This window comes from Mirounga angustirostris, unplaced genomic scaffold (assembly GCF_029215605.1).
Source record: "Mirounga angustirostris isolate CCGP_5_RB_7025 unplaced genomic scaffold, mMirAng1.0.hap1 SCAF_9, whole genome shotgun sequence".
Lineage (NCBI taxonomy): Eukaryota > Metazoa > Chordata > Mammalia > Carnivora > Phocidae > Mirounga > Mirounga angustirostris.
The window spans coordinates 82,623,196-82,695,284 of NW_026991717.1; the positions used below are offsets into that span (position 1 = coordinate 82,623,196).

Here is a 72,089-nt window from a genome sequence, read left to right on the forward strand (position 1 = left end):
TCAGTCTAGCTCATTTAATAGGCAAAAAACATTTTCATATCTTAACCCACTAAATAGCAGAGGTTATGAAATTATAATATGTAATATTAACAAAGGAACAATGAAACACACTTAGAAACTGGTAGAAAAATTGTAGATTGCTACAAATTCCATGTATTTCAATTGGACAATACTCATTTGTCAAAGAATAAAGACCAAGAGCACCTGGGGTATTTTTTTTTTTCCCTAAATCACACCGGAGTCTACTAATTTACCAGCCAAGGGAGATACACCACTGGAGACATTTGCAGAGCAAGACCCTAAAGGGGGAAAAGTTGGGGTTGTTTTGTTTTCTTTTGTTTTGTTTTAAGTGCTAGGAGGGAGGAGTGCCTGATGGTTATTCCAATCAAGTGCTGAAAACTAGCACTCTGGATAGGTAGTAGGTTTAAACAAGTCCCATTACTCATTGGTCAGAAGAGTCTTCAGTCAGTTCCTGAAAAGGGGGGTGGGGGGGCGGTGTTCCTTAAGGTTCAAGGTCCTTTATTAGCTTCACCTGGTTAGAACCAATTGGGATGAAACATAATTTTTGGTTTTAATATTTCCCAGGCAAGTTTTGTTGTAAACGAAAATTTGTCCCTGTAGCCCTTCCTTCAACTGCACATTAACCAACTCCATGCTGGGCACTGGGAATACAGTAGTCAAGAAAGCAGAGCTAGTCCCCGCACGCAGGGAAATTGCCAATTGGCAATATCTCATCATGAAAATGTTTATGTTATTTGACCTAAAAATTCCACTTCAGGAAACCCATGCTAAGGGGATAATAAATAAAATGGTCAAATATTTATACACAAAGATATCCATCGGAGTATTGCTTAGTCAAAAAATGGAAACAACCTAAACTTCCAACAATGTTGAAAAAATATAATATATTCTGAAGGTGACTATAATGGTTTAATGACATGGGAGAATGTGTATGATATAACATTAAGCAAGGTAAATAATATAAAATAACATAGATTGTGGTCTCGGTTATATTAAAAAGAATTTTTAAAGTACCTAGAAGAAATATACCTGAAATGCTAACATTATTGGTATATATATGTTGGGTTATAAAGGGTTTTTTTTTTCTTTATATTTTAGTTTGTTTTTACAAAATCATGTATTAATTTTAAAATCTGGAGTTTGGCAAACCCTCTGCCCCCTCTAAAAAAAATCAAAACAAAAACAAAGTAGGCAAACTGAAGAGTTCTCTACAAGTGGCTTAGCTCTGTGTTTACAGTCAAGATCCCATAACCTTGTGCCCTGTGTCTAAAGGCGGAATTTCCATGAGAATTAACTCATCTTTGTTCCTACTGACTCTATAGAAACTGTGTTCTCCGTGGTTTACCCAAGATGAGCAAACAAGAGTGACACGGATTTTTCTGAAGTGGACAACATCTCCCACTTCCCACCACTGATATTGTAGGACCAAGGAAAAGAAACCCTGCTTCTCCTTTCTACGGGACACGGTAGTTAAGGAAACTCCAAATACATTCTCATCTTGAACCTCATGGCAACCCAAAGTGAGAAGAAGCTGAGTGATGTCAGTCACACTGCTCAGAGTCACTGGTAATGACCGAAGGCTCAGGATTCCGACGCAGGCCTGGCGTTACAGGGGCGACCCTTGCACCCCCGCACCAACAGGACCCTCAGCCATGGCAGACATCCAAGGACACCCTCGCTGTATTTGAAGAGGACTGGCCAGTTATTCAGCGAACACTGGTCTTACTGGAAGCTCAGCTGTGTCCCTTTGAAGCCTACCAAAAGGTAACAGCTGTGCAGTGGGCCGATTTCACATATATTAATATAAACTCTCCCTCCCCCAGCTACCCCCACCCCCACCCCCCGCGCGCGCGTGCACACACACACACACACGCACGCACGCCCGGGACTCTTGTTCCTCTTTCACTTGTCTTCCCAGGGAACACAGGAGAATGGAAGATGTTGGTAAAACAGGCTATGCCGGCACTCAAATTTATTTATCCAAGAGCTCGGTGCCTCTACATATAAGTTACAGCAAATTGTTTTGTTGCCAACAGATACAATACCTAAACACAAGCTTTGATTTCCTCGGCTGTCCAATGGATTGAACAGCGCCTGCCCTTCCTATCCTTTCCGTGTCACAGGGCTGTTTAGGGATCGACTGAAACAAGGAGGGTGCGAGCCTACAGATGCCTCTTCGCGTAGGTAAGATGCTGTGAGGTGCAGCCCCCGAGGCCGGGCCTCGGGCCTCAGTGGACTCCCCCAGGAGCCGGGAGAGGCTAAGCCCGGCGCCCGCGCGGACCTGACGTGATTGTGCCGCCCGTGCCTGGCAGAAATTCCCGGGCGCCGGCGCTGCGGATCCAAGATCACAGCCCCGCCGCAGCCGTAAAAGCCGTAAAGATCGCCAGCCTGGGGGTGAAGTCCTCGGCGGGCGCGCGCAGCGGGGCGCGAACCACCCCACCAGCGCGCGCGGCCGGCGGCGGCGGCGGCGGCGCGGGCTTGGCCCCCACGCCCGGCCCGGCTCGGCTCGCAGCTCACGTAGCGAGAGCGTGAGTCAGCGCGCTCGGCCGCACCCCTGAGCCCGGGCAGGGTTCTCTAGAGCCGCGCCGGCCGCCGGCACGTCCCGCCGCCCCGCTCTGCAGGCCGAGCGGCCGAGCGGCTGTCCGCGTGGGCGGCCGAGGCGGCGCGAGGGGCGGGCGGTAGCAGTCGGGACAGCCACGCGGTGGTGGGGCTCGCCTTCCCTGCAAACCTTCCCCACCCCCGTCGCTGGCCCGCTCGGAAGGAGGGGCGGGGGGGGCGGGGAAGGGAAGGACGGGCGGGGCCAGGGACGGTGGTCCTGCGCCAGCGGGAACTCGACCTTCGCGTCCCCGTGTGCTTTCCTTTGAGCCGCACACTCTCCTGCTCACGTTTGGCGCGACTGGGCAGTTCCCCCGCTGGGGCTGTGGGGCCCAGTTGCGGGGGGGTCGTGCCCCGGGCAGACTGGGGGTGGAGGGGGTGGAGGGGTGGGGGTGACGAAATTAAGGGGGAAGTCCCTTATCAACCTAATCTCACAGGCAGCGGGGACTTAGTGGAGGCGGCCTGCATTTCCTCAAATCTGCACCTGTTTAGTTACAACCACCAACTTTATAAGAGGAAATTGCCTACGTGCCTGACGGCTGAAGGACAGAATTAGAAGTACTCTTGACTAAACGTGTGAACACAGCAGTGCCTCCCGTTCAGCCCTAGACCTACAGGGTTGCAAGACTGGGCCTCCCGAGGGCAGAAAAAATTCAAGTCCTCCTTTGCCCTTTGGTAAAATGCTCTTTCCCAAATTAGGGCGCGCTATAAAGCTTTCCTTTTTATGTTATCTGTGATGTGCCTTTGTCGCTCTTTGAAAGCCCGAGCCAGGGGTAGCCATGTTATGGGGAGGGGGCCGAAGAAGAATGCTCATGAAGGGAAAGAGATAGATGGGGAAGAGGAAATGTGAATTAGGAAAGGAGCATTGAACAAAGAGTAAAGTGATTCACAGATTATTAGTGAGCCCCTAATGGAGGTGAGGCATGCCTGGGCACTGGAATGTAAAATCAGTGGCTCCCCAGGGTCCCTACTCCCAAGAGTTTACAGTTGAGAGGGGACATCAACCAAGTAAAGTGAAACACAAGGGAGAATTAGTGCAATGGTTCAAACACCCGGACTCAGGGGCCAGGCCGTCCAAGTTCCCCAGCCAGCTCTGCAGCTTCCTGAGCCAACAGATTGCCCTCAACCGCCTTCATTTTCCTTGTTTGAAAAATGAGAATGGAAAACAATATTTTTTTAGGACTTTTCAAAGAACTAAATACATTAATACAAGCAAAGCACTTGGACAATGCCCTGCGGTCCCGAGGCACTCAATAAATACTGTTAAAAAAATGAATGAAGGAGACACAGGCAGGGCCCAGTACAGCAAGGCAGATTATTCACTGCTTAACTCCAGAAGGCACATACACATAGATGTGAATGCTGTACGATGTGGTAGTCCTGAGTATATCTATTTTAATATTGCTCATAATAGCAAAAAATGGAAATTGAAATGCATTTATTTATAAATAAAATGTACATTCATACAATAGAGTGATATTAGCACCACTAAAAGGAATAACTTACATCTATATCAAAATGGATAAATCTCAAAAATACATTGACTGAAAAACAGTTAAGTTGCAAAATGATGCACACAGCATGATGCCATTTATATAAAGCATGCACACACAAAAATCCATGTATTTTATATTTATTATGTCTTTTTTTTTAATGCTGGAAGAATACACACCAAACTTAAAGGTCTCTCTGGATGGAGGAAGAGGAATTAGGATTTGCTATGCGGGTCATTAGGGATTTAGCTTATTCCATATTATACAAATTGTTTCAAAGAATGGTGTACATATATATCATGAAGTTTTGTGGGGTTTTTTTAAGGTAACGATATACCAAATAAAATCAGAAGCAAATATATCAACACTGGCTAATTCTGGGTTGCAAGAACATGAGTGATCATTCCTTTTTCACTTGTACTTTTCTGTATATTCAAATTAAAAAATAAACACAACCTTGCAGTACAAGTGCTATCAGAGTTATGAAAGGCGTGGGCCTGGAGAGCCTGTCTTGGATGAAGCTAGCCTTGCATGCCCAGAACCTCTGGTCACAAAAGAGGAAAGATCTGGCTTTGCAAGACCCCTCTGTTCTGACTGTACCCTGGGGCGGGAATGGGTGCCTCTGGAATGCCAAGGCTGGCCCACGGACTGGGCCGAGGCTTCCCTGAGCATGGTATTGCGGGTGCCTACCCTGTATAGGTTCCTCCTTCAATCCTTAGGCTCCCTAAAAGATGGCATTCTAGTGCCTGCAGGGGGGACAGCTGGTGCTGGCAGAACCCCTGAGAGAGGGCGCCGTGCTCCACGAATACGCCACCTACAATACTGAAAACGCAGTGAGCTACTGAATGTCACACAGCAGGTGAATAGTAAATGTGGAAATGGAAAGCATATCCAACTCCCATCTGTGGATGCCTGCTCTTCTTCTCAGCCCCTGCTGAGGACACTTTTATGGGTAGTGCCCTCTCTGGAAGCAGCTCAGTGTAATGGTCAAGATTCCGGCTTTGCAGAACTCAAATCTAGACTATGATTTGGGGCAAGTTACTCAACTTCTCTGAGCCTGTTTTCTCCTTTGTGAAATGGGGATAATAACGGGGCTGGGGGTACAGACTGGGAACCCTCAGTCAGTTGTGACTAGGTGTGGATCAGAAAGAGAAGTCTTTTGATAACAGAGACTGTTTTAAAGAGATTTTTCTTATTCTATGGCTGTCCTTTACCCTAGTAAAGGGTTAAATGACTGGAGAAAAAGGATGAAAGCCTTTTGCCTCAGTCACGTGGGACTGAACTTGATATTGACATTCTAAGAGAGTTTTAGGCCTAGAAACAGTTGTTTCGAGAAAGCCCATTACCCCCCCCCCCTTAAAGAACCCATTGTTTTCGTTTCTTAATAGCCAGCATTATCCACTCAAAGCCCCCATCACCAAACAGGATGCTCGTACATTTAAAAAAATCACTTGGACACCAGTGCCTTCTGAAGGAAGCAGACGGAACTTGTGATTAAATGAAACACACGAAGAATTCCTTCTTTCTTCCTTGGTTGCTTTCTCTCCCTGGCACCCATAAACAAAAGCGTCTAAGGCATTTTTAATTCCCTCGTGCTGAAACTCCATGATTTAAACCTGATTCCCAGCTGCTCCTTTAGAACGGGTTGCACAAAATGTTGTTCAGTCCAACCAGCCCCCAGGGAGGGGTAAACACGTACCGCGGGATGGTGGGACGTGCAGAACGTCAGGGGAGCAGAACCAAGCAGAGTTAAGCATGTGCTGTGACTAATAAAGGAGACCTGGGGTGTGGCTGTCATGAGAAAAGTCACCTCCCCACAGGGCTCCAGTACCTAAGAAAGTTGGGGAAAACAACGAGTGATTCTCAGGCAATATTTACCCAGCCAGGGTGAATGTGGCTTTAGTTATCACATTCATGCTTTGCCAAGCTGCCCTCCTGTGTTTGTGCAGGAACGGGGTGCTGCCGCAGGAAGTCTAAATGATCTCTCTGGGGTAAGCCCCGTATCTAGGAAGCCAGCAGCCCAGCCCACAGCAAGGCAGAAAAGCCTCCGCCCTCCGCCCTGGCCTGAGCAGAGATGCCCAGGCATTTCCCCAGTCATCCCAGCCCCACACCCGTCCCTGTCTTGTTCCCAGGGTTGGGCTGGGTATGTAGGAAGCCTCTTGGCACAGAGCATCATCACTAGCATGAGTAACCCTTCTTCTACGTTTCGGGACAGCACTGGCCCCTTCACCGAATGCAGTTTGTATTATTTCTCAGAGTATTGGTGGTGGGGATAGCATTTTTAGTTTTTGTTTGCTTGTTTTGTTTTTTTGCTTTTTGGTGTGGTTGTGTTGTTGTTGTTATGGGTTTTTTGTTGTTGTTTTGTGTTGTTTTTTTGCTGGTACAGAAGTAACACACGTCGGTTGCAAAAAGAAACCTAAAAGCAATAGAAATATATGAAGAAGGAAATATCAACCACCCCTGTACTGGGTGGAAGAGTGTTCCCCTGCTCAAATTCATGTCTCTCTAGAACCTGTGAAAGTGACCTGTGAATGGAAATAGGGTCATTGCAGATGTAATTAAGAAGTCATCCTAGGGGCGCCTGAGTGGCTCAGTTGGTTAAACATCAGACTCTTGGTTTCAGCTCAGGTCATGATGTCAGGATCATGGGATCAAGCCCTGCATCAGGCTCCATGCTCAGGGCAAAGTCTGTTTGGAATTCAGTCTCTCCCTCTCCCTCTGCCCATCCCCACCGCCCCACCCCCAAAAATATAAATAAGTAAATCTTTTTTTAAAAAAAAGAAGAAGTCATATTAAACATAATATGACTGTGTTCTTGTAAGAATAAGGGATTTGGACACAACACACAGGGAGAAGGCCATGTGATGACAGATAGAGACTGAGGGACTGCACGCAAACCAAGGAACAACAAGGATGGCTGGCCACCGGCAGAAGCTAGGAAGAGACAAGGAAAAATCAAGAGCCGTAAAGGAGAACACAGTTCTGCTGACCTTGATTTCAGACTTTGGGCCTCCAGAACTATGAGACAATAAATTTCTGTTGTTCTAAGCCACCCAGTTTGTGGTACTCTGTTACGGCAGCCCTTGGAAACTGACACAACCCCAAAACCCACCACCCGCAGAGATAAACAATATTAATATTTTAATGTATGTCCTTTGATTCTTTCTATAGTTAAATGCATCTTATGAAATAGATGGCCAGTCTTTCTCTGGGAAAATTTCAGCAATCCCTCTCCTCATTGACTTCGGGCATCCATTGCTTTTTCAAATAAGCAGCTGAGAGAATACTGAGGAATATCCCCGGACTCCTCCCACTGTACCCCCAAAATCAGAGCCCAAGGCCCTAAAAAGTCCCTGACGTCACCTCCAAGTGACTCTACAAGTCATTCTGGGAAGGACTGTCCTAGCTGATCTGACTGGCAGACACAGCCAGCAGGGCCTATGCACCAATCACACTCTCTACCCCTGTGTTCCGGGGCAGTGAGAGCCTCGGCCATGGAACCCTCTTTGCCCCAACCCTCCCCCAGCTCCCAAGGGAGAAAACTGACTATAGACTAAATCCTTTACCTGGACAGATCACCAGCACCTCTGCTAAATACACTAGCCATGAGCCCAGTCACCCGTATTAGAGAGGCACCCAAGGCAAAGGTTTTGGCTCCTCCTCTCCTTTTCCTTACTCTAACCATCCTCCCAAAATCTAAGTAAATGTCAAGTCCTGAAAACCTTGTCTGTGTAACATTTCATAAATCCATCCTCTTTCTACAGCTACCTGGAGGCTCCAGATCAAGGTCAACATGGACAGTGATATATCATGTTGGTAAGTATGTACCCTTGATATGAGGTGATGAAAATGGCATAATTTACCTCTGTGATCTTCCTCCCCAAAACCAAATCCCATCTAAATGTTAGGAAAAACATCAGACATTCCCAAGTTGAGAGAGATTCTACAAAACACCCAAACAGTACTCCTCAAAACTGTCAAGGTCAGTGTGCCTGGGTGGCGCCATCAGTTAAGCATCTGACACTTGGTTTTGGCCCAGGCTGTGATCTCAGGGTGGTGAGACAGAGCCCTGAGGCAGTTTCCACACTCAGCACAGAGCCTGCTTGAGACTCTCTCTCTCTCCCCCTCTCCCTCTGCACCCCCTCCCACACCCACTCTCTCTAAAATAAATAAATTTAAGAAAAAAAAAAAACCCACCTGTCAAGGTCATCAAAAACAAGAAAAGGTTGAGAAACTGTACTAGCCAAAAGGAGTCTAAGTAGTAGTGATGATTAAATATAATGGGGTATCCTGGATAGATCCTGGCACAGACAGAAAAGGACATTATATAGACACTAATGAAATCTGGATCAAATATGGTCTTTAGTTAGTAATACTGGATCAATATTGGCTTATTAATTATAATAAATGTGCCACACGAATGAATATAAGATGTTAATAATAGGGGAAACTAGGTGGGGCAGTATATGGGAATTCTCTGTACTATCTCTGTAATTTTTCTGTAAGTCTAAAACCATGCTAAAAAATTAAATTTATTTTTTAAAAAAAAAGAACAAAGAAAAGGAAACTGTGTGCATAGGGCAAGGAGCTGGTTGTGGATGAGGGTAAGGGTCTGGATGAGGATGAGGGTCAGGATGACTAATCAGGAGTATTACATTCCCTCCTGGCCTGAAAAATCAAAACACCATTAACTCAACCCACTCCTTCCTCCCAAATACCAACAAGGGTGTCTAGAATTCAAAGAATTCATGACTCTTCCAACAAAAGATATTTCAGAAAAGTAAAAACAAACAACACACAGGGTATATACTACATTAATATTCACAATAATAGGATCCTAAATTTTTCTTACCACTTTATTTACCATGACCTATCCTGTATAAGTTCCATGTTTCTAGAACGGTAGTCCCCAAACTCAGCTGTGCATCAAAATCACCTGGCAGACTTTTATTAAACACAGATTTCTGAGTTCCATCCCTAGAGTTTTTTATTCATTAGGTCTGAAGTGGGGCCTGAGAATTTTCATTTCTAACTAGTTTCTGGGTGATGTTGATGCTGCTGGTCTGGGGACTAACAGTTGGAGAATGAATGGTCTAGAATTATCTTCCTTATCTACAGACTTTTTTTCCTTCTTATCTCTGTGTCTTTGCACATTTAGAGTCCTATCTGGAAGGCAGTCAACATATTTAGTACCAGGCATGCCAATAGATTCATAGGCTACAACAGTGGTTCCTAGCCTCATGGAATTTACATTCTAAGAGTCAGACAGGCAAACAATCAATCAATCAATCAATTAGAGAATTATAGTCTATGGAAAGTGCTCTGAAGGAAATAAACAGGGTTATATGACAACAACTAATTAAGAGTAGGAAGTATATGAACATTTCTTGGGTACCTGATCACCATCCGTTCTCCCCATTTCCCATGCTTACACTATCATGAGCTTTTCAGCAATGTTGGGTGGGTGGCCTGGACCCCATCCATAGCTCCAAAAGTGAACCCTACCTGGCTTAAACCAATTAGCACAGCAATCTTCCTGGCCTCAGTGGTGCGATGGAGGCTATGGTGCCCCGTTCAGATGTTCTTTTCTGGGCAGTACACGCATCCCCTGGATACTGTGGAGTATTGACTGCTAAGGCACACGGCTGTCCTCTTCTCCAGAGAATGGTCCTGGCTGATGGGAGCTGCCCAACCTGGGGGCAGCCCTCAGCCAATAACTGACTGATCTACAGGCACAAAAAGCTACATTGCCCCTGAGTTGTGGTTTATGCTCCCTCTGTGCATCAAGCCAAGGCTAGAATTAACCTGAGATTTCTTAATTCTTCAGTATGTTTGCCTTCCTTACCCTGTTCTACTCTCTCCCTCACAAATGTGTCTTCCTTCCTTCTCTCTTTTCTTTCCCTTTTTTCTTTCTTCCTTCTTTGCTTCCTTTCTTCTGTCCTTTCTTTCCTTTTATAGTCATCATACTGCACATTAGGTCTCCAGAACATGTTCACCTTACAACTGAAAGTTGGTATACTCTGACCAATGTCTCCCCACATCTCCCACCCCTCAGCCCCAGGTAACTATTGGACTCCCTGTTTCTCTGAGTCTGACTTACTTAGATTCCACATGTAAGTATCTGTCTGTCTTCCTGCAGCTGGTTTATTTCATTTAGTATAATGTCCTCCACAATCATCCATGTTGTCACAAATGGCAGAATGTCCTTTTTAAAAAAAATTTTAGGGACACCTGGGTGGCTCAGTTGGTTAAACATCTGCCTTCGGCTCAGGTCATGATCCCAGGGTCCTGGGATTGAATCCCACATCAGGCTCCCTGCTCCACGGGGAGCCTGCTTCTCCCTCTGCCTGCCACTCCCCCCTCCTTGTGCTCTGTCCCTCTCTCTCTAATAAATAAATCTTTAAAAAAAATGTAATGTAATTTTTAAAGATTTTATTTATTTTAAGTAATCTCTACACTCAACGTGGAGCTCAAACCCAGAACCCTGAGATCAAGAGTTGCACGCTCCACCAACTGAGCCAGCCAGGTGCTCCTGGGTGTCCTTTTTTTTTTTAAGACTGAATACTCCACATCTTCCTTATCCGTTCATCCATTGACAGATATGTAGATTGTCTCCATATGCTGACTACTTGAATAATGCTGCAATGATCATGGGAGTGCAGATATCTTTTCAAGATAGTAATTTCCTTCCCTCTGGATATATACCCAGAAGTAAGATTGCTGGATTATATGGTAGTTCTATTTTTAATTTTTTAGGAGCCTCCATACAGTTTTCCATAATGGCTGTATAAATTTCTTGCCAACAATGTATAAGTGTTCCTTTTTCTCCATGCTCACCAACACTTGTTATCTTTGGACTCTTTTATAGTAGGCATCCTAACAGGTGCAACATCTCTCATTGTGGTTTTGATTTGCATTTCGATGATTAGTGATGTTGAGGATCTCTTCATGAACCTATTGACCATTTGTATGTCTTTTGGAAAATGTTGATTCAGGTCCTTTGACCATTTTTTAAATCAGGTTATTTGGTTTTTTGCTGCTGAGTTGTTTGAATTCCTTACATATTTTGGATATTAACCCCTTATCAGATATATGATTTGCAAATATTTTCTCCCATTCTGTTAAGTTACCTTTTCATTTTGTTAATTGTCTCCTTTGCTGTGCAGAAACTTTTTAGTTTGATGTGGTCCCACTTGTTTATTTTTGCTTTTGTTGCCTGTACTTTTGGTGTCAAATCCAAAAAGAAAAAAGAAAAAATATCATTTGCAAGATCAATGCCAAGGGGTTTTCCCCCATGTTTTCCTCTAGGAGTTTTATACTTTCAGGTCTCACGTTAAAGTTTTTAATCCATTCTGAGTTCATTTTTCTGATGGTGGAGGGTCCAATTTCATTCTTTTGCAGGTATGTATTCAGTTTTCCCAACACAATTAATTGAAGAGACTATCCTTTCCCCATTGTATATTCTCGGCACCTTTGTTGAAGATTGGTTGACTGTATATGAGTGGGTTTATTTCTGGGGGCCTTGATTCTGTTCCATTAATCTATGTGTCTGTTTTATGCCAGTACCACGCTGTTCTGATTAGTGTAACTTCTAATATAATTTGAAATCAAGAACTATGATGTCTCCAGCTTTGTTTTTCCTGCCCAAGATTACTTTAGCTATTTGGATTTCTTTATGGTTTCATATAAATTTTATTATTGTTTTTCCTATTTCTGTGAAAAAGGTCATTAGAATTTTGGTAGGAATTACACCAAATCTGTAGACTATTTTGGGTAGTATGGATATTTTAACAATATTGATACTTCCAACCCATGAAAATGGGACAAGTTCCCATTGCTTGTGTCTTTTTTTATTTCTTTCAACAATGTTTTATAGTTTTCAGTGTACAGATCTTTCACTTTCTTGGTTAAACTTATTCCTAAGTATGTTATTCTTTTTGATGCTATTATAAACAGGATTGTCTTCTTGTCTTTTTCAGATAGCTCATTGTTGCTATATAGAAATGCAACTGATTTTTGTATGTTTTTATATCCTACAACTTTACTGAATTTGTTTACTAGGTTTAAGAGTTTTTGATGGACTCTCTAGGGTTTTCTATATACAAGATCATGTCATCTTCAGTGACAATTTTACTTCTTCCTTTCTGATTGGATACTTTTTATTTCCTTTTTTCTTTTCTTATCAGCTGTGAGTAGGACTTCCAGTACTATTTTAAATAGGAGTGGCAAGAGTGGGCATCCTTCTCTTGTTCCTGATTTTAGAGGAAAAGCTTCAGCTTTTGACTGTTGCATATGATGTTAGCTGTGGCTCGCCATATATGGCCTTTATTATGTTTAGGTACATTACCTTATACCTAATTTGTAAGAGTTTTTTTTTTTTTTTTTCATGAAAGGATGTTGAACTTTGTCAAATGCTTTTCCTCCATCTATTGAGATGATCATATGATTTTTATCCTTCTTTATGTTAATATCACATTTAATGATTTGCATTTGTTGAACCATCCTTGAATCCCAGAGATAAATCCTACTTTATCATGGTGTACGATCCTTTTAATGCACTGTTGATTTGGTTTGCTAGTATTCTGATGAGGATTTTTATATCTATCCTCATCAGGGATATTGGCCTGTAGTTTTCTTGTAGTGTCCTTGTTTATCTTTGGTATCAGAATAAGGCTGGCCTTGTGAAATGTTTGGAAATATTCCCTTCTCTCCAATTTTTTGGAAATATTTGAGAAAGACTGGTATTAATTTTTCTTTAAATGTTTGGCAGAATTCAACAGTAAAGCCATGTGGCCTTGAGTTTTTCTTTGTTGGGAGATTTTTTTTTATTACTGATTCAATCTCCTTATTCATTATTGCTCTGTTCAGATTTTCTGTTTCTTCATGATTCAGTCTTGGTAAGTTGTATATTTCTAGGAATGTAGCCATTTCCTCTAAGTTATCTTCTGAGTTTGTTGGTGTATAATGCTTACAGTAATCTCTAGCAATCCCTTGGATTTCTGTGACAAAAGTTGTATTGTCTCCTCTTTCTTTTCTGATTTTATTTGAGTCTTCGCTTTTCTTTTCTTGGTTAGTCTAGCTAAAGATTTGTCAACTTTCTCTTTTCAAGAAAAACAACCCTTAGTTTTGTTCTTTTCTACTGATTTTCTTTTTATTGTTACAGTCTCTATTTCATTTTGTTTCTACTCTGATCTTTGTTATTTCTGTTGCTAACTTTAGGCTGTTTGTTCTTCTTTTTTTTCCTAGTTCCCTGAGGTTATTTAAGGTCTTTCTTTTCTTCTTAATTTGTTGTTTATCGCTATAAACTTACCTCTTAGAACTGCTTTTTCTGCATCCTTCAAGTTTCGGTATGTTGTGTTTTCATTTTCCTTTGTTTCAAGATATTTTCAGTTTCTCTTTTGATTGCTTCTTTGATTCATTGGCTGTTCAGGAGTGTGCTCTTTAATTTCCACGTATTTGTGAATTTTCTGAGTTTTCTCTTGCTATTGCTTTCTAGTTTCTTATGTGGGGTCAGAAAAGATACTTGACACCTTTCAGGTATTTCTTGAAGAACACTTACACATGCATCTGAATACCTACCTCAGACTCCGCTTTTGGAAAAATGGCCTAAGACAAATGAGCACAAGATCCATATCAGGACTATCAGAGCCAATGTATATTTATCTCAATACCCAGATGTTAGGTGAATTGTTGACAGCCATTGGAAAGAAGAGAAGAATCAAACCAACACTAAGGGAGTAGGGTGAAAAACAGAAGACAGATCTTGGTCATTTAGTTTAAACTATGGCTATGATGTATTCTTAGGTCAGATCTATGACTGGTTATTTAGTTATGTGAGACAATAAATTCCTTTGTATAATATAAGCCAATTAAGCTGGAATTTGTTACTTGCAAGAAAAATCATCCTGGCTGATATATTGGGGTCATCAAAGAAGGTGACTCAGAAACGACATCTAGACTGAGATTTAAAGCATGAGAAAGAGCCAACCATGCAAAGAGGCAGGAAAAGGAAAGGAGAAAATAACCAATGCAGAGGCCGTTCAGTGTGAATTTAGCAACTGGAGCAACATAGAGGTCAATGTGAGCAAGGTGGAAAGAAGTAGGACACAAGATTGGGAAGAAGAGCAGAGACCTCATAATTGTGGCTTATGCAAGAAAGGTGAGTAGAATTCTAGTCGGCAAACCCATACTCAAAGAAAAGACCGTGTCTTAGCATCAAAAGATTAATGAATAATTCTATGTTTAGAGAGTTTAGGTGAAAATTTTATGTTTAAAATACATATGTATCATTTTTTATGATTCCCCATTTTAAAATTTTTGAATTAAGCAACTACCCATTGCAGATCTCATCAGATCAGAGCGTTGTCACCCTATCCTCTCGTATGGATGTACTATAATCTATTAGCCTTATCGACTGTTGCCAGTGTTTCACTTAATTAATAGTTCTGCAGTGAATGACCTTGTATACACACCTTTGCGCAGTTATTGGAGTAAACCTGTTATTTTATAAACATAGAATTTCTCAGTCACAGGAAAGCCACATTCCCACTTTAAATTTCCCAATTTAAACTTAAATTGCCAAGTTGTACCTAAAAGTACCAATTTATACTCCATTTACAGCAAACCTTACTGGACATTTTATCAATTAAAAAATACATTTTCCGGGGCACCTGGGTGGCTCAGTCAGTTAAGCATCTGCCTTTGGCTCAGGTCATGACCCCAGAGTCCTGGGATCCAGTGGCAACTTTGGGCTCCTTGCTCAATGGGGAGCCTGCTTCTCCCTCTCCCTCTGCCCTGCCTCTGCTCATACTCTCTCTCTCTAATAAATGGATAAAAGCTTAAAAATAAATAAATAAATAATACATTTTCTAATCAAATAGGCCAAAAAAATGCTTTCATTTACGTTTGTTTAATTATTGAAGTGTATTTTTATTTGTCTGCTGGCCGTTTGTACTTCTTCTATTATAAATGCCCAATTCATGTCTCTTTAAACTTCTGTAGAGTTCTTTATCTTTCTGTAGACTTGTAAAAGTTCTTTGGCTATTATGAATATTGATCCTTTATTTGTCATGTGTGACTGAAATATTTTTCCCATTGTCATTGGCATTTGACTTTGCTTATGGTGTGTTTTAGATTTTTATGTAGTGAAAATCACTCTTATAAAAATGCTGCTAGGTTATTTTTTCATGCTTGGAAAAGACTTTACGCAGGCACACCTCGGAGATAATGCAGGTTCAATTCCAGACCACTGTAATAAAGCAAATATCACCACAAAGCAAGTCAAATGAATGTTTTGGTTTTCCAGTAAATGTAAAAGTTACGTTTACACTATACTGTAGTCTATTAAGTGTGTACTAGCATTATGTATTAAAAAAAACAATGTGCATACCTAATTTAAAACAAAAAATAAATTAAAAAATACTTTCTTGCTAAAAAATGCTAACCGTCATCTGAGCTTTCAGTGAGTTGTAATCTTTTTGCTGGTAAAAGGTCTTGTCTCGATGTTGATGGTCGCTGACTGCTCAGGTAGTGGTTGCTGAAGGGTGGGGTGGCTGTGGCAATTTCTTAAAATAATACAACAATGAAGCTTGACACATTGATTGACCCTTCCTTTCACCAATGATTTCTCTATTACATGCAATGCTGTTTGCTCACATTTTACTCAAGTAGAACTTCATTCAAAATTAGAGTCCTCTCAAACCCTGCCACTGGTTTATCAACTAAATTTACGGGATATTCTAAATCCTTTGTTGTCATTTCAACAATCTTCACAGCATCTTCACCAAGAGTAGATTCTACCTCAAGAAACTACTTTCTTTGCTCATCCATAAGAAACAACTCCTCGTTTGTTAAAGTTGTACCACAAGATTACAGCAATTCATCACATCCTTAGGCTCCACTTCGAATTCTAGTCCTCTTGCTATTTCCACCACATCTGCAGTTACTTCCTCCACTGAAGTCTTGAGCCCTTCAAAGTTATCCCTGAGGGTTAGAGTCAACTCTTCCAAATTCCTGTTAATGTTGCTATTTTAACCTTCCCATGAATCACAAATGGCATCTAGAATGGTAAATCGCTTCCAGAAGGTTTTCGACTTACTTTGCTCAGATCCTTCAGACGAATCACTACCTTTGGTAGCTGTAGCCTAAAGAAATGTATTTCTTAAATAATAAGACTTGAAAATCAAAATGATTGCTTGATCCATAGGCTGCATAGTGGATGTTGTGTTAGCAGGCACAAAAACAACATTAATCTCATTGTACATTTCCATCAGAGCTCTTGGGTGACCAAGTGCCTTGTCAATGAGCAGTAACATTTGGAAAGGAATCTTTTTTTCCAGCAGTAGGTCTCAACAGTAGGCTTAAAATGTTCAATAAACCATATTGTAAACAGATGTGCCATCAACCAAGCTTTGTTGTTATTTATAGAGCGTGGGCGAAATAGATTTAACAAAACTTTTCAGAATGGTCAATGAGCACTGGCTTCAACTTAATGTCACCAACGGCATTAACCTCTACTAAGAGAGTCAGCCTGTCCTTTAAAGCTTTAAATCTAGGCATTGACTTCTCCTCTTTAGCTATGAAAGTTCTAGATGGCATCTTCTTCCAATAAAAACCTCTTTCATCTACACTGAAAATCTGTTGTTTAGGGTAGCCACCTTCATTAATTAGCTACATCTTCTGGATAACTTCCCGCTTTACCTTGGACTTTTATGTTATGGAGATGGCTTCTCTCCTTAAACCTCACAAACCAACCTCTGCTAGCTTCCAATTTTTCTTTTGCAGCATATTCACCTCTCACAGCCTCCAAAGAGTTGAAGATTTGGCCGAAGGTAATGTGACTGGTTTAGTCTTCTATCCAGACCACTCAAACTTTCTCTACATCGGCAATAAGATGTTTCATTTTCTTATCATTTGTGTGTTCCCTACCAAAGCATTTTTAATTTCCTTCAGGAACATTTCCTTTGTATTCACAACTTGGTTAACTGGCACAAGAGGCCTACCTTTCAGCCTGTGTTGGCTTTTGACATGCCTTCCTCACTAAGCTTAGTCATTTCTAGCTTTCGATTTAATGTGAGACACATTTGACTCTCTCTTTCACTTAAACACTTAGGGGCCATTGTAGGGTTATTAGGTGGACTAATTTCAGTATCATTGTGTCTCAGGGAATAGGGAGGCCTGAGAAGAGGGAGAGAGATGGGGGAACGGCTGGTCAGTGGAGTAGTCAGAACACACTCACATTTATCAATTAAGTTTGCCATCACACATGGCATGATCCATGGTACTCCAAAATAATTACAGAAGTAACATCAAAGATCACTGATCACAGATTACTATCACAAATATAATAATAATGAAGAAGTTGAAATATTATGAGAAAAACCAAAACGTGACACAGAGATATGAAGTGAGCAAATGCTGTTGGAAAAATGGTGCTGGTACAGTTGCTCAAAGCAGGGTTGCCACAAACCTTCAATTTTTAAAAAACCCAGTATTTACAAAACACAATACAGTGAAGTGCAATAAAACAAGGCTGCCTGTATTTAAAATTAGAAAGCCTCTCACCTGTGTTTTCTCTAATACATTTATGGTTTAAGTCTTTACATTTAAATCCTTTTGGAATTAATTTTGTGTGAGGAGTGAGGTAAGGATTCAGTTTAATTTATTTTCCTGAAGCCTTGCCAGTTGTCCCACTATAATTTATTGAGTAATCTGTATTTTCCCTACCAATTTGAAATGAGGTTATTATCAAATATTATTTTTACGTTTGGGTATATTTCTATGCTCACTATTCAATTTCATCAGTGTATCTATTCCTATATCAGTACTAACCTGTTTTCATTACTGCAACAAAAATGTTTGCCTTATACCTGCCTTTTCTTGGCTATTCTCATTGCCAAGTTTTAACAGTTATTTATTTGTTTTATCCCCCTAGTGAACTTAAGTTCCTTTAGAGCAGGAACTGTTGCTTAAGCATTTTTATAGCCTTGACAACTTGGCTGAGTATTTATTTTTCTTAGTAGCTTTCCATCTTGCTCCCCCAACCCCACAGTGCCTTGCACAAAGTAATCACTCAGCAAACATTTATTAAATTTTAAGTGTTAATGGGTGCCTGGGTGGCTCAGTCGGTTGAGCATCTGCCTTCAGCTCAGGTCATGATCTCAAGGTCCTGGGATCGAGCCCTACGTCGGGCTCCCTGCTCAGTGGAGAATCTGCTTCTCCCTCTCCCTCTGACCACCGCCCCCCCACTCATGCTCACGGCATTTTCTCTCTCTCAAATAAATAAAATCTTTAAAAATAAAATAAATTTTAAGTGTTAAAGTAGGAAGAGCAAGATGTCCTAAGATAAGAGACAGAAATCAAAAGAGTGAATTTGTGAGAGCTGAAACAGATAGCCCCAGCGGTAGTGATGTAAGACAAGTGGGATGATAAGCAGCCCCAGCCGGGGTGACAGTCTGCTCACAAAAGCACCAGTGTTCTTGGTGTCAGTGAACCAGCTCTGGTGCCTGATCAAGTGCTCTGGTCAACAGGTCTCGATGACTGAAGGAATGACTGCCTTTGTCATCCAATTCTGTAATGGATGAAGAACGACTACCCGTTGCCTCCTGCATTTCCTGAAGAATGGCTGTCACTGTAAAGGACTGTGACTTGGCATGCGCGTACCTCATCACCCAGAGGAGCTCTCTCCCTCTCAAAGTAGCCCCCTACGTGTTGATGAATCACCTGTGCTAGGAAGCTGTATATTTCTTCCAGTGATTCTGCCATAGACTACAAGTTTTTATTGGCATTGCCCTCAGAACCTAGGGATAATCCACATGTAAGGGGATTTGGGGTAAAGCTGCCAGCTGAGAGTTAAACTCCCAAAACTAACACAGAATCATCATTTTCCAGAATCTGCATCCTTCTTAAATTGTTAAAATTTCAGATTTCCAGTCACATGAAGAGTCTGGTTCGGGAGGTCATGGTGGGCTTGAATATGTATGTCTAATAAGCGCCCTCGGTGATTATCAGTTTGGGAGCCACTAACATAATGGATTAGATTAATCTAGATAGAAATGGGTTGTATAAGAGACTGAGGAAACACAGGAGTCCAATTAAATTAATTAGGGTGTATCCTTAAAACAAGAATGTAACTAAAGAAAACCAACCTAATTATTTACACTGAGATCTATTTTAAAAAAACGAAACAAAAAACCTCTGCTGACAGAAGAGTATGTGTCAGACTCAAGCCTAAAATAGAAATCAGAATGTGTCAGTATTATTAAAATGAAAGAATGAATGCACAGACCAGCCAAAGCAAATTTTCAGCTCTCCTTCGATTAGAGACTCTGTAAAGTTCTGGCCATGGCAGTTGCTAGAATGAAGTATGCAACTAACCAGGATGACACCTTTAAAATATGAAAATCATCTGAATGTAGATGTTTCAACATGGATTACCTTTGAAGAGTCCTATTAGTTCGAAGTCACAGTATGTAGCGCTGATGATAGCTAAGTGTGTGACTTTGGGCAAGCTGCTTACCTCTGGGCCTGTTCCCTGCCTCTGAAATAGTGCTAGTTTGTTTCTGAGTCCCAGTGATCTGTAAGTTCTCCTACAGGCCTCGAATTCTTTGGTTCTCTGACATAACCATCTCTTACCAGATGCACACACATGGATCCCGGCTGCTGACACGGGCCCAAAATCTTGCGACCTCACTTCTTTTAGTCCTTCCCTAAGACAAGGCCTGTGACAACCTGGAGATTCAGACACAGTGACAAACTGCTGCTGAACACTCAAACTCCTCTACAGATCACTGTCTGACCTCTGAAGGGGTTTCCGGTCTGTGTTCCAGGAATATGCCTTGGTCTCACATCGTTCCTTCCTTTCCAATAGGTATTGTCCCTTAACTGCTGGTTGAAGGTGAATGTGATTTTCTATCCTCTTCCCAGGGCCTCTGCTCATCGACAGTTATCTAAGCAAAGACATTTGTTTGTCATTAAGAGTCTCTAAAACAATGTTACTATACAAATATATCACAAAGGTATGAAAGAGAGAGAATTATATCTTTTATTTTATTTTGTAAAGATTTTATGTTTAAGTAATCCCTATACCCAATGTGGCACTTGAACCTACAACCCCAAGATCAAGAGTCACCTGCTCTACCAACTGAGCCAGCCAGGTGCCCCAAGAATTATGTCCGTTAAAAAAAGTAGATAGAAATTGGGGCACCTGGGTGACTCAGTCAGTTAAGCACCCAACTTTTGCTCTCAGCTCAGGTCTTGATCTCAGGGTCGTGAGTTCAAGTCCTACACTGGGCTACATATTGGGCATGGAGCCTACTGAAGTAAATAAGTAAACAAACAAACAAACAAATAGATAGAAATAAAGATAGAGATAGGAAGAGTGATAGAGATGGAGAGATCTTTCTATGTTAGGGATATCAACCTAATGCTCCCAATATCCAGAAAACTCTGAGAAACTGAAGAATAAATGACTAAAAATCACATAAAGATATCAACCATTTACCCAAAAGGACAAAAAACAGCCATAAACATTTAGAAATTGTTCAACTTCAAAATAATAAGAGAAATACAAATTAAAACAATGCTGCAATAGCTTTTTGTTCTTACCAGGTTGTCAAAACTTAAAAGCCTTGACGAAACATTCTGCTGGCAAGACACTGGGGAAATTGTCGCTCTCATAGATTACTAGTGGAAATGCAAAATGGCGCACACTTATAGAAGGGAATTTGGCAATACCTAACTAAACTACACGTATGTTTACCTTTTGACCCAGCAATCCCCCATTTATGATTTTACCCTGAAACTGTACCTCTACCATAATGAACAGATATAACAGCAAAAATAAGCAGTTGAATAAGGTGTAGCGCATCCATTCAATGGAGTCCTGTATAGCTATAAAAAGGAATAAGGAATATCTCTATGAAATGATAGGAGTGATATACAGAATATAGATTTAGGTTTAAAAAAAGTGAAGTACAAAGAGTATAGGTGGTATGTTACCTTTCGTGTAAGAAAATAAAGGTGAAATAAGAATATGTATATTCACTACATATTTTCGCAAAAAGAAACACAGCAAGAACAAATGAGAAATTAATGAGTTTGGTTATCCAGAGGGTAAAAACAGGGTATAAAGGGATAAAAGAGCACTACACATTCTTGGAATATCTTTTTCAGGTATCATTTTGGCTCTTGGAAGTATATTACTGTTTTATTTACTCAAAAACATAAAATTAAAGCAACAAGAATGGAGGTGGATGAAAAATCTAAAATGGGATACAAACAGAAACAGAAGAGTCTTACTATATTTTAAACAAATAACCTAAGCACACTGAAGAAAAATAAATTAAGCCAAATAACTTGAACACAATGCTTTGCTTATATAACCTTGATCTAAAGGCTAAAACAGCTACCAAAACTGAACTCCACTTTAGTATACACATTTTTCTCAGTGGTATGGGTGCATAATTCTGAAATTATTTTCTGTCTGTTGTAGGATGGAGTAAATGAATAAATATTTTGAGAATGTGGGGAACCAGGTTTCTTGCTTTCGGAGAAGACATACAAATATGGAGGAGGTAGGCTTTAAAGAATCCTGTGTTGTTGGATTGAAATTGGATTCAGTATGAATTTATAGTTTTTAGTGCATATATAAATATAGAAATAAATATGCTTATTTGTGTATATATGAATGGGTACAGTATGAATTTATAGTTTTATATATACACACACACACACACACACACAGAAATAGATGTGTGTGTCTGTTTCTTAGGTCTGTCTGCTGAAAGGGCCGGTAGCATCCAAATCTGGGTTTCTAGAAACCATTCCCCACTAAAAGGAACCAGGGCTCCCTGGAGAAACAAGTGATTCCAGGGCTCAGACAGAAAAAGTACAAGATGAGTCTCCACTATCTTGTGTCAGAAAGTAAACAAGTGCTCAAAAAATGATGAGACATGTCAAAGGAACACAAGAACCAGCTTAAAAGGTGCATCCACTAGGTACATCTGAGAGAGTTTGAGCATCAAAATTAATAATTATAGTAATGAACAATAACACACTGAACAAAAATAAGAACCCGTTAGTCCATACTTATAATTAATGACACCAGTAAGTGCTCCCTAACCACAACATGCCAACTCATAAATGTAGAAAAAATGATGGAGTTAGAAAATCAGCGTTTTGCAGCTATATAGTATTAATTGATTCAGAGAAGGTCATTAATGAATGATAAAGCTAGTAGATAAAAGTTTGATGAGAAATGGTTTATTTACAAAATCTCAAAACATCTCACTACAAATTATTAATTAAAAAGAGGAAAGTAGAAAATTTGCAGGAAAGAAATCTGGCAGACACCACCTTAACCAAGTGATCAAAATTAACATCATCAATAATGGGTCAAACTGACACAGAATGCCTCCTCATAGAATGCACTGCGAAGGACACAGTAGCACTTAGGTAGGATTCCTGCCAAAAAGGCATAACCTAAATCTAATCATGAGGGAACATTAGACAAATCCATATTGAGAAGTATTCTGGAAAATATATGACCTGTACACTTCAAAAAAAAAAAAAAAAATGTCAATGACATGAAAGGCAGAGAAAGCCCAGGAATCCAGACTATGCAAACTAAATTCCAGACTATGCAAGCTAAAAAGCCAGGTAAGTAAACGTAATACTTAATCCCATATTGGATTGTAGGCCAGAAAAGCAAAATTGTTAAAAGGGACACAATTGGTGAAATGGGAATAAGATCTGCAGATTAGACAACAGCATTATATCAATTGCAAAACTTCCTGATCTGATATTTGAACTGTGGTTGTGTAAACGAATATCCTTATTCTTAGGGAATATACACTTGAAGTGTTTAGGAGTAAAGAAGTATGATGTATGCAACACACTCTTAAATAGTTCAGAGAATGATAGAATATTAACAATTGGTGGATCTGGGTGAAGGGAATAATAATGGTTTTTTTTAATCTATTCTTGTAACTATTCTATAAGCTTGAAATTATTTCCAAATGGAAAGAAGGAAGGGAAGCGAAGGGAATAGGTAGGGGCTGGGGGAGAAAAGAGGAGGGAAGGGAAGTGAGCGGAAGGGAAGAAAGCAAGCAAACAAGCAAGCAAGCAAGCTTCAACTGTACTTCAATTAAAAAAAGAAGAATTCTAGTCTCCTATCTCAAAGCCCTCTGGCCTCTGCCTATGAGGTCACCAGTTGGCCCACTAATGTGTGATCGCTCCCAGAGGGAAGAGCGAGTGTCAAACGTTCAACTCACAGCCATGACCCCAAACTATTCATGACGGTTTTGTTACAAAAAAGATAGCAGGAAAAATAATTTTCAAGAAATACAACCCCAAGAACCTTCTGCATGTGTGGCCAGACTTGTTTTCTAGCTAGAAATCTCAGGAGGCTTACATGAAGTTCCCCACAGAGCACAGACTTCAGGTTATGGAATCAGAACTAGGCTCAAATGCCGGCTTTGTGACTTAATAGCTACTTAATTTTCTGAGCCTCAGTTTCCCTTCTATCAAATGGAAATAACCGCGCCTGCCTATATCATACAACTGTGAAAAAGATTAAATAGAATAATAAATACAAATATAATGACCTGTGTATAGCACCTAAGTTTTACTAAATTATGTTCAATATATCCTTTTCCCCCTTTTCCTTTCCCATAAATGACAAGAGTGTACCTGATAGTATAAATATCTTTAGGATTATGACCAATATTCAAACATGAAAGGTAATTTTTTTTTAATTTTCAAGTTAATCAGTGGTAAATAGATTCATTAATATCTATCAACAGGTAAACTACCCAGAGCTGCAGGCTCAAATCAGAAGAAAGAATTGGATAATGATCTAATTGGAAACTGGAAGGTCAGCTGTGAAAACAGCCCCGTGTGTAGGGCACAGACAAGGAGTCCCTTGTTATCACTGTGGCTCTTAAACAAGGTGCTCAGCATCTCCTTTGGTGCCCAGACAGGCATTCAGACCTTATAACTGTATCCCAGCCAAAACTTTTGGCCAAAAGCAACACCAAGTTGCTCGAGATGATAAAAGCTATCTGTCTACTCTGGAGGTTTAGAATTAAACATAGAGATGATGAAATAAACCAAACCATGCTACTAATAGTTCGTTCATGCATTTAGGAATGATCTGTATACATTTTATATTTGAAGTATTTGAAGTGTTTAAGAGATTTTAGGGAAATTTGATAGATTTGGCCTTTGATTCTAGTTTGAAATGTATAACTCAGTCATTTATTTTAGACTTAGATTTTCAGTTGAAAGATAAAGAGAATTATGCAAAGTTTGTAAGCAAAACTGGAATTTATAGGATTAGCTTGAGATGGACCATGTTCATTAACTTAATTAGCTTTTTTAGAGCTGGGAAGCCTTTGGTGGGCAGGTTGGGCAGTAGAAGTGCTTTAAATAATCAGATACACTCAATTTATAAATGCAGTTTAAAATGTTCAAGGGAATTTTAAAAATTGAGATGTTAATAGCACAGACTGTTTTAAGGAATTTGGTCTGTTCAGCTACTCAAGCAAATTATAATCAAATACCTCCCTGGATTGATTACATTTATTTTTAAAATAAGAATTATAATTTGAACTTGAAGGCTTAAGGAAAACTAGTTTTATTTTTCCTTTTTAACTTTTCTAAATTGAATATTAATTCTAGAATCTTGAGGTTTAAATTGCATTTTATATCCACAAAAACATATTGCACAGAAACTAAGTAACTCAACTGGACAGTGCCAATTTTAGGATGATGACCACTTAGATCTCTACTATATTTTGTTTCCTAGGAGAGCTACATTCAGAAAATGGAATTTACTCAATTTTGAATTAAATATTTTTAAACTATTTTAACCCTCAGGAAATGGGAGAAAGGAAATAGGAGGAAAAAATCCATAATAGGATTATAATGCTAATAACTAAAACTTATTTTGTCCCTAATATGTACCCCGCACAGCTCTAAGCTCTCCACATCTACTACTATTCACTTAACTTAAAACCCCATGAACTCTTAGAAGTAGAACAGCAGAGAAGAATAAAAATGCTGTGTTGGGCAGCCCAATCTAGGAAAGAAAAAAAACAAATGAACAAAGAAACAAAGGAAGAAAGAAGGAAGGAAGGAAGGAAGGAAGGAAGAAAAAGGGGCGCCTGGGTGGCTCAGCCATTAAGCGTCTGCCTTCAGCTCAGGTCATGATCCCAGGGTCCTGGGATCGAGCCCCACATCGGGCTCCCTGATCAGTAGGAGGCCTGCTTCTCCCTCTCCCACTCCCCCTGCTTCTGTTCCCTCTCTCGCTGCGTCTCTCTCTGTCAAATAAATAAATAAAATCTTTTAGGAAGGAAGAAGTAAAGAGGGAAAGAGGGAAAGAAAGGAAGGAAGGAAGAAAGGGAACTTCAACTAAAATTCAATTTAAAAAGAAAAAAATTTCCACTTCTAGTCTCCTATGTTGAAGCCCTTGAGCCTCTGTCTATGAGGTAACCAGCTGGCCCACTAATGCGTGATCCCTCCCAGAGGGGAAGATTGAGTGTCAAATGTTAAAAAATTCTACAAAGAGGGGTGCCTGGGAGGCTTAGTCAGTTAATTGTCCCACTCTTGACTTCCACTCAGGTCATGATCTCGAGGTTGTGGAATCCAGCCCCACGTCGGGCTCCATGCTGGGCATGGAGCCTGCTTAAGATTCTCTCTCTCCCTCTCCCTCAGCCCCTCCCCACCCCAACTCACACATACTCTAAAAATTTCTAGAAAAAAACTCTTATGTCAACATTCCAAAGTAGCTCGGTTACAATATGCAGCACCCTGTGACACCATCTATTCACATATTCACTCACTCTCGCAACTAACATTAAGCTCTGTGTGTCAGGCTAGAGAGTGGGGAATAGCTTGTAGGGAATCAGGCCTGGAGACCAGTTAGGAGGCTGAGGTGACAATCCAGGAGGAACTGATGGAGCTTGCCTAAGGGTGGTGGCAATGGAGATGTTGATGAAAGAATAGACTGAAGAGTTCTTTAGAAGTTGGAATCGATATGACTTATTGGAAACAAGGACATTGGGGAAAAGGTGGTATCTTTGCTTGGGTCCTCAAAAAGCAAGGCCTGACACTCTGGAAAACAGTATGGGGGTTCCTCAAAAAGTTGAAAATAGAGCTATCTTACAACCCAGCAATTGCCTACTGGATATTTACCCCAAAGATATAAATGTAGTGATCTGAAGGGGTACGTGCACCCCAGTGTTTATTGCAGCAATGTCCACAATAGCCAAACTATGGAAAGAGCCAAGATGTCCATCGACAGATGAATGGATAAAGAAGATGTGGTATATATATACCACATATACAACGGAATATTATGCAGCCATCAAAAAAAAAAAAAGAAATCTTGCCATTTGCAACAACATGAATGGAACTAGAGGGTATTATGCTAAGCGAAATAACTCAATCAGAGAAAGACAAGTGTCATATGATCTCACTGATATGAGGAATTCTTAATCTCAGGAAACAAACTGAGGGTTGCTGGAGTGGTGGGGGGTGGGAGAGATGGGGTGGCTGGGTGATAGACATTGGGGAGGGTATGTCCTATGGTGAGCGCTGTGAATTGCGTAAGACTGATGAATCACAGACCTGTACCTCTGAAACAAATAATACATTATATGTTAAAAAAAAAAAAAAGAAGAAGAAGAAGATAGTAGGAAGGGAAAAATGAAGGGGGGATATCGGAGGGGGAGATGAACCATGAGAGACTATGGACTCTGAGAAACAAACTGAGGGTTCTAGAGGGGAGGGGGTGGGGGGATGGGTTAGCCTGGTGATGGGTATTAAAAAGGGCACGTACTGAATGGAGCACTGGGTGTTATATGCAAGCAATGGATCATGGAACACTACATCAAAAACTAATGATGTAATGAATGGTGACTAACATAACATAATAAAATAAAATTAAAAAATAAAAAAGCAAGTCCTGAGACCATAGTGATGGTCATTAACAATATATTTGGTAGATGCAAGCCCAAGAAAGTGAGAATGAAGACAAGTGGAGCGAGCAAGGACAGCCGTGCCAGAACTCAGTGAGCTGTGATGCCGCCCGGGCTCCTGGTTGGTGACAGGATGCAAAAAGAGTGCCTTGCTTAGTGCGCATGTGTATTCAGCCCACAAGACTCCTCAGAAGGGCTGCAAAGAACAAACAGAGCCTGAAGTAATCCACAAAGGAGAGAAAGGATAATTCTCACAGGTTATCTTCTCTCTTCCATTTATCAAGACAAAGAACCCTAAGGAAGGAGTGAGTGGAGTGGTAGAAAGTGATGAGTTAAATCTGAATGTTTCATTGGCTTTTGGGAGATGTCCAGATGGAAATGTCTGACAGGCAGTTGAATGTAGATGGAGTCTGGAGCTCAAGAGAAAGCCAGGTTATAGAAGGCTAGGTAAGCAGTGTGCGCTAGGCTGTGCCACCCAGAAACCCCCTCTAGGAATGAAGCACTCCTTCCCCCAGCTGCCAGGACTGTTGCCTGCTGGTGGCCCATGGCCAGATTCTTCTCCAAGAATTACCCTTTATCAAAGGAAGCTGCCTTGCCCGAGGGTGTACACCTGTTGTGTGCATCCAATGACACGTTGATGTGGGGTTAAAAAGGCCTGTCCCCTTTGTCTCAATTCAGGTCATCCCTGAAAGGCCATGCCAGCTCTCGAGTTCTCTAGAACTTGTATCTACATCGCCAATCCCGCTTCCTTTATCCCACTCCCAAGGTGGTTTCTAGAGCACCCACCCCCATATACCACCTGCATGCAAATTTCTGGGTCGGAGTCTCCCAGACAACTTGACCCAAGATTAAGTGGAACCTGAGGATGTGAGAGTTCCTGGGAGAGTGCCTGGGAGGCTTAGTCAGTTAATTGTCCCACTCTTGACTGGGACAAGTGGACAACTCTTTCAAGAAGCTTGTCTGTGACAAGGAAGGAAGATTCCTGCAGAGAGGTACTCTCAAAGGAGGATGGTTTTGCTTTTTGTTTTTTGTTTTTTTTTTAATTGGGAAACACTAAGCATTTTTATCTGCTGATGGCAAAGAGCCAGTTGAGAGAGAAGAAGGGAAGATTCTGGATAGAAAAAGAACCCTGGGAAGAGATAGGGTCCAAACGACAGGTAGAAGGATTGCCTCCTAGAAGAGGGAGACGTTCCCTATGAGGAGAATGAGGGAGAAGGAGAGGATGAGTGTGGATGTAGGTGAATTCATTTTCACTGTAGGGAAGGTTAGATCATCTGCTGAGAGGAAGACGAACTCAGGGAAAGTCAGAAGCTTGAAGACAGTGGAGAACATCAGAAATAGGCACTGAGGCAGCGGCAGGGAGAGTCGCCGGGCAGAAATGCCACATAATGACTGAGCAGTGATGAGGGCTGCCGGAGAGTGAGGTCACCAGGAATTTATAGTGGCAATCATCACAGCACTCAACTTGCTTTGTTATAATTATTCACAGGCCTCTCTCCACACATACACCTGACAGGCTGGAGCACCCACTAAATTTTGAAGCAATGAATGGACCCAGTTTAAATGAGCCCTCCAGTCAAAGGGCCTCGTCTCTTCCACCAACACAGTTTCATCAACTAAAACCATATGACAGCTATCTTGGGTCTCTTGCTCCCTGATACTTTTAGTCTCAAGAAACGTTGAGGTGGAAAATACGCTTTTGTACAAGTTTATCATATGTTCTATATGTATCCTTGGTAATGCATGTATGCATTAAACAGTTTCCCAAAGATCACTGGGTAGGACAAGGCAGAGTTCAGGCTAACCCAGGTCACCTAACTCTCTTTTCCATATACTCTGCTATGAGATACGCAGTGTGAAACTGCCAATGAGTTCCAGATGATTCGGTAGGCCTTCAATATTTCCCTCCTTCCTTCTTCTCTCCCTCCCCCCCTTCTTTCCCTCCCTCCCCCGCTCCTTCCTACTCCCCCTCCCTCCATCTTTCCTCCCTGAGCATGGTAGACCTCTTGGAATCTTTTCTGACCTCCCTACTAAGCTGTCCCCCCCAGCTTCATTATGTTCAGCCCTCATTTGCACATGCTCTTGACACCTGGTGTTTGGTGGCAGAAATGGCTGATAAAATTCCACACTGATTAATTTCATGTTTAATCTAACTGATACTTCTGTAGCCTTTGCAAATAACCTTTTTGAACAAAAACTGCAACGGCTCATTCCAAACCCGATCAAAGAGGTATGCATGACTCACAGCCACTAAATAAACATTGATGCCTGATGGCAGTAATATGGCTATTTATATTCAGAGCCTGATTTAACCAGTGGCATTCCTGTAATAAGATAATAAGCATGAGCTGTTTACTAGAAAAAAAGGAGAGTCTGTGGTGCTGGTGTTCAATAAAATCTCTTAACAGGCAAATGAGTCTCTGAAATTGGTTGGCAAATACATCCAGAATGAGATGTGCTAATTAGTTGCTGTTACTGATTTTCTAAAATAAAGAGTTTAAACTTAAATTAGCCCTGAAATTTAGTACAATAAAAAATGCTGGATGTATGATACGTTGAAAATCTTATAGATTATGCCTAATTTATGTCCAGCGATACAATTAAGAAGAAAAGAACTCTGCACCTAAATCACTAGAATTTAAACAGAGACTAAGAAGAGGTTTTATATGTAGAGAATTATAAGCATAGATATTTGAATCTCAGGTTCGAGGGTTTTTTTTCTATTCAGAGAGCATTTGTAGGTGATCCTCTTGGCTATACTGGCAGAGGTATCTATGACTATAAGCCCTTGAATTTTTAAATAGAAAGATCAAAGGAATGCAAGAGTTATCTTAATAGCATTTAGATACCCTTTAAAAATAGATTAACCTAGGGCGCCTGGGTGGCTCAGTTGGTTGGGCGACTGCCTTCGGCTCAGGTCATGATCCTGGAGTCCCGGGATCAAGTCCCGCATCGGGCTCCCTGCTTGGCAGGGAGTCTGCTTCTCCCTCTCCCGCTCCCCCTTCTCGTGCTCACTCTCTCTCTCTCTCAAATAAATAAATAAAATTTTAGAAATAAATAAATAAATAAATAAAATAAAAATAGATTAACCTATTCAGAACCAAGATCACGAGATTCTAGGTAAGCACAGAGGAGACAATCGTCTGGATTCAGAAATAAACGATGAACACGCCAAGCTTTGAAGCTTCCCCCAACACCTTCCAGCACTGTTTTTCCTCCACTGAAGGAAAAGCAGCAAGCACCTCGTGCGTGCTTCCTTTCTCTTCCTGCTCTCACTCCATGCGGCCCCTTCTACCTGCTAAGGATGCATCTTCAAACCTCTATTTGTACGGCTTCCTTCACCAAGTTGGAGAGGACTTGCTTCTCTGGACTCGCAACTTCAAATAGTGAGATGATCTCAGGAGGCAATCAAATATTTTTTTAAATCAAATATTGCATCTAAACAGATATGGCCACGTAACAAGAGGATTTGGGTTGTGTCTCCACCTTTTTTTTTTTTCTTTTTCCAAAAACCAAATATGAATTCAAGAAACTGCTGTTTGCATTTAGCTGGTGGAGATAATGTTGATTTTCCCAGAGCACATGGTCATTCTTTGAAAGCCAGCTAGATGAGCAGATGTGAGTGCTCTAGCCCAAAGTAGTAATGTTCCTAAAGTCAGCAATGAGTTAATTCATTCATTTGGGTCCTATTTATCTATAGTTAAGCAGACAAAAGTTGATCATTTATTTGCTCTAATTAAGATTTTTAGTCTTTATCAGAGTTACTTTAGTCACCAGGGGTAATTGATTATGTACATCTTTGTTTCCATTTTATAGTGGGGACCCCCAGCTCAGGTAGCAGTGTTTCCAACTATTACTGAGGCCCTAGAATTATGGAGGACAGTGTCATATAGGCTAACTAATAACTGAAATTATAAATAGAATTATGAGTCATAAACAGGTGGTCTTCCCTGTATTTTTCAATGGTATTAAAGTTCTCTTGAAACCAACTCTGGATAGCTTAAGACAAAAGGGAATTTGCTCAAAAGGATATTCATAACCTTACAAGATGTAAGATTGAACAACCACTGCTCAGAAGTCAAGAATCACACCAACTCCAGAGAAATGAAAACAAGAGTTTCTGGGCTCACCCATTTTTGGAACTCAGCAACTAACATCTCCTGGTTCCTTTGTTTCTTTTTTTAAGATTCCATATTCTTAGACAAGAAAATCTGGTTGGTCCAGCTTGACTCAAACAAATGACGTGAACAAATCAGTTATGACTAACAGAAGAGGGGGACAAGGTCACATGATACAGACACAGCTTCTGTGGAAGTCTCCAGAGATAGTAAGATGGTTGTCAGCTGGGCAGCAAACCCAACAGTCCTCTACCAGTGCTCCTCCAAGTACGGGTCCATAGCTTGATGCCAACCCAAGAGCGGATAAAGAGTATGCATCAGAATCTGAATCAACATACTGCTAACTTTCTCAGGAAAGTATTTCTATTAAAAAAAAAAATGTCAGCTGAACTTAGAAAGTGTACTTAGAGATACAGTTTGTTTACATTCTGGTTCATTACTTCTTACCTCCTCTTGGACCAGTAGCAAAGAGTTTGCTGGTAGGCAACTGCCTGTGGACCACTCCTTGAGTAGAAGTCTCTTCTCTTCAGTCCTTGTCTGACTTTATGGGATGGTACCAGAGTAATCAAGAACATAGGCTTTGAAGTTGCCTGGGTTTTAGTTCTTGCTATGCCTAATAGCCGAATGACCTGGGGTAAATAAATACTCCTAGCCTCATTTTCTTAATCTACATGAGAGATAACAATACTACCAGATTTGTCAGGACTCTTTCAATCGCAGGCAGCAGAAGTTCAAATCATTAGGTTAAACCAGAAAAAAATCTGGAAGAAAAAAAATGGCAGTTTATATGGTTCAAACCAATGGTTCAAGCAAAAAGAGATTTTATTGGTTTATGAAACTGGAAAGCATAATAGTGGAGTAGGTACCATAATATATCTGAATCTAGGGCTCAAATGGATAAAGAGAAACTGTCTTTTCCAGCAACCAGAATCAGATAATATGGCATATAAAAACTCTAACTGTCCCCCCTTGGGTCATTCTCCCAACCCTCAGCCCAATCACTATCAAAAAAGACACAGTTTCATGATGGGCCAAGCTTGGGTCATATACTTGGGAGTAGTCAGAGCACTATGATCAACAGATTGGCAGGCCTGTCAGCTAAACCCTTTGTCTTATTTCGTCATAACCCTAATGTCTAGCACCTAATAGGTGCCCCCCAAATTAGGTAAATAAATGATTAGGAAAGGGGTAATGTGTAGCCCCTCTAGTCTAAAGAGGGGGCAGACTATAGCAATAAAATTCCATAATAAATGCCTACATCATATGGCTCTTGTAAAGATTAACTAAGAATGTGACACACATGGGACAGGGCCTGACACATAATGGCACTTTCATCTACAGTATAGACCAGGTCAGGGTAGAAGCCCACATTTTCCATGTGTGACTTGCACGTAGGCGCCTAGGTTTCTCAGTCAACCGAATGAGCTAATAAGTGAACTCATGAATAGACAATGAGAAATCTGGATCCTATATCTTCCCCTGGAAAATGTCTTTCATCCTATTGCAATTTTTATTTTGTCTGAAGTTTTCCTCTGAATAACCAGACAAGAATCATACAAACAATAGGGCAAAAGCAAACAGGCTTTGAATTACAATAGGAGGCATTTTAGTTAGAAACCTACATTGAGAAAACCTCCTAGAGTCTGGAAAACAAATCTTCTTCAGTGAAACTTCAAGAAAACAGGCTGATTTTCATCACAGTTCTTTCTGGTGGCAGAAAAGGGACAGGTGACTTTGAAGAGCCCTTGCCCAGCGACTGGCAGCATTTGTAGGTCACATTCCAATCCAACAGAGGGCAAGGGAAGGGGGACGGGAGCAGGAGATACAATCAGAATGTTTGACTTGGCAGGTGTCCACAGAGCTCATCTAAGTCTAACCCCAGATTTTACTGAGGAGGGAACTGAGGCCTGGAGGAATGAAGGGGCTTGCCTGAGGGTCACCGTGAGGCCCCTGGGAAGGGGCAGAGCTGAGTCCAGATTCTTTTTAGTCCACGTCCAGTATTCGTCTTCCACACCACACCACAGGCAGTGGTGGCTCAGAGTGCCCCAACAGTGCCCCGTCCCCCATGATTAGGTGGACAGGAAAGCAGGCAGGGAATGGTAATACTTCAGGGAGAAATCAGTGAAGACCTTCATGTGGTAAAGGGTCAAAGGATGGGGATTAGTGTACCCTGAAGAATAATCTGTCTCCCACTTTTGGTCACCAATCCCCCATGTATGACTAACCTATACCTTTCCACCTGCCACCTGAAGAGAATCCAAAACGTGAACAATGTTTTTTAAAAAATGACATGTGTCAAGCAATTTGAGCAAATAACAAATTCAGTTCTTTTGTGAACAGTTCATTTTCTAAAATAAAATTCAGGACAAATGAATCAGACAAAGGATATTTGAGCCTTTTCTGAATAGAAAAAACATACATTTAGGTGCCAACATGCTGACTTTGTGGGTTTAGGAGAATAGGCAGGTTATTTGCAATTGGAACTAATCCAAAATCCAAGACATGTGCTCACTTAGAGGGTAAGGGTATCATATTTGTGGTGGACCATAAGTTACCCACCCAATAGTGATTCTCGCCTTCCTCGCTGTCAGAGCTCCCACATTGCTAGGACTGACAGAATGCCCAGCTTCAGTTTATGACTTACATGAGATGTAAGTAAAAGACATCGAGGCTTTCTAGAAAGCCCCCTTTAAAGGGAATGACTCAGATGACAGGCCCCTTCTGTTCCTCTTTCTATATCTTTCAGATGCTGGGGTCAAGTGGCTGGAGCTCTAGAAATCATACTATAAGCACGGGATGAAGATTCACCCTAGGGATTGTGGAATGGCAAGCTGCCCAGACCTTGGATCCCCAAAAAGCTCATGGCACTGCCACATCAACCCTACACTGCCCACTTCTGAACACCTTATTAGAGGAAAGGAAAAGAAAGTTCTGTGTTGCTTAAATCAATTTTCAGATCAGCCAAGTACAGTTTCTGACTGATACAAACACACAGCGTGCCCTTGGCAAAGTAACTTCTTTAGCCCCTTCATGTCTCAGTTTCTTACTCTTTGAAGTTGAGTAAGAGTACTAACCAGTTTTAAAGAACACATAATACAGTGATTTTAATATTCTGTTTACTAAAGCCCTAGAAAATTTTTGGAGGTAGTCCAAAGGAGGAAGGGGGTAAATACATGGGTATCTGAATGCCCAATATTCAATCAGAACAGTTCCTCTTCTATTTGATTTTTATTTTGGGTTTCCAAGTAAGATTTCATTTGGAGGGGGTGAAAAAAGAATTTAAAGGCCAAAAGAATTTGAAAATCACTGGCAGGGAAAAATGTTTAGTCCTTTGTATGTGAGAAGGACACTTGGGGCGTACCACTAATCCTGAGATGATACTTTTCTAACATCGCCAATGGATCTAATGATGCCAGTTCGATGCTTCTTGAGACCAATATCTCACACCTGTAGACCAGCCTAAGGGAGCAGCCTGGGGCCACGGAGCGGTGCAAAGTGCCCTGACCCATGCAGGAATAAAATCAGTCACCCCCACTACCTCCAAGCTGCACTCTAACCCTCTGAAGGATAACAAGCCAGAGAGCCATGCACAGCTGCAATCTGAGGTGTTACATAGAGACTGGAGGAATCTAGGGAGCTGTGTCCAGAAGGAAGGCATTTTGTCCATCACTGGCTCTTGTTACCTCCCATAGCCCTGACCTCTCTAACCCATCAGACTTAGCGTAATTCTTTATTCAAGGGTTCAGTAGTCTTCCATATAGGAAAAAGTTCCCAACTGAGATTTTGGGAAGGCAAAAGGGAACAGGAATGGGAACAGGACCGGGACGGGACAGGAAGGGAAGGGAAGGGAAGGGAGGCAGTCCTGGGCCTTTCACACAACTTTGACTTCTAATCATGCTATCTCTTAGCAGAACATCTCACCTGGGCCTTGGAGAAAGAGCTAAACTTACAAAGATCTTGGGATCTTGGAAATCAGCATCTGTCTGTCAAATCCCCAAAAATGATACACACCAGGCTCATTGGTTATAGAAGTCTCCTCTGCACACTCTGCCACCTCAAATAATAAGCAGCAGCAGAGGGCTGAGGACTGGCATCTGCTCCACCAGAGTCCCTGAAGGAATCCCACCCCTGACTCCAAATTCTCCTTCCCAACTGCCTTGCTTTCAACTTTGACTTGCCAATCAAGCCACGGCTTGTCCTACTCAAGTCCTTGGCTTTGTTTCTCTGAACATGATCATTGCCCGTCTGTTTTTCTTTGTTGGGGGTCATGTCCCAATGCTGAGCCCCCAGCCTCATGAGCTCTGTCCTTAATTACCTCTTGCTAACTCTGCACACTATCTCCAGGCTACATATGTGCCCATTCAGAGCACTCCAAACTGCCAAAATCTAGACTCTTCTGTCTGCCTTTCTTTCTTTCTCATCTTCTCAAACATCTCTACACAAGCACACTTCATTCAAATAGGTCATTCAAATAGCAGCTATCCTATTGCATTGCATCTTACCTCTTTCTTTTCCACCCCAACTCCACCTTTGCAAATACATCCTTCTGGGTAGGTTTTTGAATGATGATGAGGGCAATAAGAGGAAGGATGACATCAAAATTTAATAGATAGAATTTGCAGGGTAATTAAGAAGAGTAGATGGAAGGTCTGCTTCCTATCAGATTCAGTGAGGCAGATGGGAGTGCTAAATTTTGTCTCTTCGCCCTCTGCATGTATTTCTGCCTCTTTTCTATACTCCTCTCTGGATCACAGGGGTTGGAAGACTTAAAACCATATCTTCCTGACTCCTTTTCTGCTAGGATTTTAGATATGATTTACCTTCTGCCATTAAAATGTCCTAACGTGCTATCTGGCGTACAGAAGGGAAGCGGAGGTCATTCTTTCTGGGACAGCAGTGACTGATGAACATGCTCCCACAAACACAAGCTTTCACAGTAGCCAGACTTCATGTTACACTCTCCAATGACCAGCCTCAAGGGTAATGGGCAGGTGTCCCTACCGGCAGCGATTTCCTGACCTCTGGGTAATAGTAGAGAGTAGATGGAAGAGAAAAAGAAGTCTTACTGGATTCAGTAAAGTGGATCAAGCCACATGCCTTTGGCTCCAGCTACTTAACCTCTCTTCTCCCCCCACCCCCATTACAGGGTCAAATAACTGAGACACTATTTCTTATAAATGAACTTTAAAATAAGTAGTATTGGAATAACTGATAGCCACAGATACAAGTCTGGTTTAATGTTCAAAAATCAATCCATATAGTCACCCACATTAATAAAGAGAAAAAATCCCTTGTGATTGTATCAATTGATGCAGAATGAACATCTGATAAAAATTCAACACCTATTCATGATTTTAAAAACTCTCAGAAAACTAGGAATAGCAGGAAACTGACTCAATTTGATAAAGAACATCAATGAAAAATCCCATAGCTAATAAATTGTAAAAGACTGAATGTTTTTCCCCTAAGATCGTGCACAAGGTGGGGCGCCTGGGTGGCTTAGTCTGTTAAGCATCTGCCTTCGGCTCAGGTCATGATCCCAGGGTCTTGGGATCAAGCCCAGCATGGAGCCTGCTTCTCTCTTTCCCTCTGCCATTCCCCCCTCTTGTGTTCTCTGTCTCTCTCTCTCTCTTTCGAATAAATAAATAAAATAAAATAAAATAAAACAAAATAAAATAAAAGATCAGGTACAAGGTAAAGAGGTCTGCAAAGTTATCTGCTCTCATCACTGCTATTCCTGTGATCTAGCCAGCTCAATAAGGCAAGAAAAGAAAATAGAGGCATACAGATAAGAAAGTAAGAACTAAAAATGTCCCTCTTTGCAGATGCCACCATGGTCTACATAGAAATCCCAAGGAATCTGAAAAAAACATTCTGCAAACTAGTAGGTTCAACTACATCACAGATACAAGATCAACATACAAAAATCAATTGTAACAATAGAAAAATGAATTACATTTCTATATTCTTACAGTGACTTTGTGGACACAAATTAAAAATACAATACCATTTATAACCATTTATACACCATTTATCAAATAATACCATTTATCAAAAAAATATAGCAATGGAGTGACTGCTATTCACAGGTCTCTCAGCTGCTAGAGAGCCCCATTCTGAGATAAGACACCTCTCCACCCTGACTCTAGTAAAGAGGTCAGGAAACCTTGAGTAAGAGTAGAGGTACTAATTTCGGGCAGTTAATTACATTTTTTCAGCATCCATCTCCCTGAAGTTTTCACTGGGCAAATCCTTCAGGAGGACATCCCCATTAGCTATTCATTTTTCTTTTGCACTGACTGGAGAATGAAGCGACTGTTGGCTGTGTCACACAACTCGTTGAAATTCACCCCTGGGTGAAGTGATCCTCAAATAATTACCAAATGTAGTTCAGGTAACTGAATTAGTGAATTACATTGGCTCCTTTGAGATGAAAGACTCTTTAGGAATGTGAAATACTTTGGTTCTTTGTTATTAATAACTTGAACAATGGAAGAACCCAAAGTAGTATTCAATATGCTCCAGGAATGGGATGACTAAAATTAAAGAATGCAATTGACTTTCATTTTCCATACTTTTCATTTCAATAGTCAGGACTGAATGTGACAAGTCATCAAATCCCCTCTGAGGTTAATAAGGCATCAACTACAGAACTCTGGGAAGAGAAAAATTCAGCCAAAGTGTGGCAAGTAGGTGGGTCCCCTTTCTATGGTTTATTGTCATTTCCTCTCACCCACCCTGTTACAGTTCTCTACGGGTGAAAACCTACCCTGACTTGCTTTCATTTTCTTCTGCCTTAGTCTAATTTTCCAAAATTAAGTGTCTCAACTACTCGCCCACCCTTCAGACAGACAATTGTACCCATCACTTGTACCCAACAGAGGAAAGTAGGATGCTCTCAGCTTAGTGCTCTGCCCTGGGTATGACAAAGACAGAAGCATAGAGGTGAATCCCCAGCAGAGAGTTTGACCTTGGGGCAGGAGGAATGGGAAGTGGTAAGGGAGGGGGCTTAGGGCTGGCAAATCAAACCCCAGCCTATGTGAGGTTGGTGGAGAGCTGAAGAAGGTGGAGATGCTGGATACAGGTGTCCTGCATTTATTAAATTAGATTTACAGTTCCTCATTTTCAGTTTTCATTTTGAAAGCATTGAGGGTTTTTCTATTTCTCCTCCTTGCTTTTCAAATACCTTTTTAAGTGTAATTTATTTGTTTTGGAATTGGAATAGGAAATCCATTCATGTAGTTCATAAGTCAAAGGCATACAATTTTACACAGTGAAGTCTCCCTCCCTGGCACATACTCCAGCCCTCCAGTTCCCCTCTAGAGGCATCAGGGTCACTGATTTCCTCTGTTTCCTTGCAGAAATATACAAGAAAATTTGTGCAAGGCACCTCTCACCATCTTTTTTTTTTTAAAAGATAGAATTGATTGATCGATTTGGGGGGAAGGAGACAGGAGAGAGAGGAATCTCAAGCAGACTCCGTGCTGAGCATGGAGCCCAACGTCGGGTTCGATCCCATGACCCTGAGATCACAACCCCATGACCCCATCAGGACCCCAGTGGAAATCAAGACTCCCCCAACCGACTGCGCCACCCAGACACCCCACCTCTCACCATCTTTTATTTACACAAATGGCAATCCACTATTCTGTTATATTCCTTTTTTTTGCTTAATATATACCAGAGGTCACTCCACACCAGTACACAAAGAGCTCCTCAATCTTTCTCCATGATGCGTAGTAATCCATTATATTAACATAGTACCATTTGTCTAACCACTCTCCCATTAGTGATCGTTTCCATTATTTCCTTTTTTTTGATACTACAAAAAATGCTGCAATGAATAAACCTTGTTCAACAAGTGATTTCCACATCTAGGAGTATGTTGTAATTTAATAGAATTGCTAGTAATAGAATTATTATAAATAATTCCTATAAGTAAAATCACTGAATCAAAGATTATATATATTTGTAATTTTGATAGAGACTGCCAAATTGCCAATCCAAGTCACCTGACCCAATATCCTTCACCCACTTTTGCATTGCATTATTGGTCTTTTTCCTAAGGATTATGTAGCAATGAATTGCAAATATGTTTCCCAATTTGTCTAATGACTTTTGACTCCCCTTTTGGTTTTTTTTTGCATGCACATTATTAAAAACATGGTTGAATGTTTCAATCTTTTATTTTATAACTGCTATAATTTGTGTCATATCTTAAAAGGTTTTCTTTGGTCATAAATTACAACCAAAAAAAAGAGTCCATATGTCTTCTCGTATTTTTATGGTTTCACATTTTTATATTTAAAATCTTGGACCCATTTGGAATTTCTTTGGTAAAGTATGAGGTATGGCTCCAATTTTATTTATGTATCCATTGTGATAGCTGGCTACCATGTTGTCCAAACACCACTGATAAAACATCTAGTTTTCCCCACTGATTTGAAATGAGACCTGTATTATTTGCTAAATCCCTGTCTGTTTTGGGGTCTCCTTCTTGACATTGATTTTGTTTCAATTTCTCTATTCATGAGCCAGTGGTACCCTATTTTAATGTTTTGGAACTTAACTAAAATTAATTGTACTACAGTTTTTAAAGCTTTACTTATCTATCTCCCCAAAGCAATGAGGTTTCTTCTCTGCGTCTTATAACTTTGTTCACTTCCCCTCAGATAGCTCATGACCAATTTTTTTCTTAATCTTCCAGAAAAAGAAATTTGGCTTCTACCAGCTGAGTGGCAGAGGCAAATAAATGGAATAACGTTGGGCCTATAAGGAGAAAATCACAGGAATATCATATTTTACTTTTCCAAATCCTAGTGCATGACAGAGTCTTGGGGAACATGCTCTTTTGTTTCTAAGGCCATCACTTTAAAATCAAGTTATATTTGATGAATATTTATTATATGGCAAGTTGTTTCAGTTAGGATGTTTTTGGCTTCAAGTCATAAAAACAGATTCAAGCATCTTTAAACAATAAGGAAATGCATTCATTGCAATAACTGTAATTCTTAAGGGACAGAGGGTTGGGTAGGCAGTTTCAGTGGCCCAGCCATGTGATTACAGATCCAGGGTCTTACCATCTTTCTGCTCTGCATCCTCGGGCATCTGCTCCATCTCAAGCTGATGGCAAGATGGCTTCATTAATGCCAGGTCTCCCCTCCAGACATGACAACACCCTGAGAAAGAAGAGACAACATCTCTTTTGTTCTCTTAGGAGCAAGAAAACATTTCTCAGAAGTCTCCCATGTCTCGTTGGCCAGAATTGGGTATAATGCCCATTCCTGAGTCAACCTCTGGCAACAGGAATGTGATTACCTGCAGTCCAGACAGACCCACCCAATGAGGCTGGGGAAGGGTGAGTTTCCTCTAAGGCACACGGCTGCTTGGAAGAACACACATACCCGCACAAAACCTGGATTCAAGTAGTAACAGAAGTGGATAATGGATGCTGTTAACTAGTGCCCCATTTCCCTCTCTTTCTCTCTCCTGGCTGGATTCCTTTGCCAGACATCCAACAGTGTCCTCCCCCACACATGCTTACCGTTTGAATGGTAATGTATTAACTACAAACTCATTTATTCAATAAGCATTTACTGAACTCATACTAAACACCCAATACCGTGTGAGGAGCTGAGGACTGGGAAAAGGAAAGACAGGGAACCTGATCCTGATCTCAATGATGTCATGGAAGAGCAGAAAATTGAGGAATTCCACAGTACCATGATAAATGCTATGTCCATAATTTAAGGGTGCTATGGGGGTCCTAAAGACTGAGCAACTTCGTGGGGGAAGGGTAGAACAAACAGGGACTATTCCAGCTGAACTTGAAAAGATGAGCAGGTGATGGAAGAAGAAGAAGTAGGGGAAACAGCTGTACAAAGGCCAGAGAGGACACTGGCGTGGTGCTGAGGTTCTGTCAAGCTGTTGAATTCGGGGCTGCAGTGCTACTCTACCCAGGACACAAAGGCACCTGGGGGGGAGCTTTGGGCCTGGCTAGCAACTTCTGTTTGCACTGTTCAAGAGACGTCACCAGTGGATACCATCCCTAAGAAGTTCTGGAAGCAGTTCAAGCTAATTGTAGCAAGCACAAATAGAAGATTATTAATTAACCTTCTAAGGTCACAGACCACATCTCAGAGACCACTAAATCTTCTCTCTCACTTCACAGTCAAGCTCCTGGCAAAAAGATATCCATACTAACAGTCTCCTCACCTCCATTCAATCCTCAACTCCAACCCACTGATGGTAACAATATGGTGGTTGCTCCTGCTAAGGTCACTAGTGGCCTCAATAACTGCAAGACACCAAACTGAATAAAACCACCACCACCAACAACAACAACAGCAACAACAACAACAACAACAACACTCTCACATTCTACCTTCTCAGCATACTGACCTATGTATAATTCACTAATTACCTTGATTAACATCTTTAGAGACCCCAGGCAGCGAAAGTATGATTTCTCGCTCCCACTTCAATATGAAATTAGAATTTAAAACAATCCTAAATCATATTTTTTCCACAAGGACTTCATTTTTTTTTTTTTTTTTGAAATACCAAATTCTTTCAAAAACAAAATCAATCTCTCTGGCTCTGAGTACTCCTGTTTGTTTAAGCACATGGGTGGTCCACCAGGGGAATAATCCAGCAATAAACACATTTGTATCTTGTTTGTACTGGGCTAAACAGTGTTCTCCCAAAAGATCTATCCATCCAGAACCTCAGAATGTAATCTTATTTGGCCTTTGCAGATGTAATTAAGGTAAAGATCTTTAGATGAGATCATCCTGGATTAGGGTGAGCCCTAAATCCCATGACAAGTATTCTTATAAGACACAGAAACAGAACCGTAGAGACCAACGAATATGTGAAGACAAAGGCAGAGATTGAAGCAATGTATCTACAAGTAAAGGAATGCCAAGAATTATTGACAGCCACCGGAAGGTAGGAGAGAAGCATAGAACAGATTCTCCCCCAGAGCCTCCAGCAGAAACCACCGCTGCTGACATCTTAATTTCAGACTTCTGGCCTCCAGAACTGTGAGAAAATACATTTCTGTTCTTTCAAGCCACCCAGTTGCAGTAATTTGTTACATCAGGGCAAGGCATTATTGCAACAATTCTCATGCTTGCAAACACACACACACACACTATATATATATATATATATACACACACACACATATATTGCCTGCACTTTTCCGGGGGGATCCATGGCCCAATTACCCAGCAGCCAGTACCTAAGCCCATTTCCACACTAGCTGGGTTTCCAGAGAGCCAAAGCCCTGTTCAGTAATAGTAATATGCTGGCTTTCTCCAACATTTACATCCTCTGTTCACCAAGGAATGGCTAAAGGAGACTGGGGGTCCCCTGAGTGGGGACACAGGGTAACTGCCAGGGTCCCCACCGCTGCTCCATCACTGTAAATGAGTAGACCTTACGAATGAATGGGTCCACTGGGTAGTTTAACTAGCGTCGGAACAAAGTCAAACATTTTGTTCTGGAATCTTGGACGTCCACAGAAAAGGCCTGAGGTAGAGGCAAACCAGAACACAGGACCTCTCCTCCCTGGAAGGCTACCCTTCTGCCCTCCCCTGCCCCAACTCTCACCCCTTTCCCAATTCTCCCCTCACCCCTTTCCCAATTCACCCCTCACCCTGGTGAACGCTCCCAGCCAGCCCAGGCCTTGAACCACCCACGCCAGCTTACTCCCCATTCATTCACTCGCTCATTCAGCAAACATCCACAGGCACCTACTGTGTGTCAGTCATCGTGCCAGGCCCTGGAGACCCAGGGCTGCCAGACCCAGGCTGCTTGCCAGGCCCCGCTGGGGAGAGCAGAGGAGCTGTCCCTCCGCTCCTCTCATCCCAGGCACGCTCCACACAAGGCCTTCTCTTCAGAGAACCATGGCTTCGCCATTCCTTTCAGAGGCCTCACCCTGCTGCAGGAGCAGTGGCTCAGAAAATCTGTCCTTTCACTTGCATTATAGGATTTTTTAAAAAGCCGCTGCAGCAGCAGGGACAGCCGCCTTACCTTCCAGAAGCCTGTGGCTTAGGCTAATATTTACATGCATTTGCATTTCCTTTGTACACGAGGATGAGGAGAAAGGGTGGGGAAGGAAGTTTTGCCAAGGAATGAAAATGTGCCCTGAGCCAATCCTCAAAGTGCGATGGCAGTTGCCAATTGAAAATCAAGAAGCGACTTTTGAGCTACCATTCAGGTGATTTCTATCGCTCCCACCCTGGCTCTCCTTCGCAGGCAAACTCCTGTCTCCTTAGCTGCCCTGTGCATCTGGTCGCATCAGCTGTGGGCCAGCTCTATTTTGTCTGGGTCTCACAGGCCCTGGGAATCGTCTTTCTCCCCTCATTCTTCGGGTTTGGGTCATTTTCAGAGAGCTCTGTGGGCACCCTCTGGTGGCTGACTGGAAACTTTACCTGCAGAAACTGCAGTTGAACAGGATGGCTTTACGTCGCAGCCACACTCTTCCGGTGGGTGTCGGAAAGGGCCAGCGTATCTGCTGTACTTTGTACCACCTCTCCCCTCCCACGGTACGGGAGATGGAGACTGGGACGGTAGCTCTGTCCTCTCAGGAGGCAGGGTACTTTACGGAAAGGGCAGAGCCAAGAAACAAGGCATGATATGTGGGTTGCGGCTTTCCCAGCTCAGCCTGGGTGAGGAGGATGAGGGCAGCAGATCTTTGGGCTCTCAGAGTCCAAAGTCCTCAGAGTGAGGACTCACCTCACTGTAGCTCAGGGGCAGGCCAGGCTCCTGGCTCTCTTCCCAGAATTCCTGCCCCTCTGCCAGGCCAAGGGGCAACCATTCCCGAGAATCTTCCTCATCTTCTTTTTTTTTTTTTAAGATTTTATTTATTTATTTGAGACAGAGAGAATGAGAGACAGAGAGCATGAGAGGGAGGAGGGTCAGAGGGAGAAGCAGACTCACCGACGAGCAGGGAGCCCGATGCGGGACTCGATCCCGGGACTCCAGGATCATGACCTGAGCCGAAGGCAGTCGCTTAACCAACTGAGCCACCCTCTTCCTGAGGCGCCCCTCTTCCTCATCTTCTGAGAAGGACTGGGACGGGAGGGAGGGAGGAGTCACGGCGGGAAGAACCTTCCACCTGAGGATGACCGCCCCACAGGCCTTAAAATCAGAGGATCTAATGAGCATTACTGTTCTGTCAACACCATCAGTACCACCACCTGATATTCTTTAGCCTCAGGATACTTCCTAAAGTCATTTAATATTACCTTCATTTTGCAAAAAGAGGTTCCAAGAGGTTCACTACTAATGGGACTTCCCGGGGCCTGCCAGTGTAGGCCCTGACTGAGTTTTCCCTCCTGCCTGGTGGCGCTCTGGCATATTGACCAGTAGCAGCTGTGGGTCTCAGCCACATCCCGCCCGTGTCAGTCTGTCAAAGCAAGCCACACGGGAACAGGCGAATTGTGAGGAGGCCTTTAAAAGGCAGGATCTTAAAGAAGGCTATCCTGGAGGCACAGGAGGGTGGCAATATCACAAGTGGGTTCCAGAAGCTGGAAACAGAACCAGCTTGCTCCGATTCCAGACGCCTTGGTTGGAGGCCTAAGCCATAGCATTTACCTGGAAACAAAGAAGCATTGTCTACCAGGAGCAGTCTTCTTTATTGCGACCATTTTTCATTGGCTTTTTTTCCACAAGCAGGCCGCAGGGCAGAAGGGAAGCCCAGCTCCCCGTGAGCCATCAGTCACCCCATACTGGCCCTGGCAGCCCTGTTCCGCCCAGCCAGGTCTCACAATGCTGCTGGGGAAAGCCTAGAAGCTAAGACTGGAACAGAGCAAAGAGGCCAGTGTGAGCACAACCTGAGGAAACAGACAGCTCAACCACCCACGGAGCCACCCACCCATAGGCAGGGCCATAGGTCCTGATAAATCTGAACTGAGCCCTCGTGGGTTGCTCCCCCCAGCTTGTGCTCCCAGACGGATGCGGATACTGATGTTGGGTTAGGACTGCAGTCCCCAGATGTGCCCTCGCGTGGGGATGGAGCAGCCAACATGGTCATCACAGCTAAGGGACTGCTGGCTAGGTGCAGCTCAACTACCCACTCCGAGCCCTTCACCCAGATTAACTCATTAGTCTTCGTGACAGCCGAATAAAGGAGGTGCTGTTATTACCCCCATAAAACAGGACACCACGATGGAGAAATTCAATAACTCGACCCACCTCGCGCCTATTGTCAGTGGGGGAGTCAGGATTCACATCTGGCCACCTTGCTCCACAGCCTGTGCTCTTAAACCCCCTCATCCTACAGTGTCCCAGAGTGTGGGGCACAAGCTCTTCTATCCCTCCCGGAAGCGGCCGCACAGCCTACGCGCTAGTGTCTCCATCTTACTGACGTGAACACTGAGTCATGGAGGAGTTAAACAGGGTTCTACAGCGGGCAAGAGGCAGAGTCAGAATTTGAATCGAGGTAGCTAGACTCCTGAGCCCCAGCTCTAATCATCACATTTGACCACCTCCCTCTCAGCTAGAGCAATTCCCCAAAGCTTCCACTCACTTGGTTTTGCAAATTTCCTCCTAGACATTGGCCAGCGCCAGGCTGGTTTGGGAGCTGGCCCCGAAGCCCAGGGAGTAGCCCTCCTCCCTCCTAAAAGGCATATCGGAGAAGGCTCCTCCCTCTCTGCACACTGCTCCAGGGATGGGTTCATGGCCACCTGCCTCTGACTAGCAAGGTCATACCAGTCTTGCTTATGCCCAGGTCACCTCCACCTTTCTGGGGCTTCCAAGTCCAGGAAGGTAGCTCTCTCTTCCTTAGCCAGATGATTCCAATTTCTCTGGAATTTTATGGGACACAAAGGCAAATCCAGTTCCTCCACTGGCTCCCCAGGGCTCCCCGCAGGTGGCCATTCAAGAAATTAGGGAGTGAGTTGCTCAGCCACAGCCTTGATCCCGATGGGCCAACATTCATAGGGCGTTGCCACAATTTAGGGCCTAAAGTCTTAGGCAAATTTTTCTCCTTTCTGGCTTATTGATTATCTACCTGGCTACCTTCCAAAACTGACACTGGCCTTTGTCTTTCAAGGTTTGTGTCCTGCTGTGTTGGGCAATTGAGTTTTATCAAATGGGATCAACACCATGAGATCGACTTCAAATTGCCTGGTGCCAGTTTTCCATTTGTCCCTCCCCCCATTCACACTTCTCCCAGGGTACTGACCTAGAAGGACAATATCAATAGATTCCTTGTCCTCTGGCTTTCATTGGGTTCATCCAGTGGAGGTCACTGGCAGTAAATAAGTAGGCAGGAGGTGAGAGAGGCCAGAGTGGTTGTCCTGCCAGGTTCCCTTGAGTTATCTGAGTCACTCTCCTGACCATAACATATATATTCCTGTATCCACTGGTAGGTAACAATCTACCTCAAACACTTAGTAACCAAAAACAATTAACAACCACTTATTTTAATGATGAACCTATAATTTGGACAGGGCTCAGAGAGGTGACTCAACTCTGTTCCATGTGGCATAAGCTGGGCAGCTTGACTGGGGCTAGAGAATCCACTTCCAAGATGGCTGACAAGTTGGTGCTGGTTATCATTTGGGTGAACCTAATCAGGGCTGCTAACAGAGACCTTCAGTTCTCCAGGTAGGCCTCTCCTTGGGGCTGTTAGACTTCCTCCCAGCGCAGTGAGTGGCCTGAGAGCACAGAAATGGAAGCTGCCAATCTGTTAAGGCCTGGGCCTAGAAACTGGCATGACATCACTTCTGCTATGTTCTTGGTCAAAGCAGTCACAGAGGCCCTGATTCAAGGGGGGAGAACACAGACCCCACTCCTGATGAAAGGAGTATCAAAGAATTTTAGACTTTAATTCCATTTAATCCACCACAGTTTATAAGCGGTCTCTCCTACAGCTACCTTTCCAGGGTCCAATAAGTGATCTCTCCCCTTGTTCCATCAGCCCAGGAGTGGAGCCGCGGGCTCCTTATTAGTGCTTGTCCCAAGGTACTGTACTGTCCCTGGTTTGATTTACCTATACCCTGATCACACATTTGTAATAGCCTCTTTATTAAACTCCCCCTCAAAATATCCAGCTTGGGTGTATGCAGGTACTTGCCTGGACCCTGGCAATATTTCTCTGCCAAGTGCCTACTTCACCCCACGGGAATGTTCCATGAGACCACCCTCCTCAAAACCTCTCCTCCCAACTCCCACCAGTCTCAAAACTCCCCACAGTCCAATCTCCCTTCAGCTTTGCCTATCACTTTCCTTCTGGCCCTTGGAAGACCTCAGCTCAGTCAGGAAGAACTGGCTAACTTAGCAAAATAATTCATGCTTCCATGCTTCAAGGGTGCTCACACTTCATGCCCACCTCACCCAGGAAAATGTTTATACTACTGTACTTCCTCAAGAGTCAGATCTTAACCCAAATTCTTAAATTCTATGCTCATAAACACAGATATGTGTGAACCTCCAATTAGGCTAATAAAAAAGGGGTGTTCTGGTCAAGCTAGCCTTTCAGATCTCCTCAAACCACACAGACAACCTCCAAATCTTCCTACTCCCAACCTCCCACTTCCTACTTCAACCTCCCAAAGTTTGCCTTGACCTTGAATCCCTATGCAAAACCTGAAGATCTATTTTACTTCTTTTGATTTTCCCTGATAACTCTCCTGCCTCTAATGGGGGACCTATAGCCGATAAGTCCAGAGCCAGGGCAAAAGGGCATATTGACTGCCCCCATGTCTCATTTCATTCAGACAAGCGTATCACCAACCAGTGAAGAGGAACAAAGGTTGTCTTCCTATGACACTGCAAAAAAATAGCATTTTCTGGATTCTTATCTGGAACTCCAATAATTATGGTATCTGTCATGTATTTAATCAGCAGAACCCAAAAAGGCAGTGCTAAACAATTTCTGAAGCACTTTCTTCCCATCTATACTTCTAAAACTTCTTTTCATTCATTCATTCACTGAAGAAATATTTATCTGAACACTTGCTGTACATGGCGGGCAATGTACTAAGCACTGGGAATTGATGATGAGCAAAAACAGATGGACCGGAGGATACATCACTCAAATAATCACACAAATATATGTGAAATAACAAATTGTGATACCATTTTCCTTGTATTATGAGTGTGTATAACGGAGGGGGGGGACTGTCATCATCAAGGAGGTCAGGGATAAATATCCGTCACCCTTAAGTCCCACTGATGCTCCCACCCTCCACCAGGCTCATCCCCGCCCTGGGATGACCACAGAACAGCTAAAATGGAAGTGTTAGTCTGCGTTGCTTATAGCTCCCAGCTGCTAAGGGCTAGGGACTTCCTCTTACAACCCCCTGTCAGTTCCCCAGTCCAACCCTCCCACCCTGGGAGGTATCAGGAGCCGGAGGCCACCACTCCCATTAATGCGCGGGGAAGGGGGTTTCTGGAGTGGGTCTTAGTAGGAGGCTTCTTCTAAAGCAGAGCGAACCTTGTTCCATGGTGGCATGGCCAGGTCTTCTGTGACACCTACCTGCTGTCATGCCAAGCTGCCCAAGGAGTCGCTACCAACAAGTCCCAGCCCTATTAACGAGGATGCCTCAAAGGCAATGTTGCCCGAGAGGACAGTGGGGTATCTGGCTCAGCACCTTCGTCCACATTTTGAGAGAGCTGGTTTTTGTATCTTTCCTGAGTGCATGTGCAGCAGGGCTCTATGGACCTCTTTCTACCACTTACAAACTGTGGTGGATTATCCTGCTATTTACTTCCAGTTGCTTCTCTTCTTAGAGCTACTCCTGGCAGAAACTATACCTCTAGGCAGTACCCAAGGTTCTCTGGGCCCCACGTTCACTCTGTCTTCCAGTGAGCGCCAACTGCCAGCAGACAGCCCTCTGGGGACTTCTGTGCCCGCCTGACACCGCCCCTGTCGCTAGAGCAGACACCCACCAAGCTCCGCCCTTCCCGCGCGTGCACAGCACGTGTCTGCCTGGGCAGCCTCGTGCCCACACGTGAGGATGGATGTTCCTATCTGAGGATGCCAGTCTGCGGGGGCCACAAACCGGAGCTGAGGGAAACGTAAGCCAGGACTGGATTTCAGTGCCGCTTCTACCTCTTACCAGCGATGTGCGTTTGGGTCACAGCCTGCGACAGCCCCAGTTCCCTCACTGACGGAAAACGGAGATAATAATTTCCACCTCCTGAGAAGAAATAATGGCAACCCTAGTACAGTGCCGGGAACCCAGAAGGTGCTTGACAAATGCTAGTCTCCTTTCTGTTCTGACAAAGCCGCTCTGGCCAGAGATCCTGCAACTAGGTCTGTCCTCAGCCCACTGGCTCCGAAGGACTAGAGCAAAGGGGCAAATAACGTAAAACCACCCTCGAGCTGCCGAAATAAGGCACTTCCCCCGCTGAGAAGGACTGCGTCCTGAAGGCTGTGGAGGCGGAGGAGTCAGATCCCACCAGGAGCCACCCCTCCCCCAGGGGACGTCTGCGGCGTGGGGGAGGGGAGGTGCGCGGGGTCTAAGAGACCCTCTCAGTCCTGAGGGAGCAGGTGTGGACCTCGGAAAGGCTTCAGAGTCAGCCCACTGCTCTAGAATGCGGCCTTGACCCGACTCAGGCCAGTGCCTCCCTGCCCACCCCCGTCCTCTGAGGCAAGATGACTACACGGACTCCATCCTCCCTCGGAAAGAGCTAGCTTGGGCTCCGACCACAAGAGGATCTGTGAGAAAGGGTCTGATGTCCCCGACAAAGCCTCAAGTGGATCTAGATGACCCCTCCAGGCTGAATCGGGAGTTTCTGAGACTCCCCCGGCCTGGCTTGGAAAGAGACCTGAGGAGGGAATCTGCAGGGGGGGTGGGGGTAGGGGCTCGGCTCAGCCAGCAAGCCTCCAGAGGGTCTGCACTAAATGCCTGTGGTTCTGCATGCCCAGAGGACAAGACTGCCTCTCCTTGGGCGACCTTGCTGGCAGCAGTGGCTTTGTTAGCCTGTGGACTTTCATCATATTCAAAGGATTCTACATTTGAAAAGAGTTAAGCTGGAGGAAGCTGGGGAAAAAAAAAGAGTCCGAGAAGGCCTACCCGGGTAGCAAGAGCCTTCAACCGAGTTGTCACCCCCCGGGCCTGAGTGGGTAGTACACAAAGAGGGCTTTTCTCTCCTACACACACTTTCCCAAAAGCAAGGGGCTACCGTAATAATAGTGATAATAACCCCATTTATTGAGAGTTGACCGTGTGCCCGGAACTCTACCGAGCGAGCGCCACTTTACATCTGGTGTTTAATTTACTCCTCACAAACGCCCCATGAGGTAGTCTCTCCATTTCACAAACAGGGAAACTGAGTCTCAGAGATGACCCACCACCGCCAGCCCCGGGTCATAATCGTTTTTAAGTGGTAAAGCCACAATTCTCAATTTGTGGAGAGTAATGAAGAAAAGTGTGGCATCTGAGAATTAGAGCCTCTCCCGGATAAGGGCTTCCAAGTTTATACACGGGAGGATCAGAAGGATCTCGAAGGGGTCCCCGTCATTCACTCGGGTTTTTCTGTCTCCCCTCCACCTAGGGCAGGAGGAGTGGATCCCGGGGCCCTCAACGGAACATCACCTCTTCCCTGCGAGAATTTGGCACATGCTGTCAACCGTGTAGGGAGGATGACGGTCCTTCCCTTCTTATCCCATCTACTTATTTAGGAAAGTCAGAGCCGAGCTGAGCCAGCTTCTTCACGGGCCTGCGACCAGTGAGTCACGCAGAGCCCCTTGCTTAAAAGGGTCCCATGCTTGGTTTATTGCTTTGCTGTTACCGCTTTAAAATTCTTAATACATTTTCAACAAGGGACCCTGCCTTTTCATTTTGCAATGAGCCCCACAAATTACATCATTGGTCCTGGACAGAGCTTTAGGCAGGGGGCAGGGAGAAACAGCCCGTCAAGCCACAGTTAGTGTCTTTTGCCTTGTGGCCTCTTCTCATGAGCACTGGGCTGTTCTGGTGAGAACACCACACATAGTGGAGCCCAAAGAGCATGGATAAGGCCCCTTGCAACAAATGCAGATGATACAGTTCCTTGAAATTTGGCAATGTAGAAGGAGTTCATTGGTAAACGTGTGTTTTCTCAAAAAACTGAACCTCATGGCACCTGGTACCAATGGCTAAAACTGGCCACCATCGAGCCCAAGTTTTACCAGATTTGGTGAAAACCACAAAGAGCTTGCTACTCTTTCCTCATCCTGGCTGAGCTCGGAATGTTAAGTGCACAATCATAACAATTATCACAATTTTGCTCAGATTTCCGCAGCAATACAGAGGATCAGAAGGAAGAAAAGGAGCATTGTCTGCTGTCCAATTATGTGGAACATGTAGGAACAGGATTGTTTGTCCCGATGTCAAAAATCCTTGTGTTTATCATAACCTGTGCTTCAGGGCATGCTTTAATTTATGGTGTTAAGGAGCCAGATGCTTGAATAAAGAGACAGCAGGCCTGAATCATGTTCCTAGGACTGTGACCACCTGAAATAACATTTGCTTTCACCTAAAGACAAAAGTCACAGTTCCGGTAGAGAATCTGTGTTTGTGAAGAATTAGGTTCCTCCAAATGTTGATTTCATGGCACTTAAGAGGGGGCACCTGGGTGGCTCAGCTGGTGGGGCATCTGACTCTTGGTTTGGGCTCAAGTCATGATCTCACAGGTCATGGGGTCGTACCCCATGTGGGGCTCCGCGCTCAGCAGGGAGTCTGCTTGTAAATTCTCTCCCTCTGCCCCTCCCCCATTCACTCTCCCTCCCTCTCTCTCAAATTAGAAAGAAAGAAGGAAGGAAGGAAGGAAGGAAGGAAAAAGTAGGTAGGTAATATGAGTGCAGGTAGATGTAAAGGACCAAACTAAATCAAAAGCAAGCAGAGTTTCCAAGTGTTTTTTTTTTTTAAAGAGAGGAAAAACTATTTTACATAGAGATCTATTTTCCCCTCCCTCCACACACACATATACAATTTTGCCACCTTCATTCAAAGGCTAGTGATTTTTTTCCCCTCTAGGTTTGGTGCTGGAATAGCTGACAACAGTGATGTTTATTCCAAGTCATCATTCATTCATTCATTCAGGTCAAACCATGACGGTACCCTGAATAGGCTAATAGTTTAGCCTCCCTTCCTCCAGTATTCTTTTACTACTGGTTCAGTGTCTATTTAGTGGCAGTGGGGAAAGCTAAAGCAATATTAACAAAAAATGAAAATGTTTCTGTTTAGAACCCACATGTCAACTATCCTCTCATCCTCTTCTCGGAGTATTTTCAAAGCAAAACTCCACCTTGCAGAGGAGTACTGGTGAGCAACGTCATTTACCGACGTGTTTGAAATGGTGATGCGGAATGGCATTTACACTGCTCAGCAGTGTTTTGCTTAAAAACTCCCAATACCTTATGTGTAGGACTCCAATATACATTCCAGGAAGACAGAAAGGCTCCTCCAGGGAAAGAAAATAAAGCTGCTCCGTCTTCACCTTTTTATCATTATTCTCCCCACCACACACACACACACACACACACACACTCATCTTTTTGTCTTCAAAGAGTCTTCCATATATTAGTAGAATTAGTGGATCTTTGGCTAACCCGGCCAGTATGATCCAACAAACCCTTCCAGTGCCTTTGTGAGCAGAGCCTCTGCTCAACTCTCCTCTCTGGCACATCTCCCCCACCCCCGCCCCCACCTACACAGATGCACCAGATCAAGACAACTCACCTTCGCGAAGAAAAACAAACTCACATTCGCCAGAAAAGCCAGACGCGGACACAGTATCTTGTTGTAACCCAAAGGGGATGGTGCTCACCTGATAGTTGCCTGAACCTCCTCCACAGGGGGCTCAAGTCCCTGGGGCCACTTTGAAGTTGCTTCTATAAACCAACTGGGGGATCCTCCCCCTGACAGGTCACCTTTATCTGGGATCCCTTCAGGAGAAGGGACTTCTACTCCTACAAGACCATGGATGTTAAAAACAGAAGACGGAGAGTTAGAGCCCAGCTGGGACTCTTTGGACATGGGAGAAAACCTCCCCAAATGCCCATAAAAAGTGGGGGTGAGGGAGAGTGATGTAGGAGAAAGCTAAGGGAAAACCTTCTGTGAACAGACCTGTGGCAGGAGCTGTTAGAGTTCACTATTACTCCCTCCTCCTTTCCTTTCCAGAACTCTCCTGAAAGATCTCCTGGGATGTGCAGCAAATGAGTAGTGATAGTTTCTTGCCCACATTTACTCCTTGTCCAATTTCCTCTCCTAGCCAGAGAGAAGGCTACTTCTTGAGCAGTTCTGACTGGGAACCAACAGGGATGATTTAAAAAAACCACGAAGCAAGCCTCCTAAGGCAGGCACCGTATGAGAACATTTGAGTATCTTTAGAATGAGACCCAGAGAGTTCTCTCCCTCATGTCATTTATATTGAACGAGTGTTATTCCGGGACTTTAAATTATCTTAATATGCCCTTCAAGTCACTTTCCTCTCTGTTCAAGCCCCCTGTTGAACCATCCCTGTCTGTCATTGTTACTGTCATTGCTGACGCTCCTAAATAGTACCCACTCTCTGCACCCTCACATTCTAGTTGGAGGTACAGGAAATACAGTCAAACAGCAACAACAACAAACCCAAGCAAGGTAAGGAGTGCGAATGTCCAGAGTGTTGCCGATGGAAAGTGCTGGAAGAATCAGGAGGGGAGAGAGAGCTTTAAGCAGAGGCCAGCAAGATAGGAATGGCACTAGAGTAGAGATAGAGGCAAGGACTGTGAGGCAAAAGGCAGATCTGCTCAAGGAACAAAGAATTCCTCAGTCCAGACTAGACCAACCATTCAAAATAGAAGAGCTCAAGACAATGGTATGCAGGTAAAAAGTTGGATTTGTCGATTTTGACAGCTTTCATGGTGTAAATACTCCCTTCATGGCCCATTTCCAGCTACCAACATGATATCACTGAACACACAGTTGGGAAGATGTGTTCAAAACTGGCTCTCCCTACGTAAGTGCAAGTTGGCTCAAGAACACCACTGGGGCAAGAACTTAGAGACCTATTACTGACGTTTACCCCAGTTTCATTAGCCCCCAGACAGAACATTTCAAGATTAAGATAGGCTGACACAGAGGACAAGTCAGCTACATCAATACCTTGTGTGCTGCCACCTCCGTATGTTCAATAATGGGGAACTTGGCCGGTTTTCAGCACTGCAATTCCCTGAATGCTGTTTGCAATTCTCTGGCCCACCTCTAGTCTTAATATTCCCTTTTACAAAGGAAAGGAAGTCTTACCAGGTTCTGTTCAGCCTTTTGGATTAAAGAGAATGTGCACCAGCCCAATCTACATGGTTACCACCATTGCTGATCCCCCTGACAGCACCTCCCCAAATTCTCTTTGGATCTGCCTGGAAGCACAGGTGGTTATTTACTGACTGTGTCCATTCATGGCACCAAAATAGTGATCTTGAGCCTCTGGCCTGGAAACTGTGCCGATAGAACTTCTATAAGTAAACATACCTCAAGTCTCTGTGAACTCAAAGCTTCTTTCATGCTTCACAGAGCAACTGGAAACACCAAAAAACAACAGGGCTCCTGGGCAGAGCTTTTACAGGAAGCTGGACCCTGTGGAGGCCCTTCCAGCATTACCCCAATTCTCCTTTAACAGCACTCTCGGAAAAGGACGCTACTCCATGGGTCAGGTCATAGCAACACTTCAGGACCAACATCAACTTGCCAAGACAAGTGCAAGTAGGATGGTGGGAGGTGGTTGGATTAGGACAAAAGAGAGCCTCTGGGGAAGAGGGGAGCAATGTCTAGTCTATGAGTCCTGTATAAAGGATTTTTCTTCCATCTCGTAAGTGTCTCAAAGGCAGAGCAGAGCAAGTGCAAAGGAATGAAAACAAACATTTTTCAAGTTATCCTTTACCCTTTTTTCCAGTTAGAGATATATGTAGGTTTTCTCAGAAAACAAGCCAGAAATAAGAAATAAAGAACCAAAAATATGTCCTGAAATATTAATGTAAATATATATGCAGCCTTTTTTTTTCATTTGTCATCCAAATCCTGCTCCCAATTATTATTTAAGACCTTGGTTATGTACAATTAGATGGAAACATTCTAGATAGCTATTGTGAGACACAGTCAATAAGCCCATTTATTATATCTTGGAGCAATCTGAACTCTACAACCATTCTCTCTTGGCCTCTATCCTTTGCTTTCCAAGTGAATTGAGCTAAATTCCTTATGAGAGATTTTATTGTATCATACTCCCCCTTGCTAAATACCTGACTGATTTCATTGTTTTCTCAGGCCATGAACCTAAAACCTAATTGACAGAGGGATGGGTGTTCTCTTCAAGTTGCACATCTATCCCACCAGAGGAATTGCTGCGTGTCTGCTACTGTTCCAAAGTCCCCAGTTATTGATCCTGATATTGCACAGTTTTCCAATAAATCTTAATCACACAGACACAAATCAGCAGAAGTACTGAGAGTCTTCCTGAATATTCACCGGGTGAGAGATGCAGGTGGCATCTTTGACTAGAAACGCCTGCAGGCAATTGCATACCGCATTGGGAAGGGGAAGAGATTTCCACCGGGAGAGCTTATCATTCCTTAAATATTTATGTTTCGTTTCTCGGTTATAAAATTACGGCATCCCTCTCAAGAATTCCACCAAATATGTCTATTGTCTGAGGGGATTGTTTTTTGTTTTTTGTTTTTTGTTTTTTATTTACTGCAGCTTTCAAGATAGTACATACATGACTTTCAAAAACTCACTTTGAAAATTGAGGGGATTCTCTTTTATCTCAAGAGACGGTGCAGGCTCACTGATTTCTGTAATGTTTCCCTTTTTCATAACGGCACAGAGACATCACTCTGCACACTGTCAACACTCTTTTGGGAAGCACAGCTTATAACAATAGAGAACTCAATATTGAACAAACCTTGCAACTGTCGCTTATAACCCTTTTCCTTCTGTTACTTGCAGCAAAATCTTAAGATTTCTGAGTCAGATAAATGTATCTGAAGAGACCGTCACAATTTACTTAGCTTTACTTTAGCTATAAGCAAAATGGGGAGAAACATCTACTCCTACCCCACAATGAAGAAAAAATGGATAGCTGGGCTCCCCTGGGGGAAGCAGTGTTCTACAGAGCATAGGATAAATGCTGGTGGAGATGGAAGATAAAGTCCTCCTTCCCAATAATCTACAATCCGGGAGCCCAAGACGGGCCAAGTCTTTAACAAAAGCCCAGAGACAACTCTAGTCACTTACACCTGAGGGTAAGACCGCCATTTTCCTTTCCTAATATCCCAAGGTGCCTAGCACATTTCTATGACCAATAGATGTGATTGGCTAACTAAATGAAAGATAACAGTCAGCTTGATTAGTGTCTTCTCTCTGGTTGACATATGTCCAATGCTTCGTCCGTCAAAAACTGAAATGAAAAGATTGATAATTCTTACTCTGAATTATAAAATGTCCAAAAATCCAAAAGAAAAGTGTTTTAACTCATTTTGTTATCACATCTCAATTTTATACCATGCAGCAACTTTCTAGGATACAGAGTAGAATGATAGAAACTTGTGAACATCTCCTGAAGCCCAAGAGATTATCTTACTTTTTGGAGTTCCTTTGGCAAACTTCTGTTTGACACACATCAAAACATCATCAATATGTTTTAATGTGATTTTCCAATTTGCAGAGAGGATGGTGTGTGTTCTAGGCTGACTTCAATGGTCAGAGAACGTCTTTGCTGAATAAAAACCAATCGGAAAGACTTTCAACGTGTGCTATAGTGTATCTCTGCCTGATTTCTTCGTAATGTTACTTGGACAGTTAACTTGCTTAAAGTAAGTTAGTATAAATTATATCATCCTTCCTGTAAAAAAATTTTTTCACCAACAAAATGGACTGCTAGATTTCAAGGAAAGAGGTAAGAGCTGATTAGCTTCTTTCACAAGTGTATCTTCAATAAGTATCTCTCTGTGATCACCAAGACAGTGGTGACAGTGATAAGCTTTTGGTGGGAGCTGAAAACCTTGAGCATCATGGTGTCAGCTTTCCTGTACTGACATATATTTCTGCTACTTTCAGTCTGAAAACTCACTACTTGATCACCTTAATAATGCTTAAAATATAAAATGTCCCAGATTCTTTACAAAATATAGTATGAGTTTGATTCTCTTAAACAGTTCTATCATTAATTCTAAATGTTTTCAGTGTACAAAAGGTGCATACCCACTAGAGAAATCATCTGTCATCTAAGACTGTTTTGGGGTCTCTTCCCTAACAATTTTGGAGACACCTCTTTAGCAGGGTAAGGTTTCCTAATGACTAGAGAGCTCTCTGGCCAAGACACCAACTGGATTCTTGTCCACAACCCTCATGGGACACCTTGAGCCCTAATAAGAGTTCTGGTATCACTGCCCTCAAAATGGAAAGTTCTCACCCTTTTGAGAGCTTGAGACTGAAGTAACCCATTGCCCAATTCTCAGGAAGTCTGCAAATAATATTCTGGTATTACCGCCTTATGCTCCTCCCTGGTTCTTCAGATTTTTAAGTCTTTGCTATTTGTACAGACATTTGAATTGGATGGAATCTTGCCCTCTTTGAATATCCTTGTCCAGTAGAGCCATCGACCTCAGAAGTATTAAATGAATATCTGATCAAATCTCTCAAGGCTTTGTCCAAATCTCATCATAGTTCTGGAGTCTGTGCCCAAGACAAATCTCAGGCTTGCTTGAGTCCTCTTGATGGAATGGCCTGGGCCAGCAAGACAACAACCAGGCGTGCGATGATAGTCATGGGAGACAAAGCAGTAGTAGTCACAATGCTATTACTTAACACACACAGGAATCAGGGCAGAAGATGGCTAGGGCACCGGGGGCCATAATTCCAAACCTCGCAGCCAAAAAAGAGGCTAATCCTGACCAATCTAGAGTCCCTGTGAGCGAATGTATCTTTTGTGAAGTGTGTATGTTTAAACACCAACATTCCCACACACCTTTCACACCATGGCCTTTGGACTTTCAGCTGACAGTGAACATTTCAAATTATTGCACAGCTCTGAAGCAAACCCGCCAACGGTTGACTTTCAGCACCATTGCCTTCTTGGTCTGGAAAATGGTAATTTGAATAGTTTAGTACATTATAACCTTCTCATGTGGTTTTTTTTTTTTTTAAGAAGAAAAAAAAATGAAAAACAAAGTGCAGGTACCAGTGATACAAAGCACAGATTTCATAAACTTAATTTGAATTGAGTTTAAGCTAGAAATCATTAGTGGTGCCCAAAAACTCATATAACATTCGCCTAACAGAGACTCCTGAGAACTTAAGAAAAAAAATTATTCCTAATCCCCAGCGTTCTGGATAGAGTGCCAAACTTGCCCCAGGCTGCTGGTTTGAGCCCTGTAGACCACAGTCAATCAAGTCCAGGCCAATCAGATTCTCCATCTCACCCATCTACAGCCTTTCTGAATCCTGAGGCCTCCTCTGGAAGGAACTCAACCCCAGAAATTCGAAATTAGAAAAAAGGCAAAGGGTCTCTGGGAAACACAGACTATGTAAATAGCCAAACAAGCTCTAAGATTTTCTCAGAGCCAAAATTTTCTAGATTGTCCCCCTTCAAGATCCAAACTAAGTGGGGGACTTGCCATGCCTTCTCTCTGCAGACACGGGTTTTTTTAACTTTTTGGAAGCAGAGCACCTGATAAATAAACCATAACACGATAAATTAAATTTGTATCACTGCATCTATCTCCCAGTATGAAAGAAGCTCCTGGTCTTATTCTTTCAACGTTTATATTTCAAGGCAAAATTTCAGCATAATTTAGAAAGTTTCCTTTTCTATTGAGTCAGTTTACTGTTTTTGAAATATTATACAAATAACTCACATGCACCATGTTGGGTGGGTGAATAATCTATCTTTTGATGAAAAGCATAAGTTCTTTTTAGAAGGAATCATTTATTTCTTAACATCCCCAAGGCAAAAAAAAACTCCCAAGATAAAGCTAGGACTCTTCCCCTCTCTGCCTTATTTGACACCATATTTATAAAATAAATTCTCTGAGTCAAATGATCTTGAACATGTGGTGTTGGAGGTCTGTGCTCTTCAACCCTTAAAGAAGAAAGCTTTTGGGGAATGTTCATTCATTCATTCAATCAACCATTCAGTCACTAGACACTCATTGAGTGCATAGGACTTACAGGACACTGTGCTGGGTGCTAGTACTAAAGGATGGGAACAGATAAAAAGATAAATAAGAAAGGATCCCTCAGGGATCCTAAACTAAACTAAACTAAAGGGAGCTCAGAAGTTTGTAATACATGAACCAAGCACTAAGTACAAAGAGCAAATAGGAGACAGTATGGTTCCTACATCTGATTGCACACCAAGATCACACCAAGATTGAGAAACCAATTAAAAATAAAGTCTTAAAATCGTAGACCACAGGCAGCAGTTTCTCTGACATCAGCCATAGCAACATTTTTCTAGATATGTCTCCTAAGGCAAAGGAAGCAACAGCAAAAATAAACTATTAGGACCACATCAAAATAAAAATCCTTTGTAGAGTAAAAAAAAATCAACAAAATGAAAAGGCAACATACTGAATGAGAGAAGATATTTGCGAGTGATATATTTGATAAGGAGTCAATATCCAAAATGTAAAAAGAACCTATAACTCTCAACACCAAAACCCTTAAATAATCCTATTGAAGTGGGTACAGAAGACATATAGATGGCCAACAGACACATGGAAAGATGCTCAACATCTCTAATCATCACAGAAATGAAAATCAAAACCACATGAGGTATCATCTCACACTTGTCAGAATGGCTGGTATCAAAAAGACAAGAAACAAGCGTTGGCCACGATGTGGAGAAAAAGGAACTCTCGTGCACTATTGGTAGGAATGTAAACTGGTGCAGCCACTGTGCAAAACAGCATGAAGTTTCCTCAAAAAGTTAAGAATAAAACTACCATATGATCCAGTAATTCTACTACTGGATATTTACCCAGAGAAAATGTAAACACTAATTTGAAAAGATAGATGCACCCCTAAGTTTATTACAGCATTATTTACAATAGCAAAGATATGGAAGCAACTGAAGTGTCTATCGATAGACAAGTGGATAAGAAAAATGTAATATATATACACAATGGCATACTAGGCAGCCATAAAAAAAGGTGAGATCTTGCCATTTCCAATAGCATGGGTGGACCTAGAGGGTATTACGCTAAGTGAAATAAGTCAGACTGAGAAAGACAAATACCATACGATTTCACTTATATGTGAAATCTAAAAAACAAAATGGATGAATAGATGAAAGCAGAATCAGAATCTATAAGTATAGAAAACAAATTGATGGTTGACAGAGGGAAGGGTGGTGGGGGGATGGGCAAAATGGGGGAAGAAGATATAGGCTTCTGGTTATGCAATGAATAAGTCACAGGAATAAAAGGCACAATGTAGGGAATATAGTCAATGACATTGTAATAACATTGTAATAACATCGTATAGTGAGAGATGGGAGCTACACAGCATAGCACAACATAGAGAGAAGTCAAATCACTATGTTGTACACCTGAAACTAATGTAACATTGTATATCAACTATACTCTAATTTTTTTAATTTAAAAAATAAAAAACCTAAAGATTCTTGGGCCCCACCTACTGGGCTGAGACCTACTGAATCAGAAGGACCTAGACGAAACTGAGTATTTGTATTTTTATAAACAGTCCAAGTAATTCTGAGATTCAAGCAGGTTTGGGAATTACTAAGGCTTAAATAGTATTCTAGTGGCTAGAAAATCCCACGTAGCCTCTACCACAGCCACCAAAAGTATAAGAAAGTAAAAGTCCCTTTTGCTTCTAGCTCATAGTCAAGATCAGGGTCACTGAGATCCTCATAGGCAAAGCCAAAAAGCTACCCGACAAAGAAGTGGTCTGACTTGCCCAAAGGCAATATCCAGGAGGATATGCAACTTTAACTAGGAAGCCAAAGGTTTTTAGCTACCATTATGTTGTTAGGAAGTCAAATATACAGGGGTGACTGGGTGGTTCAGTCGGTTAAGCGTCTGCCTTCGGCTCAGGTCATGATCTCAGGGTCCTGGGATTGAGCCCCGCATCGGGCTCCCTGCTCAGTGGGGAGTCTACTTCTCCCTCTCCCTCTGCCTGATGCTCCCCTTTCTTGTGCTCTCTCCCTCTCTATCAAAGAAATAAATAAAATCTTTTAAAAAAGGAAGTCAAATACGTATTTCAGCAGTATGCAAGACTATTCACACAGACTCACAGCTCATCAGATCTAGGTGGAACCTTACAGATGGTTACAGGGCTCGGGCAGTAGCATGAATGAGTGAAGCAGGCTGGAGAGGACAGGGGTTTCAAAGGGGGCCCCTGCTACTCCACTCTAGCTGGTACTTGCCATGAAACAATGTGGGCCCAATGGGCCAGTTCTTCCAACTTTTCAAGCGAAGCCAGAAATCTGGATTTGAAAAACTCTCCATGAAAATAAAACAGACTTTGCAGACAGATTTGACCTGTGAGCCACCAGGTTATAATTCCCGATGTAGTCCAAAGTCTCCACTTGACATATGAGAAAATAACTTTGTCCTATCCCTTGTATATTTTCAGTTTGGCCTGCTCCAGTAAGGAGAGAGAGTTGTGGTTGAATTACGTTCTACTTTTTTCCCTGGGTTTGATTTGTGTCAATTTTATCAATTGGTCCTGATGCTCAAAGGCAAGTTTGCTAAAAGCCACATGCATAGGCACTATGCTGTGCTGCCCAGATTCTCACTACTGCAGATGGCAGGCCTTGGCTCGAAGCCCTCCCCTGGAATCGGGCATCCAGTGACTGGTACTTATCAAAGCCCCGCACTCTCACCCCAACTCAGGACAACCCTGCAGAGCCACCCCAGCTTCAAAGCTCCCCAGGGCATGAGCTAACGCCTTGCTGTGGCCACATCACAGCCAGGCTTCTCCCTAGGCCCAGTCCTGCTTCCCCAACAGGTGTGGGTCCCACAGTATTCTGTTTCCCAGGAACCAGACTGGCAACGCCAAACACATCAGGATCCTAAAAATAACCTCATCTATGACAGTCCGGACTTGCAAAGTCAAACCAGGGAACTCTGCTTTGTGAAAATGTCTTCTGTTGTCTAATTCTAAAATTGGTTTTTTTGGTTTTGGAAAAATCATACTATGGTAGATGCTTCCCATTTCCTGCCCCTACCGCTGAGTTCAGCCACAACTGTGGCAGGCTGTTCCAGAAGTTCAGACCCACCTGATGTTGACAGTGCCCAGCTTCTCTTTTTGCCAGTAGACCCGGGGCTTTTACTGACGGGCCCTCAGACGTACAGCCTGCAGAGGTGGGGATGTTTGTGCCAATGAGGACTGGGAGCTGATGGACTGCTATTCCATCCAGTCTCCCAGCTTTTGGGCAAGTCCCGTGGCAAGGAGCTCCCATTCCCCACCCCGCAGCCTTTATATACCCTGACACGGGCTTCTCCCACCCTATCTCCTCTCTCCTTCACTCCTCTTCCTGGGATCATGTCCCAAGTCAACTACACCAAGTCCTTCTCCATGAGGTTCTACCTTAAGTGGCACCCAGACCAAGAGAGAGGCATCCTTGATTTTTAAATACTCAATAATACACAAAAGTATAAGAAAGTAAAAGCCCATTTTTGAAACATCCCTCCAGTTATATTTCTATGTATTAATGCCCATTTATAAGTAACTTGTTTTAAAGATTTCTTTATTTATTTGAGAGAGCCCGCCCATGTGCAAGTGGGGGGAGGGGCAGAGGGAAACGATCTCTAGCTGAGTCCCCGCTGAGTGCGGAGCCCTACGGGGCTCCATCCCAGGACCCCGAGATCATGACCTGAGCCAAAATCAAGAGTCAGACGTTTAACTGACTGAGCCACCCAGGCACCCTTTTTGTAAGTAACTTTAAATAAACTGGATCAACCTAGATACTCTGTTTGGTAACCCTGCAGGTCCCTTCAAACACTTGTCTTAGTACATTTAAAATTCAAATCACCTTCTACAATTGTTTCATTCATTCATCCATTCATCTGAGAAATGTTTTCTGGTCTTCCATGTGCAAGGCACATGCTAAATACTGTAGATGTTACAAAGACAGGTCCCATGCCCTTAGGATGTTTTTATTCATTTTTCTATTTAATTTTTCAGGAGCATATTGAGTGAACAAATTAAGGCATGCAATGTTTTCAAAAACCACACTAGTAGTCCTTGAAATCTCATGCCATAGGGTTAAATTAGAGTTTTCACCCAAGTGGCAGATATAAGATGAATGGACTCCTGGGTTCAAATTTTGGCTCTGTCATTAAGCAGAAGTGTGAACTTGACCCTCATTTTTCTTGTTTGTAAAACAGGGGAATCATATTAATAACTATCGTCAGTAGTCGTGAGGATAAAATGAGATAATCAATATAAAGAACTTGGCATAGTGCCTGACACGAAGTAAGCACTCTATACATTTTCACTCCAATAACAATTATTTTCATCTAACAATAACCTCAGGTCCACTATGTGTGTAGCACGGATCCGGGCCCCATGGGAATTGGGCAGAATAATGAAATTCAAAACACAGACACTGTCCAATGCTCTTACACTGAGCACAGTTTGATCAGCTTGGAGTCCTGTCACTGTCACCGGGAGCTAAGGCACCAGAAACACATTGTGCACACCTGGTCACTCCCTGTAACCACAGAGATTGGACTCACCTGTCGATTTGGTACCAGCACACAGGTGCACGTGGTGATTTTGCCACAACCGGAGAATGTTCTGGGATGAGAATGCAGAAGGGACGTAAATATCTGTTTTGCTCAACTTTCTGAGTAAATACCTTGCTGGCGTGGAGATTCACATTGCATCTCAACTCCTCAAGAAGTATTTGGTCAGGCAGCCACTGCCTAACACACCCCGTCCTGTCACTATGAGCAGCACGTTCACCAGGAGCCTCTCTCTCCTCTATCTTTTGTAGTCCTCCCAGCATCCAGCGCAGTCTTAGTCCTCCTAGACGCTCAATAAATATTTGTCTACTGACTGCTTATAGATCTTAAATATCACTCTGGCAAAGAAAGAATGTAAGAAGTGTGGAGAATGATCTAGGCAGGGTGTCTCTTTTGAAAACCTGACTTTTCAAAGGCTTCCTGTCTAAGCTTTGTAAAGTGCTTTGAAAAGAGAGAGAGAGAGCAGATAAATTCAAATTATCCTCATGACGCTCTCGTGCGTGTCCAGGTGGGAGTGGAGTAAGAGCAGAGTGGCTGCGACTCCATGCACAAAAGATTGCAAAACCAAAGAGGGGAAAAAAACAAAAAACAACTACTCAGAGACTGGAAAACATGCCTAAGGTGGTGACAAGAACAGGTGAGAAATGAGATTGTTCTACAGCTGAGGAAGGCAAGCCACGGGCTGAAGATATAGTTTGTTTCAATTGTTCATTTGTAAGACAACAAAAAATGTATTAGCATTAAATTAGAAACACTGGAAACATCAGATCCAAATTCTACAAGGTAACAATTGGCTCCAGCTTATCCATATTCAGTAGTTTATTCACTTTCCAATTCACCACAATTCCTATCACCCCCGACTCTCTCCCTGCCATAAAGCTGCATGTAAGTTGCCATTTATCACTTTGCTTCTACTATTGTTTTTCTTACAGATAAAATTAGGAGGAAAATTGGGGCACCTGGCTGGCTCAACTGGTAGAGCATGTGACTCTTGATCTCGAGGTCATGAGTTTGAGCCCCACGCTGGGTGTAAAGATTACTTTAAAAAAAAATTGGGAGGAAAATTAAATGTTTTTGCATTCATGTCTCTATCAAAACTGGGAAAACAAAAGATAGACTAAAAGGTCCACATGCTTCATAAAAATGTTTTACCTGTAGCCACTTCACTCATTCGTGGCACATTTGGACCTTGTAGGCATTTTAATTTGTACCCTGTATTAGTTTCGTACCGTTACTACAACCAATGACTACAACTTAGTGGCTTAAGAATAACACAAATATGTTATCTTATCATTGTGAAGGTCAGAGGTCCAAATGGGTTTCACTGGGCTAGAAGCAAGGGGTCCACAGGGTCTACATTGCTTCTGAAGCCTCTAGAGGAGAATTCGGTTCCTGGCCTTTTCTAGCTTGCCTTGCTGCCCGCATCCCTTGGCTCCTGGCCCCCAGCCAGCAATCCATCTCTGCTTTTACTCCAACCTCTGCTTTTAGTCATCACATCTCTCTCTCATGGTATTTCTTCCCTGTTGCCCCATATGGGTCCTTGTAATTACATTGGACCCACCTGGATAATTCAGGACCCTCTCCATCTTCAAGATACTTAATCACGGGGCGCCTGGGTGGCTCAGTCATTAGGCGTCTGCCTTCGGCTCAGGTCACCATCCCAGGGTCCTGGGATCAAGCCCCGCATCGGGCTCCCTGCTTGGCGGGAGGCCTGCTTCTCCCTCTCCCACTCCCTCTGCTTGTGTTCCCTCTCTTGCTGTGTCTCTCCCTGTCAAATAAATAAAATCTTAAAAAAAAAAAAAAAAAGATACTTAATCGCATCTACAATTCCCTTTAGCCATGTAATATAACACAATCCCAGGTTCTGGGGGGATTAGGATGTGGACATCTTTGGGGAGCCATTATTCTGCCTATCAGATATCCTGTTACAGATGCCAGGAATTATTATGCCACTGTTTTCTACAGAATTTCTAAAGAGATGAGAAAGCCAAACATTTCAAAACTTTTGAATATAATCCAGTTATAATTCAACTTGCTCAAATTCTTGAACCTAAGCAAGGAAATAAGGAAATGGAATGGTGAAGCGGTATTACATCAACATTTAAATCCCTTTCCAAGTCTGGAGAATTCCCACCTTATGAGTTTTGGTGGGAATCAGGACAGCTTCCCATCACAGGGTATGGATCTGTTAGACACTGGCTTTCCCATCATCCCTTGCAGCTGGGGTGCAGGCCTGGGATCTGGCTGCACCGAATAGAATGAGCCCCATGGGCTTGGAATTGAGAACTAGTAGCACAGGAAGCAAGGGACAGGCAGCTTTCTCTCTTTAAGGGCCAGGACAAAGTCACCCACAGTTTTGTCATCAAAACCACTAGTTCTAAGGGGAACTAGGACATTTTTCCTGCTTCTCTACATTGAGCTTGGTGTTCCCCCCTTGCCATCATCCGGTGAACTACCCAGTATTTTAATAAACTCCTTTCTTGCTTACCTCCATCACAGCCAGCTTCTGTTGCTTGCAGTGAAGACCAGTGTGGACACTGTGTGGCTGCAGATAGAGTATAGAGCTTAAGAGCTCTGGAGTCAACCAGAGCTGGGTTCAGGTCCTAGATCTGCCACTTTGTAACAGTGTAACTTTGGCCAAGTGACTTAACCTCCCTAAGTTTCAATATAATTGCAATAGCACTGACCCCAACTCATAGGCATATGGGCACTGGAACAGGATAACACAAATGAAGGACTTAGTCGAGTGTTTAGTACATGGTGATAGCTCAGTAAATAGCAGCTATTATTAATTTTAAAATCTTTGAGTTAAAAATGTCAGCAGAGAGTGGGGTGCCTGGGTGGCTCAGTCAGTTAAGCGTCTCGCTTCGGCTCAGGTCATGATCCTGGGATCCTGGGTTCGAGCCCAGGCTGCTCAGCGGGGAGTCTGCTTCTCCCTCTCCCTCTGCCTCACCCCTCCCCTGCCCACTCGGGCTCTCTCTCGCTCTGCTCTCTCTTTTGCTCACTCTCTCTCAAATAAATAAATAATCTTAAAATGTCAGCAGAGAATACCAACCATCCCCCAATATTCATTCTCCTCTTTTCCTTTGGTAATATAAGTCCCAGTTTTAGATGGGCACATGGCGACATGGAACAAGGCCTATCCCATACTCCCCTGAAGCTCAATGTTCCGGTGTGACTTGATTCTGGCCGATAGAGTATAAGCCAAAACAAACAACTTCCAGGAAGTGTCCTTAAAGAGAGCAGGCATGCTCTAATTTGTTTCTTCCTGTTAACTGGAATGCAAATGTGATGGCTGGAGCTTAGACAGCTTTATTAGATCATAAGGTGGAAGCCAAGTGCTGAGTAGGGTATAGTGGCAAAATAAAAGAAATCGCTGAGAATCATGGAATGCTTTCACAACCCCCGTACTGATTACCTTCAGGTCTCCTTTAGTCCAGAGAGAACTGAACTTGCATATTGTTTAAGCCTGTGGTATTTTGGGTTGCCATCACTCACAGCTGAATCTGATCCTAATTGATTCAGGAGTCCTTCCTACAACATCCCTAGTGCTAAGTCACCCAACTTTTGTTCAAACACTTTGAGTTATGAAAGCTTCACTACCTTACAAGGAGCCCATTTCTACTTTTAAAAGTTGTTTTTGTATTATACAGCTCATACATGAATCCATTGTGATAGAAAACATGTAAAAAGTAAAAAATAATATATTTTAAAGTATGAAAGCCCCCATCATTCCCACCCACTTCCATGGATTTCCTTCCTCAGAACTAAACATGGCCAACAGTCCAGTTGTATCTTTCTAGTCCAATCTCAATGCAATTACATTCTTAGTAGTGTAATAGTCATGAGAATGCAGAGGACGGACCAAGTGAAAAAGAACCCAGGGCACGCATAAGTGATAAGGGGCCGGTGGAGCTGGGAAGGGAGAAGGGTCAAATAGGAAACCCAGGGGTTGAGCCTGGGTGAAAGTGGGTAGAAAGAGGGGCACAGCAGGAAGAAGAGGGGAAAGGGTAAAAACAAGTCCAGGTCTGGGCAATTTCACCTCCAGGAGTTGGCTGAAGCCCCAGGCAGAGGTCTGAGAGGTTTGGAATGGAGGGTGAGGAACGCAATCTCCTGCAAACAGCTAGAGGGAGAGGAGAATGGGGTGGTGTGGGGGGTGGTGTGGGGGGGCGGTGTTGGGGACAGAGTGAGACAAGGGCCAGAGGAAGATCTGCAAGAGGTACAGCTGCCTTTAGAACGATTAAGAGAAACAGCAACCAGAACAGAAAGCAAATAGGGAATTAGGAAGACAAGGACAGATTTCCTTAAAATACGAATGTATTCCCTTTTTTTTAAGCTTAAAATAATGAAGTGAAAACTGAGGTGGGAAAGAACGTACGACAACTCAGCAACACATAGGTGTGTAAGGATGAGGTCACTGGGAAATTCTGAGAACGGCCATTTCCCTGAGCAGGGATAGTGGACACGGATGACACAGAATGGAGGAGCAGGTGGCTGGGGAGGGAGTGAAGCCGTGAGGACACCCACCATTACTTAGGACAGGCTAAATTGTGCGGCGATCCCAGAATAAACCACCTCTCTCCAGCATCTCAGTGGTCTAACACAATAAAGGTTTAGTTCTTATTCATGTGAAGCCTGACGCAGGTCAAACTCCCATCTTTTTTTTTTTCTTTTTTTTTTTTTTAAAGATTTTATTTATTTGACAGAGAGAGACACAGCGAGAGAGGGAACACAAGCAGGGGGAGTGGGAGAGGGAGAAGCAGGCTCCCCGCTGAGCAGAGAGCCCGATGCTGCACTTGATCCCAGGACCCGGGGATCATGACCTGAGCCGAAGGCAGATGTTTTTTTTTGTTGTTTTTTTTTAAAGATTTTATTTATTTATTTGACAGAGAGATAGACAGAAGAGCACAAGCAGAGGGAGTGGCAGAGGGAGAGGGAGAAGCAGGCTCTGCACTGAGCAGGGAACCCGATGCGGGACTCGATCCCAGGACCCTGAGATCATGACCTGAGCCGAAGGCAGACGCTTAACCATCTGAGCCACCCAGGCGCCCTGAAGGCAGATGCTTAATGACTGAGCCACCCAGGCGCCCCTCAAACTTCCATCTGAACAGCTGAGCCTTCCTGGACACAAGGCAGAGGACGTAGAAGCAAAGGAAGTGAGACACCAGCTTTTTTTCCCTCTAGTTCTATTGAGGTATAATTGACAAATAAAATTGTATGTATTTAAGGCGTAAAATGTGATGATTTGATATACATATATTTTGTGACATGATTACCATAATCAGGTTAATTAACACATCAATCACCTCACCTAGTTACCTTTTTTGTGGTGTGGTGAGAATGCTTAAGATCTACTCTTTCAGCAACTTTCAAGTATACGGTACAGATTAACCGCAGTCACCGTGCTGTACATCAGATCCCTGGAACTTCATCGTCTTATAACCAAAGCCTTGTGCCCTTAGACCAGCATCTCCCCATCTCCCCCAGCCCCCAGCCCTTGGTAACCACCCTTCTACTCTCTATGACTTTGAATTTAAAAAAAAAAAAAATTCCCACATATGGGGAGACCATATAGTATTTGTGTTTCTCTTTCTGGCTTATTTCATTTAGCATCATGTCTTTAGTTTCACCCACATTGTTGCAAATGGCAGGATTTCTTTCTTTCTCCTGGCTGAATAATATTCCTGTGGGGTGTGTGTGTGTGTGTGTGTACTGCATCTTCTTTATTCATTTTTCTGTCGACGGACACTTCGGTTGTTTCCATATCTTGACTATTGTGAATAATGCTACGATGAACACAGAGGTGCAATTTTGTGTCAGAAGTGAGACGCCCCCAGAAGTGAGACTGCTGAGTCATATGGTAGCTCTATCTTAAATTTTTTGAAGAGCCTCTATACTGTTTCCCATTATAGCTGCACCAACTTACATTCCCAACAACAGACACCGGCCCTTTTCTTTACCTCAGTGTGGAAGCCACACGCATCGCTTCTGCTCATGGTGTGTTGGCCTCACCTCACGTTGGCCATTTAGTGAATGCTGACTGTCTGCCACAGGCGCCTCATTCAGGACGTCAGGAAGGGAAGTAGAGTGGGAAACGAAGGTGTAACGGAAGCAGATGACTTGCCCACGGTCATCTGCTGAGGCTTAATTTTGGAGCCCTGTCGGGCTCCATCCTCCATGCCACAAGATGGCATCTGCTTCTTTCTGTACCTAAGCCAAGCTAAGCCCATTTCTCTCTAAGGCCTGAGCACTCTCTATGGGTCCAACAAGCCTCCTGGCCGAAGGACAGAATAAGAAAAATGGAAGTAGATCACCAATAATCTTCTTAGAGCATGACGCAATGACTCTTCCAGTAAAGTCTATTTTCTCAAGGAAAGAAAATAGGAAGAGAGGGAAGGACAGAGACAGATAGACAGGCACTGTAGATATTGTTTGGAACACCTCTATGCATGGTTTAAGTATCTAAAGTTGCATCGTCCTTTGTTTTCAGAGCTATTGGTCAGTGCCCAGGCTGAGCGTGGAACAGGGCCCTGGCGAATGGCAGCTGAGAAGTGGGAGGAAAATGGGGAGAGAGGTAATACAGGTCCCATGGGCACAGAGGAGAGCATGTGCTCTCTGTTCCAACATCATTGGCCCATTTCATAGGGGGCTTCCAGGTCTTTTTATTTTAGTGAAATGACTTAACACTTCAAAGATGAGCATTTGGAGCTAAAGGGAGAAGGTTAGAGGGGTTTTTTTTTAATTTTTTAAGATATTTATTTATTTGACAGAGAGAGAGCACAAGCAGGGGGAGTGGCAGGCAGAGGGAGAGGGAGAAGCAGGCTTCCCGCTGAGCAGGGAGCCCAACGTGGGGCTCGATCCCAGGACCCTGGGATCATGACCTGAGCCGAAGGCAGCTGCTTAACTGACTGAGCCACCCAAGCACCCTGCTAGAGGTTTTGCTTAGAAGAGAAACAATAAATTTGCTTTTTCTTCTTCCTATTAAAGCTTGGCCCGGGCTGCAAGTGCAAAGACACTTAGCCACGGAAGCTCAGGTGGCTCCTTTCACCTGCCGTTTGCAGGAAGGAAGTGACAGCCCCACATAACGGAAGCCCTCAGCTCATCTGCCTTCCTGGCCGCCAGAGTTCATTTCCAGCTTCACCTCACAGCCACTTGTGAACCCAGCCCCGATGCCCAGAATAGCCTCTGAGCCCACATTTGTACGTCGGTGTGTGTACGTGAGTCCTTTCCCGTGCTGCGATTAAAACTAAAGCATCTCCTATTTTCAGCCTGAGCAGCTGCTAGGTCTTCACCGCCAGGTTAGTGGTGGCAGTTCTCCATGCCCAAGGTGACTGGTGACACATGTGGAATGCATCTGAGGAGGTCAAAACCCTCAAGCTTTCAGGAAACACGAGTTCCAGACGCTCTACTTCAGTGATATCACCATAAAAATAGACACTTCTCCTTATTGTCAAAGCCTGCGTTGGAAGGAACCACAATGGTAGGTTGCATCTTACGCAGGTTCCCTGAAGTATGAATGTGATAGGGGACAGGGATTAGCATGTCCCCATCCCAGGCTCCCAAAGCACATCCAGGATGCTAAGGGGAGAAATCAACACGCAGCGTTTGGTGGGCATTAGCTCAGGGTCCCAGCCTTAGCAACACCTGACTCCCAGGGTAGGACTCAGGAGAGGAGACAGCTCTGATTTTAAGATATGCCCCAAGTCACTGAAGGCCCTTCGGTTCCCTTGGCCCTAAAATCGCAACAGAGGTCATCAAGTTCAAAGGGACTCCTCAGAAACAAGTATGGACTCAACTATAAGGCACAGACCAACAGGGCCCCCCGGCTGACCCTATGAATAGGGTCAACTGCCTCAAATGTTTGCCTGGGTCATGCTGACCCAGTCCACAACTGGGATGGGATGGAAGGTTGATGCTTCCCATAAAAGGGTGTGGGATACAGCCCTTTCACGAGGGAATGGTCTAAGCCAAGCCATGACGTACTTGGAGAAGCAACTCAAGTTCCATCCCCAAACCAAAGATAAGTTCATGCTGCTCCCCATGGTGTTTCCTCCCAGCAGAAACTGGGGATTGGTTTAAGAAAACCAACCGGGTCTGGGCCAGGGCCACCCTGCCTTTAAAAGGGAAGGGAAGCAGGTGGTGTGGACAGAAGGTAGGAGAGGGGAAGGAGGGTTGATTTGGG

The 72,089-nt window shown here is 43.0% G+C and overlaps 1 long non-coding RNA gene across 6 annotated transcripts; it reads left to right on the plus strand.

The window, feature by feature from the left end:
* The first annotated feature begins 1,327 nt into the window (after window positions 1–1,327).
* LOC123861513 (uncharacterized) lies at window positions 1,328–57,159 on the plus strand. 6 transcript variants are annotated; one of them, XR_010405137.1, is made up of 6 exons: window positions 1,897–1,965; window positions 2,058–2,205; window positions 7,874–7,925; window positions 21,601–21,682; window positions 33,953–37,899; window positions 55,458–57,159. It is a non-coding gene; the product is annotated as an uncharacterized LOC123861513 (long non-coding RNA). The 6 variants fall into 6 exon arrangements; XR_010405136.1 differs by lacking the exon at window positions 55,458–57,159 and adding an exon at window positions 23,912–23,982 and having other exon boundaries at window positions 33,953–37,942; XR_010405139.1 differs by lacking the exons at window positions 1,897–1,965; window positions 55,458–57,159 and adding an exon at window positions 1,328–1,785 and having other exon boundaries at window positions 33,953–37,942.
* Window positions 57,160–72,089: the final 14,930 nt, after the last annotated feature.